Source organism: Mixophyes fleayi, chromosome 2 (genome assembly GCF_038048845.1).
Source record: "Mixophyes fleayi isolate aMixFle1 chromosome 2, aMixFle1.hap1, whole genome shotgun sequence".
Classification (NCBI taxonomy): Eukaryota; Metazoa; Chordata; class Amphibia; order Anura; family Limnodynastidae; genus Mixophyes; species Mixophyes fleayi.
Window position 1 is genome coordinate 285,785,549 of NC_134403.1, and position 72,089 is coordinate 285,857,637.

General features: G+C 39.9%; 1 long non-coding RNA gene across 2 annotated transcripts; it reads right to left on the reverse strand.

Moving 5' to 3' along the window:
* Positions 1 to 298: 298 nt before the first annotated feature.
* Positions 299 to 46,996, reverse strand: LOC142140406 (uncharacterized). 2 transcript variants are annotated; one of them, XR_012688458.1, is made up of 5 exons: positions 46,559 to 46,996; positions 45,032 to 45,095; positions 8,036 to 8,574; positions 4,485 to 4,652; positions 299 to 2,004 (listed from the first exon to the last, which is right to left on the reverse strand). It is a non-coding gene; the product is annotated as an uncharacterized LOC142140406 (long non-coding RNA). The 2 variants fall into 2 exon arrangements; XR_012688457.1 differs by lacking the exon at positions 45,032 to 45,095.
* Positions 46,997 to 72,089: the final 25,093 nt, after the last annotated feature.

Consider the following 72,089-nt stretch of genomic DNA (forward strand, 5'->3'; position numbering starts at 1 on the left):
GCGTAAATACGCTATTTCACAGAGCAACATTTTTTAACGTAAATTGCTCCCAATTTTCAGCCAACTCGGCATCAAGCCCTAACTTTGCACTATTTGATGTGGGTTCTGCTGCAATCCATGCAACCTCTTTAGTTATTTTAGTGCAATATAAAACAATACTTGGCAGATGTGTGGGTCTTGGTCAGTTGCCGAGCCCAAACGCCAGCCCTGGTGAACACTATGTCATGGTGATGTGAATAACTCTATAAAAGAAGAAGATATGATTTCTTTCAAATAATCAGTCAAATGTACACAAAGGTAAAATGTACTAAATGAGTTTATTAGAAAAATTACATATTTACTCTGGAAGAAGAAAACCTGTTGTTTTGATGATGAAGAATCTAATATAGCTTAATATCATTATGCAGAACTTCAAGAATTTACAAAATATTGGTATGAAACACTTTGGAGACATTAAAGGGGAACTGTCATGAAAAAGTGCTTTATCTTTCCTTATTTCTTTGAACTAAAACTATAAAAATGTTAAAATGTAGGTATTTTGTGTAATACAAATCATCTTATGTTTAGAATTTCTGTGTATACTGAAGCTTGATTAATTCCTGCTTTCATTGGTGTGTTATGTGTATCTGAATGATTATTTGTGTGTTAGAAATATATAGTTCAGTCTATTTGTAAGTATGTTGAAAGAAGCTATATGTATGGTGTAAATGGTTATTCGTCACACATCTAGGATATCTGATATTGGGTGTCTGTGAACAGTATATATCGATATATATATTCACTTTAACACATGTGCATGCACGTGTGGGTATTATTCATACTGGAAGCTTGCACTGAAAGATACCATATGAATATAATTGTATTACTATATCTGGCAGATTCAATTCTGCACATTATTACCGTTACTATGGTAATTTTAACGTGGATCTTTGCTCACGGCTCACAGAGCTTTTTTAGAACAATGAGGGGAATTGAATCTGCCCCTATGAGTAGTGTAGTAAGATAATTGGAATTGTACATCCCCTAATATGTGCCTTGATATATGCGTAAGGGAATGGAAAGGGAATGCTCATGAATAGCTCTTAAAGGCTCAAAACGTGATATGTTTACCGTGGTGCAAGACGATTCGAGGAAGGTCACATAGGAAGACACATCTTCGAATTACTGTGCAGTACTGTCATGGGAATGCAACATAATGCCTTGGTCATATATTGCAGCATTATTAAGTTAATGGTAATAGCATACCGGATTTTAAATATTGGCCCCAAACAAGGAAATCATTTCATAGTTTCATTATTGATCCTCTTTAATGTTTTTCGACTTGTGCACTGTAAAATAAGTGCTTCAAAGGTATTAAAAGTCAGTGGAATATAACTGGTACTGTATTTTGCTATTTGTATTATTGGGTTATCCTATGTATATAAAGGACAATTAGGCACTTTTGGGCTTGCATTAATGTGCTTTTTATGGAATAAAATAGTAATGTATATTCCTGTACATTTTCTTTGAAAAGTAATGTTTTAAGGAAGACAGTTATGACAAATAAGGCACTGTATTAAGGGTTTAAATAAAACATCAATCTCTATAGCATTGACCAAACATTAAAGAAAAACACTGGTAATAGACAAACATATATTTTAAATGTATGCTGAACAAAACAAAATAAATCAAAGATTGACTGCTTGTGCTGTAGAGGTTAAGAAAATCTATGTTTATAAAATAAACAAGTGATACAAACAATTCATAGAACCTATCATATTGACACATTTGTTTCCATCAATTGTGGGATTTCTCATTATCAGACATCTCTTAACGAACCATTAAAAGCTGAATCATCAGGTAAGAACTCAAGTCTAAATTGCCCAGGCCTTGAGTTAAAGGACACAAAGTCATTATGGGACTCATCCTCTTCTAAAACTGTCATGTTAGGATTATAGATTCGCGGTGCATCATACAGCCCTCCAGAAATCACTAATGTATCGTCAGGTTGGGAATATCTATCAGCTGGAGAAAAAAAGCACAAAATTAAATCGTACTGTTGTTAAACAGCGTTTAGTTTTCTAGAAACGTGAGATAATCTTTTGACATACAGTATGATTTTAGGATACTTTTTAAAAACCTGTGTGTAAGTTTGTTGAAAGAAACTATATATATATACATATATATATATATATATATATATATATATATATGGTAAATATCAGCGGTGGGCAGCAGGCGAGCGTGGGTTGTAAGAGGCCCACAAAGCCTTTGCCTGCAAACTCCCCACCCCCACCACTACCACTTCAGCTCACGTGGCTTCCTCTGCACAGTTTAAGGAAGTCACGCTGCATACCAGGAGGAATAGGGAGTGGGTTGTGCTCTCCCTCCTTCGTCTGTGCAGCCATTTGAAGGCTGGAGGGCTGCGCATATTATACGTTCCACATTATGGAAATCCGCTAGGGGTGTCTGTGAATAATATATATACTATATATACTATATGGGTAAATGTATTCGGACGCTTGACTATTACACCAACAGGGACTGTAATGACATTGTATTCAAATACATATACTGTAATATGGAGTTGGTCCCCCTTTTGCAGCTATAACAGATTTCACTCTTCTTGCACGGCTTTCAACAAGATGTTGGAGTGTTTTCTGTGGGAATTTATGCCCATTCATTCTGTAGAACATTTATTAGGTCAGTCACTTATGTTGGACGACAAGGCCCGGCTTGCAATCTCGTGTTCGATGGGGTTGAGGTCAGGACTCTGTGCGGACCAGTCAATTTCTTCCACGCTGAACTCATCAAACTTTGTAGTCCTTGCTTTGTGCACTGGGGCACAGTCATGTTGGAATAGAAAAGGGGCTTCCCAAACTGTTGCCATGAAGTTGGAATTATAGCATTAGCTAAAATAACTTGGTATGCTGAAGTATTAAGATTGCCCTTCACTGGAGATAAGGGGCCTAGCCCAAATCCTGAAAAACAGCCCCATACCATTGTCCCTCAGTTCACAGTTGGCATAATGCAGTCAGGCAGTTAACATTTTCTTGGCATCTGCCAAACCCAGACTCAGTCATCTGACTGCCAAACAGAGAAACGTGATTTGTCACTCCACAGAACATGTTTCCACTGCTTCACAGTCCAGTGTCGTTGTGCCACTCCATGTGATGCTAGGTATTGGTCTTGGTGATGTGAGGCTTACATGCAGCTCCTGGGCCATGGAAATCCATTCCATTAAGTTCCTGTCGCACAGTTTTTGTGCTTATGTTAGTGCCAGTGGAAGTTTTGAATTCTTCAGCTATGTAATCAGCAGTGTATTGGCGACTTTTATGCACTATGCGCCTTAGCAGTCATTGACCCCGCTCTGTGATTTTACCTGGTCTTCCGCTTCATGGCTGAGTTGCTGTTCTTCCTAAATGTTTCCACTTTTTAATAATATCACTTACAGCTGACCGTGGAATATTCAGCAGTTATGAAATTTCACAAACCATCTTATTGCAAAGGTGACATCCTATCATAGTACCATACTTAACGCCACTGAGCTCTTCAGGACAACCCTTTTTGTATCACAAATGTTTGCAAATGGAGACTGCATGGTTAGGTGCTTGATTTTATACACCTCTGGCAATGGGTCTGATTGAAACACCTCAATTCAGTAATTAACAGGTGTGGCCAAATAGTTTGGTCCATATAGTATCTATATATATATATCTTCAATGTGTTACTGATTGTATCCAGTTCCATTTATAGAACAAGAATCCAAGAACTCCCTTTATAGGCCTAGTATCCAATGGTGTTTCAGTAGTGTATAACAATTCATGTAAAATCGCATGTTTGACGTTGTGTTAACTAGCATTTTACTTCCATTCGGGGCATCATTAGAGGACACATTGATTACAATGCATTTAACTTGTAGTAAATGCACTAAATAAAGATAGTAACCTGTTGAAGACTGTGATGCAATGCTACACTGATGCAACATAACCATGCTCAAGTGAAAATGCAAATCAGTATGCTGACATTGAAAACAACGGGTTGCAGTGTTAGACCCATTTACATTAATTGTACTACCATTAAAAACAATAGTAAACACATGTATTTTAACAATAGTTCCATAATATCCGGGTCCTGGTCCTTGGACCACTGCTGTTCTGTTAGGAAGGATTACCATTAAATATTTAGTATGGGTGGATAGGTCTTTCATACCAATTGTAATAGTAAACTAATTCTGGTTGACATACCAGATGGCTCCCTCCCTGACTAAACCTCATCACAATGATGTCATATGGTTTTCCTGAAAACCCAGAGTAGCTGGATTTGCACACAAAGCACTATTTTACATGGGGTCATGTTTTTATGTACCGCCACTTAAACATTTACATGAATGGCAAAAAGAAACTTGTTGGAATACATGGGATGAGAAAAAGAAACTTGTTGCAATACATGGGAACAGTTCTTTACTAAGTATTTGATCATTTGAATTGTATGTTATACTTTACCTGAATCATATGAACTTTCACGGAGAGGGTGGTGAGAGTATTGATTTCTTCGCTTTTTATATTTTTTAAAACTGAAGACAAGAATGGTCAAAATAACCACAACTAAGACAGTGCTGAAAATAGATGTCAAGACTGTCTCCGAATACTTCAGAACGTAACTGTTTGTACCTAGGAACAATCAGAAAAATAATAAATGACAAAACAGACAGTTGTATTAATAGTTGCTAAAATTGAATAAAATTGACAGGTATATTTTGCTGCTGAGAAGATGCATCCGAGGTATTGTTTACCAGCGACTGTGTAAAGCAGTGTTGATTCAGATGTGTGTCTGGAGCAGTGCTGTTTTACAGGCAGCCTCGATTGTTGTTTGTTTGTTTGCTTCTTTATGTATTCCTTTAAATTTGCTTTTTTTGCTATTTGGTCTGGATATAGAGGAGAGTTGATGGGATGTAGGACAGATGGGCATAAACATTTGGGGGCACAATTACTAATTAACAAATGTATTCATTTACAGTAGTTGAGGCTTTCATATAACTGCAAGTATGGGCAGGGTGCATCTATTAATTTAATGGGTAGTTGTATTATCTATTATATGCTATCAAATATGAATATACAAATGGTTTGGTTATTATGTTTCCAGTGCCTTGCAAACATTTTCAAATGTTGGTGGATTACAAATCATACTTATAAATCCTTTGTTAATCACTATTTTTTATTGCAAATTCACATACTAAGACATAACATTGTTAAAGACAAAATTAATTATTTTCAGATAGGTTAATGAAAGAGTTTATGAGGCCAACAGATAGGAAGTAATCTGTAATATTTCACCCTGCTGTGCATTATTTATTAACAAATCAACATTATCGGAAAAAAGAAAGAATTTGATACATATATTAACATAGCGCCTGCATACTCCACAGAGCTTTTCAATTGGGAAAATATGTTGCTTGCATATGTATACAAACCCCTGTCACCAGGTAGCTTTTATTACACAACTGGCAAAAAATTGCCCTAATAAAACAAAACTGTCTTACATTTGCCTCAGTTTGTACACTTGCCAAACTGATGTCAGTCTATGTGTACGCAAGGAGAAGTTCCAAAGTGATGCAGTGAACAAGATTACCTGTTTAATTATTACATCTGAGCATGAGTTAATAGTAAGAATCCAATGACACATGAAAATGCTAATGTGGAGATTGTGTCAGCGGTAAGGAATTTGCAGCCTTATTCAGCAGGATCAATTGGATATATCCTAAAAGCAGAGTTTGGGCAAACTAAAATCAGTCACTGCAAAGCTGCAGTGCAGGAGAAGTGATGTAGAGTGACAATAACAAAGTGAGTGAGTGTCAGCTCTTGAGACAAAGGAGATATAATTTTTGCTGCAAAAATAAATGTACATAGGTTATTTGTTGTTTGTGAACTGTGTGTTTACAGACTATAAATAGATCTATATAATTTATTTATCCAAAGAAGATGAATTGGCTTCTTTTCATCAGTTGTACCACTTCACCTACTGCATTTTTATTACATTGGCCCAAGTGTTTTCAAACCTGCATGTACGGGGACCCTGATTGACTAATTTAACCCACAGGAGCCAGAAGTGGGAGAAACAGAGAAAAAGTCAGGTGGTTGACTCAAGGGTACTACAAGGGAGGAGTCACCAGGGACACACTACCGCAACACCCAAGCAAAGGCTGAGTTACATAGGTGTGCTAAGGTATAGGGGAGCGGAAGGTGATTGTCAGCATATGAGGTTGTTGGTAAGTTATGTAACTGCTGTTGTGTATGTGTTTTTGTGTAGAGGTGCAGACTGCCACAACATGTGTGTGGACAATGTTTTTGTGGCTAGAGTGCATTGCCTTTATGCTTGTGGGAGGGAGAGCCTTGAAACCTAAGTGCAGATGCAAGCAGACACTTCGCAACCTGCATGTCTACACAACTGATTGAGATAGATATATATATATATATATATATATATATATATATATATATATATATATATATATATATCATTTAGTCACCACATATATGCACTTTATATCTATTTACCTTGGTACAAACCTTATGGATTTTATTGTTATATTGTACTATATATGTTATATACTTGCTGTGTTTAATAACATCCTCAAATATTTTGAAATTGAAATCTTCCCTTAACCAAAATCCAAAATGGCCGCAGCACATCTCCCTCTATGGAGATCTATGCCCATACTTGTAAATGTACTTTAGCCTGAAAATACCCACTGTTCCTCTAAAAGCCCTTTCACCACTGCACAATCACTAATGTACTAACTACACCATAAGGTGTTAATTCCAATACATCGGCGCTCGGCGGCGCTCTGCACATGCGCAATGATGTCATATGGCCCGCGACGTATGCGCATGCGTGGTAAAGTCATTTGACCCGCGATTTAGCGCAAAATGGCGCTACAGATCCCTTTATAAAGGGTATAGGTTTTAAACATACCTAATTTCTCCTGATGAAGTTCAAACTGAACAAAACGCCTTGAGGCCCACAACTGTACTATCTGAGACCCTGCTATACTGATCTACCCTGGGAGTTATAAATTAAGATATCACCCTTTCCTAAGCTTTTGTATGGAGCCTATAGAGGGACATCTTTAACTACCTCCAGGGACATGACAACCAGTGATCTTGCCTAGATATTATACAGATAAGCTTATATTTACTATCTTCATTGTGAGTTTGCATTTTATATTGTTAATCTGCTGAATAAATTGTTTGCAAAAATACTACACCATATGGCTTTCTTAGATTTTTCCTATTATTGAGCGGTGATGCAGCAGTTATTAATAGAACATACTATATTTGCATCTTGTCTCTGCGAGCAAAGGAAATTACCACCTGAGATGACTGAGGAGCCTATATACAGATAAGCTGTTATTTTACTTATTTCTGGTACGCACACTACTATACTAGTATTTTGCACAGTGTCTTATACCGCAGTATATGCAGACCATCTGAATTGCTGATATATGCTTATATAAGCTGTTATCCATCTGCATTACTATTTTTCTCGGGACTTTATGTTCTCTGGACTCTCTGAGCTTACTGACTATATATACACCATTATTTGTTCTTACACCTGAAGGCGTCGTCCTTCCATAAGTTATTATTTTGAGATATATATATATATATATATATATATATATATATATTATACAGTACAAAAGCCGCGAGGGTTGAGTATTTAAAATACCATAGATTGCAACTCATATTGCATAAATGTGTGCATTTGTCATGTAATGTGCATTACAAAATATATCTTTTTCAATTCTACAGTGGGCATTTGTAAATGGATTTAATGGTCCGCCAGCAAACCCCATTCTGATACTGAATGAGGGTCCTTCAAGAATTTGCTGTGTTGACCAGTGATTTCTATTGACACCTTGATTTACTTCCCAAGTATCCATCTAAACTCAACTGCCAATTTGGCTCTACTACCTTGTAAGCATTTCAGCAACATTAAATAATAACGATGATGTTTCAATTATACAGTTTATATGACAAAGAATTATGTTGCCTACCTGCAAATAAAGTTGTAGTTGTTTCCATTGGAATTGTCACTGTTACATTAGTTTGGGATTTTTCTTCAGTTGTAATTGTTGTTTTTGTTGTTGTTGTTGTTGTTGTTGTGTTATCTGTTTTGCTATCAGTGCTGCCTCTATGTCCAGTCACAGGTACAGTAACAGAAGTCAAGAAAGTTGCAGTGACTGTAACAGTAGAAGGTCCAGATATATTCACGGAACTCTGATTGTTAGTCATGGATGTAGGTGTAGTCTCAAGTGACAACTCTGTCGAATACAATGTTGTGGTGTTTTCATTACTGGAAGTTAAATTAGCACTTGAGTTCCTGGTAGGACTGAGTGTAGTTCCCTCTGCATTGGATTCCGTTCCGTTAGGAGATAAATATCCTGTACTTATGGAAGTCTTAGGATTATCCGTAGTCACTTCATCTGTCATGGCCTTAACATTCCAAAATATGGTCGAAGAACAGACAATACACAAAATTACAGACATTGTTCTTGAAGACATCACCTCCACTTAGTTTGTTTCCCTTAAGATACTACAAAGAAAAGACACCAACGTTTATTTTCCATGTGAGGATTCAATGCAAACAAGCTTTTACATCACCTTTAAAAATCAGCAAACATAAATAACTGTAGAAAGATAGCAATTTACTATAATAAGCAACATTTTCTTAGTATTTAAAATGCAAGTGAATCAAGTAATATTTGGCTTAAAGGTTTTGTGCACTTTTTCAAAATAGACTGAAAAAGACTGTTCCAGAGTTGGCTGTAAAGTAATTGGAAATTACTAAAAAAAAAGCTCATAAAATGTTGTATATCCACCCATAGGCAGAACCGTAGAAATCTCAATATACATCCGCCTCCACATCGGCAGCATATTTGGTTTTCAACAAGTCATCATCATCATCATCAAGTCATCATCATCATCATCATCTTCGTGTTTTTACACCTGTTCTTTAACAGGTGCAAAATATATGCCTCCTATCAGGAGTATATCCATATTTCTGCAGGTCTGTATGAGCTGTATTTACATAAACATATCTTTACTGTACGCAGCCTGCGTTAGAACGCCCATTCCCACCCCCTTCCTGCATATCGAGAAGCAGGTTTGTGTAAGTGACCTCCATACATGAACTCTTCCTCTCAAAAAACCTCAACCTTCTGGCAATAACAGAAACATGTCTCACGCGATCAGATACTGCCTCACCTGCAGCCCTTTCACATGGTGGCCTCCATCTCACTCACACCTCCAGACCTGAAGGCAGACAAGGATTTGGGGTTGGACTACTTCTCTCCCCACAGTGCAGATTCACAGTTCTACCAAATGTCCCATCACTCGCGTTCACATCTTTTGAATTACATGCTATTCGCATTTTTAATCCATTCTCTCTACGTGTTGCGGTGATCCACTCCACTGGAGCACACCAACAATTTATTGAGGATTTCTCTGCATGGCTCCCTCACTTCTTATCTTCAGACATCCCCACCTTCATCTTGGGTGATTTCAACATCCACATTGATAACCCACCTTCCAAAGCTGCTTCCAAAATACTCTCTCTAACCTCCTCATTTGACCTCTTCGAGTGGATTGAATCATCTATGTATCAGGATGGCCATTGCCTTGATCTTGTTTTCTCTAGACTATGCTCAGTTTCTAATTTCTTTAACACATCCTTCTCCCACTCGGATCATCACCTTATAAGCTACTAGCTTACCCACACTGCTCTAACCTCTCTACTGTCTAACTCTGCCAAGCCTCCTCATACCCGCAGAAATCTTAACTCTATTAATCTTCAACAATTTTCCACCTCTCTCCAACACCTTCTCTCCCCTATCTCTACATTCTACTCCCCTGAGATGGCAGTACTTCATTTTCACCAAACCTTAGCAACAGCCCTTGATCAAGAGGCTCCAGCGACTCTTCAGACTACACGTCGACTTCAATGTCAGCCATGGTACACTACAGCAATGCAAAATCTTCAAAAACTTTCCCGTAAAGCAGAACGTCACTGGCGTATATCTCGTACCTCTAATAACTTCTTCACATATACTTCTAACTACCGCTCCTATCGAAATGCTCTGAACACTGCAAAACAAACATACTTCCAATCTCTCATCTATGCTCAGGCTTCTAACCCCAAATGCCTTTTCAACACATTTAAATCTCTTCTCAATCCTCCCACCCCAAACCCTCCGTCTACTATCAGTGCCCAGGATCTTGCTTCCTACTTCAAGGACAAGATTGATAGGATCAGACTAGAAATGGTATCCTCTTCCTCGACAAGCTATCAGCTCAATTCCTTCCCACTACCCTCTGACACCCTCTCTTCATTTGACCCCACAAATGAACATGAAATTTCTACTCTCTTATCTTCCTACTCTACCTCCTGTCCTCTTGATCCTATTCCCACGCAAATTGGTAGATCCCTGTATCCTGTGCTCATTTCACCTCTAACTAAAATCTGTAATCTCTCACTATCTGCTGGCATCTTTCCATCACTATACAAGCACGCAGTGATTACCCCTATTCTGAAAAAAAAGATTCTGACCCAAACTCTCTCTCAAATTACTATCCCATCTCTCAGCTCCCGTGCCCCTCCAAGCTTCTAGAGGGATTTGCCTACACTTGCCTCACATGCTTTCTTTCCGCAAACAACCTGTTAGATCCTCTTCAGTCTGACTTTCGTTCTCAACACTTCACAGAGACTGCGTTGACTAAGGTTGTCAATGATCTGATCACTGCTAAAACTAAACGCCATTACTCTGTCCTATTTCTCCTGGATCTCTCTGCTGCATTTGACACCGTTGACCACTCTCTTCTCATACAAACACTGCAATCCCTAGTTCTTCAAGACACTGTCCTATCCTGGTTCTCATCCTACCTTTCTTTTAAATCAAGTCAAATTTTATTGCATTTTTTTATTTTTTTACTTTTAAAGCCCAGAACATTGGGCTAACATAACAATCTAAAACCCACGCAGGGGCACGAGTAGTGTCAAATAATTATAGATAACACATTCAAAATACATTGCAGTTAAGAATACATATACAAACTATGCAAATTGCCTGAAATACAAGATACAGTGAGGCACTAATACAGCGAGGCACTAATACAGCAATATTGACAGAATTTACAAAACATTGACCTTAATACTAGAAGTGGCTGGGTGTCTGCCCCGAACACTCCACTAGGAAAGCTCCACCTCACTCAGCCCTTCTGTAACATACGAGGACGTTCTCCATCTGTACCAAATCTTTTCATATGTATCAACTAAATTCCTACTGGTGTACATGAACCTCTCATGGCCTACTGTGTCGTTAACAAGATCAATCCAATTTCTCAGAGTCGGACCTTCTGGCGCCATCCACTTCCTAGTGACGACCACTTTTGCCAACATAAGTATCGTATTAATGAGCAGTCTAATAAGCTTATGGATGTTTTTGTCCAAACCCAAATCAAATATACATAATTGAGGCATCATGGCAGACACTCCCACCTTCAACCGATTTATACAAACCCCCACCTCTCTCCAAAAGTAGGAAACCACAGACACGAAATCGGACCTAACCTTGACAGCTGCACCCTCAAAGGATCTACATTAAAACTGCAGAACTGTGAGGCTAAAGCATGTCTTAACTGCAAATACCTGTAGAAGTAACCCCTAGGTAGCTCATGTAATCCCCGTAATTGCTCAAACTAATGCAATATCCCATTCTCATACAGTTGTCCAATATGTATTATATTGTAAAAATGCCAAGTTCCAGCTCCCTCCATCCTAATCAGCTCACCAAAATCAAAATTATCCCAAAGTGGAGTACATGGATCCCAGTCCAATTCAACCCCAATCCGAGATGAGAATCGCCACACATTCATGGCTTGTATCAATAAAGGAGGATCACCCCTAGACTTTCTACCGGCTAAAAGAAACTGCACCCGTAGATGTTTAGAGCCTGTCCCAGACTCTAGAATATCATTCAGATCCACACCCATCTGCGACCGCAACCATACCTCAATATATGCTAGGTGAGAAGCAAAGTAATAGAGGCGCAGATTCGGCAGGGCCAGACCCCCCGACACTCGGAAACGATACAGAGTAGTAAGCTTGACTCTTGCTCTCTTGCCCGCCCACACAAATAAGCCATGAGACGCTCAGTAGAATGGAATATACCATGAGGGATATAGACCAGCGACTGCTGCAAAACATACAAAAATTTTGGCTGAATTATCATTTTAACCAGATTGATTCTACCCGTGGCCGTTAATGGAAACTGCTTCCACACCTCAACCCGACTCTTAAGATAATCAATCTGAGGCTGGATATTGTGCTGAATATACTGACCCATATCACGAGAAATCCAAATACCCAGATACCTAAATACCGGAGTCCACTTAAGGAGTCTGCAAAACTTGTCCCATAGGGCAAGTACCCTTATCCGGAGTCACACTGGATTTGTCCCAGTTGATCAAAAGCCCAGAGTACCTACCAAAAACCGTGATCACACGGAGAAGCACAAGTAAGGATCTATTAGCATATTGCCAAAAAAGTAGCATATCATAAACGGCAATCATGTCCCTCCTGCAGCCCATCTTCAACCCAGTAATATCTGACTGCATCCTAACAGCACATGCCAGTGGCTCTATTGCCAGGGCAAAGAGAGTGGGAGAGAGAGGGCAACCTTGTCTTGTACCTCTGCCCATGACAAACTGACGAGACAGGAAGCCATTTACAGAGACTCTAGATGTAGGGCAAGAATACAGCAATCGTACCAACTGAACAAAAACCGGCCCAAACCCAAATTTCAATAGCACCGCCCACAGATACCTCTACTCAACAGAATAAAAGGCCCTAGCAGCATCTAACGACACCACCACCGCCTCTTCCTCCACAGGGTGGGGCAACTGCAGGTGACAAAAAAGCCTACGCAAATTTATAGCCATAGATTTTCCCGGGATAAAACCAGTTTGGCAGAGTGTACAATCTCATCAATCACCCGACTCAAACACGACGCTAAAATGTTTGCCAGTATTTTAATATCCGTTGTCAATAGTGATATAGGTCTGTATGATTCCGGGAACAAGGGATCCTTTCCTGTTTTGTGAATAAGAACTATAAGAGCTTTAGACATAGACGGAGATACAGACCCCACATCTCTAAAACTTGTAAACATTTCTTGCAAGCGAGACACAAAAACCCCATATGCTTCTTTTACAGCTCTATAGGAATCTCGTCTATGCCTGGAGCCCTGCCATTTGGAAACAAAGATATCGCAGCTACAATCTCCTCATCAGTCATTGACAAATCCAGACTCTCCCTGCTATCTGCACTTAGCTCATGTAAGGATACAGCCACCAAGTACATGTCTAAATCAAAATCCGAGTATTCAGCTATAGACGCATATGCATCTTTAAAATACACATAGAAAACATCACTAATCACTTTGGTCAAGGTATGCACAACACCCATGGTATCTGTAATTCCCGCCACTACAGTCGCCACCCTCTCAGATCTAGCCAAATACGCCAGAAACCTGCCACATTTATCCGCCTCAAAATACTGATTATGCCTAGCCAATAGCAACTTACGCCTCGATTTGTCTAACAAGTAGTCTGACCATTCTCGCTGTACCACTAACCAAGCCAGCCTGTCAGAAGCCATACGAGAAGAGAGATACACCTCCTCCAACCGCAAAACCCCTATTTTTTTTTTAAACAGTTAATACTTCTAATTAGGGAACCTCTTAAAAAAGCCTTGAATGAATCCCAGATGAGAGGTGGAGCCGCTGTATCCACATTAGTGACAAAGTACCCCTCCCATTGAGGTTCTAATGTATTTCCATCCTTCAATATTGTCAACCAGAAAGGGTTAAGTCTCCAATATACTTGACCTCGAGAGGCATTAAGCTTTACAGTCAGTACCAATGGGGAGTGATCTGAAATCTCTCTTGGTAAATATGCAACATCCGAGACAGCCGGCAGCAACCCCTTTGATATAAGTCCTAAATCAATTCGGAAGAAGGCATTATAGGAAGTAGAATAACATGAAAAACAAACCTTTGCCGGATGTCTCAGATGCCACACGTCCACCAAGCCCATCTCTTCCACCAGATCAGCAAATGTCGATTTTCTAGTATGTGTAGTATCCCCCACCTCCCTCCACCTATCAACATTAGGGTCCAACACATTATTGAAATCCCCACAACAAATCAAAGCTGTCAGGAGATAGCGAGATAAAGTCACTGCATTTCTTTAAAACGTTACCACTATAAGGGGGCGGGACATAAACTGACAGTAGGTTTATACGTTTAGAATCAAAAATACCATTCACAAAAACATATCTACCTAATGAGTCGGATTACACCTTTTCCAAAGCAAAATTTACTTTTTTACGTATAAGCAGAGATACCCCTCTAGAGTGACACGTATGAGTGGCATGATAGGCCCATCCAACCCACGGTTTCTTAAGGGCCAAAAATTTACATCCCACTAGATGAGTCTCATGAGGCATATAACATCCGCCTCATACTTTTTTAAATGGGATATAACCAAGGACCATTTAATTTTGTCATTTAGACCACGAACATTCCAGGTTAGGAATTTAATAAATCCCCTATTCATCTTCCCATTTGCCATAACACCAGAGAATACATATGAGACATTTCCACATAGAAATCCAACCCCTCCAATTAAGGCAGACACCCAGCCACCAATCAGCCACATTAACATATATCGAGACAGTTAACCTCATCATCTGAAAGTATTTGCATAGAGAAAAAATAACACATTGAACTCTGACAAACCTACCACTCCCTACACTGTCCAAACAACCCCCCTTCCCGTATATCCACCCCCAACTTAGGCATACCTGGATTCCATTACAACTACTACACATCCCCTCAAACAGCGTACACAACTATCTCCACGTATTTATGGAAACACCAGTATACACCGAAAAAGGAGAGGGAGACCGCGACTCTTAAAGCAAGGGAAGCCCCCCAGCCTGCAACTTCACCACTAGCACCAAGTAAAATATCCAGAAGCTTCAGAAATATCACCTTATAATTGACACCTTCGTAAACATCCAAATAACTTCTATATTAATCAAAACATTTCAATATGTATAAACATAGATAAAAGTGATATATATTAACGGAGCTTATCTCAAACATTATAACTATTAAAGGCACACAATCTTGATTAGCATCATTTCAGTCCAGGAGGTAAATACATCACCAGGAGCATCTTCAATCTGGACGAAGACCTCAAGGTGCTCTCCTATCCAACCAGTCGCCTCCAACGGCGGTCCAAAGAAAAGGGTAGTTCCATCTGCAACCACCCACAGTCTGGCCGGGAAAAGCATAGCATATAGCAATTGCATCTCACGAAGACGACGCTTTACCTGTATAAACTGAGCTCTGCTCTTTTGTACATCCACCGAGAAATCAGGAAATACAGCCACTCTTTGGTTTTGATACATTAAGGGGCCCTTAATCTGAGCCAGGTGCAGAATAGCATCCAGATCCTTATAATGTAAGACCTTAGCAATGAATGTGCGCGGCTGTGCACCAGGAGGTGGCCTCTGACCATGAATCTGATGCTCCCTCTCCACCGCAAACTGAGCCGTGAACTTCTCTCTGCCAAATGACTGGATCATCCAATTCTCCAAGAATGTCTCCGGAGCATCACCCACTGCCTTTTCAGGAAGACCCACCAGCCGAACATTACTGCGTCTGAGGCGGTCTTCCATGTCTGACATCTTCTGTTTAACCAATACCATCTGAGCCTCCAAACCAACAACTTTCTGTGGCAAAGGAACTGTAGTATCCTCTAGTATGGAAGTGCGGGCCTCCATCTCTGCCACACGCTCACGAATCTTCTGAAAATCCTGCCGCATCAACAGCAAATCAACCTGCACCTCTCTATTTTTTTCCATTACCTTCTTTTCAGAGGCAGCAATAGCTTTCAGGACCTCCTGAAGAGAAGAATCAGCAGGCGACTCTGCATCTTTGGAAGACTGGGATACCTGCAATTCAGATGCAGGAGCCCCTCCCCAGGCCGTAGCAGGGTTAGAACGTGCATATTTCTCCAATCTGCTAGCAGCAGTGTTACTTGCAGAGTACTTACCCATAATGGCACCTGCTATGCCCAGATGTTGATAGGTGCACTCTTAAGTTATACACAAACAGCTTAGACTGTAGAAGAATGTTAAAACAGAATGCCCAGTCCTCAGCCAGATCCACAGCAAACTATTAGATGTCTCAAATGGGGATAAGAGCACTGCAATAAATGGTCACTGAGACACATACACTCCCAGGCAGCACCTGTATTCAAGTACTTCACAGAGTATTCAAGTACTTCACAGAGGGAGGATCTCCAGACAGCATTAGATTACACACATAATATTCTCTTCACTGTGCCATATACAGCAGTCCCACTGCTATACACAGGCTTCATCATACAGCAAGATAATATCAGCTGGGCCTCTATTCATATACAGGTGCATACACTTTGCTTCCCTCCGACATTAACTTTTAAAATGGCACCTCAGTCCACTTCACGTCGGGAACCCGGGTACAGACCTTCCACTCCTCTCCAGCCACCAGATAAGTTCACCCTACACAGCCAGCCGTCCCCGCTCTGGACAGGTAAGTGGTTAGCTTCAGTCTAGCAGGTCTCGGGCAAAAAAACTTTTCTTCCCGCCAGTGGGTTCCGCCTCAGCAGTGCACCGGCCACTCGTGCCTCTCACAGCTGCCCCGATCCACAAGCATACACCCGACTTGCCTCCGATAGTGCCAGGGTAGTTCCGCCACAAAACTACTATGTTACAAATAGCCAGTAGTTCAGTTGGATGTCCGTCCAGGATATTTAGGCTGGGGAGCTCCGGTATATGCAACCTATGCCATGCTCCGCCAGGCCACGCCCCCCTCATCCTTCCTTTCTAATCGCTCTTTCACTGTTAATTTCTCTGGGGCTACCTCTGCTCCGCTTCCTTTATCAGTTCGAGTACCTCAAGGCTCAGTGGTAGGTCCTCTGCTGTTCTCTATCTATACTGCTTCTGTTGAAAATCTAATAAGCACCTTTGGATTCCAGTATCATCTCTATGCGGATGATACCCAAATTTATCTATCCTCTCCTGATCTCTCGACATCTGTGTTGTCCCTAGTAACTGACTGTCTTTCTGCCATTTCATCTTGGATGTCCTCTCACCAACTCAAGCTAAAACAGAGTTAATAATATTTCCACCCACCAACAAGAGACATATCTATCTCTGTTGATAACATGACCTTAAACCCCACCTCTCAAGCTCGCTGCCTATGTCTGATCTTTGACTCAGAACTATTCTTTATTTCTCACATCGACTTTATCTAAATCATGTTATGTACATCTAAATAACATTTGCAGGATACGCACATATCTTACACAAGACACTGCAAAAACCTTAATTCATGCACTTATCATCTCCCGCATTGACTATTGCAATTCCCTCCTTACTGGTCTTCCCCAAAACAGACTCAAACCCCTACAATCTATTTTGCACACAGCGGCAAGATTTTCCATGCAAATCGTTAATCCTCTGCTGAATCACTCTGTATGTCTCTACACTGGTTTCTACCGAATCCAATATAAAATACTTTTACTAACCTACAAGGCCATCAACAAAGCTGCACCAACATACATCTCCTCTCTTGTCTCAAAATATCTCCCAACTCGGCAACTCTGTTCTGCACAAGATCTGCGTCTCTCATCCACCCTCATTAAATCCTCCCATTCCCGGTTACAGGACGGCATTCACTATATGGAATTCACTCCCTCGCACAATAAGACTCTCCTCTGGTCTACAAACTTTCAAGCGTTCTCTGAAAACCCAGCTCTACAGACAAGCTTATAATATTCCTCAACCACCCTCTTAACCTCACTAGATTACCCTATTATGACCCGTTACACAATTTCACACAAAACAACTACTCCTTGACCAACATTGTTGTGTGACAGGATCATTTAGCTTACAAATCACTTCTACCTTTGCAGTCTGGCTGGACCGAAATGCAAAATGTAGACTTAACCTTATGTATCAAACTCCCATTGTCCCATAGATTGTAAGCTTGCGGGCAGGGCCTTCTCACCTCTTTGTCTGTTTTACCCAGTTTGTTTTTTACTGTATTTGTCCCCAATTGTAAAGTGCTATGGAATATGTTGGCGCTATATAAATAAATGATGATAATGATGATGATGAAGTGACAGAATTGCGAAAGGTAGCATAGGCGCTCTTTCTTAGCACCGGAAGCATATGTGCCTGGTTTTTTGACAAGTCATTATCATCAGCGAGTATTCGCTCACTTACTGGGCAAGCGCAGTACAATTTCACACAAGAATCTCTAAGCAAACTGGAGTACATCCCACTCTGCCTCAGCCCCAAAGTGTCTGTTTCATAGCCCAATCTTTAACAAGCATGTTGATCATGTACCTCATCGTCAGGCCAGGCATTTGCGTTCCTCTTCATACCATGCATGTCAGATATTATCTGCTAGAAAGTGTATCTAACAAACAATTAGCTATAGAATAGGGGTTACATTGCGAAGCTAGAATTTTTTGCAAGTTTCATATATATAAAATGGTCAACAATGGTGAACTTATTATTAGATTATATAATTCACATTATGTGCACAACGTTTTTACTGGACTTTGAAAAAAATATTTTTTTAGCATATAAACTGTCTTGAAAAAAGAGCTATACCTAACTTTATTCCATTGTACTTATAAAGTGGAGCCCTACACATTATGCCAGCCTAGCAAGTGCCCCTACACACATCAACAGGACCTCATCAGCCTAGTGCACATAAATTATATAAGTAGAAAACACACTAAAATTGCCCAGCCATTACTTTCACATATTAATATTGCCTCACACATTATACTCGATCAGCCAGTGCTCCAAAATATACCAGTAGAACCCAAGTGCACCAATATATATCACAGAACTTGCACACATTATGCCAGCTCTGCCTGTGTTCTGATATAATGTACAGTATACAGCAGTAGGAGCCCATGCATTAACTACAGCCAATGTTGGGGATTATAACTGCCCAGATGGAGGACGGTTGTTTGAGATAAACAGGTTTGATTGTGTTGTTCAACTCTAACAGTGCTGCAGCTCTGCAGTGTAACTACAAAGTGGACATGGTTCTGTTTGTGCAATCTGGTGCTTATTCTGTCATTTTTGGAGCCAGCTACACTGTTTGTTAAAAACAAATGTTCTCCAATTAAATTATTCCTGCCTATCTAATGCCACTATACCATATATTCTATCCGTTCAAGCAGTTATTACATTAGACTGGTGATGGTCAACGTACTAAATTAAAACGGAGGTCTCACATGTCAACCCTGACTCCTCCCAATCAGCTGCACAATACATTTTGGTTACATTCAAATGTAGGGTGAAATCTATTAAAGCATCATAAATAATGATTACAAATTTGAAATTGCAATAGAAAGTTCAAAGTTTTTTTTCCGAACCTTCAACAAAACGGTCACCAGACATGACAAAAAATAGAAATTCTTAATTCCTGTAGTATTTGGACCATTGAAGGGGTGATCTTTGAAAGATTGATTTAGTAAACAAATAAATTAGTAAGTTGCCTTTGAATTTGCCAAAAATAATCTTACTTGTGTCAGACACTCAATTTTGCCTCAAAACCAGTGAGATGAGAAGAGAAAGACAAGAAAAACTAAACAAGGGTCTATATGTGTGTGGTGTTTTTCAATGTCCATTTGTTTCAATGTTTTTTTTTATATATAACGCACATGCCGGAAACCCAGTTGAAACGAATGGATCATTTAAATGAATGGGATAATACATAAACATAAATAAATATAAATAAAATTACATTTTAAAAAAAGAACAGTGTGCACAACCTAAAATCCTCAACCAGCCCCAACAACCATTAGGCGCCCTCACATAGAGGAAAACCTGCCAAATACTGGTCCAGGTTGGTGCCTCTAAGGAGGGAAGGGAGGCTAAAAACAATGTAGACCCACTAGAGACTACCAGTCCTGTGCTCAAAAGCACTTGGGCTATTCCCTATCCTCATGAACTGTGGGGGCCAGGGCAATGAAAAAGACTGGGACCCCTGGAGTGGCAACTTTGCCTAAGAATTACCAAAATGGTGGAAACAAAAACCCCACATAAATAATTTTCAAATAAAGTTTATTTGAATAAAACACTTCCCAAACTAATTTCACCACTTTGAATAGAGAATAACATCTTATTTGAATTATTTTAATCTTTCTAGATCCTCCAATATGTTTTCTTCTTTCTTGGTTCTGTATCCACAGTAGTCCAATGAGTAAATATATTTTCTGCTGTCTTGATCTGTTATAGTGAAATGAAGCTTCCCACCAAATGATCAAAGCAAGGAGTGTCTTGGCTACTTGTGATTGACTGGAGTTGAGGACAGTCCCAGGGACTCTTTGCTTTTGTCCTACATCAATAGAGACTACTTGAATTTCTTTTAATGTAGGAAAAAAAACAATTATCAATGCTGTAGAGCACCAATCATTTCAAATGGAAAAATAATTTAAATTGTCGCGGAGGTTTCTATATATAGGGCATGATTCATCAAGGCACGTTACTGCCAATTTTGGGTATATTGTATGCAAAATCAGTCTGCGCATGTCCAGAAACAGGAGATACATCTGTGAATGCAGCCCTATCCTCTCCATATTCGAATGCAAAGGACACTTACTACAGCCTATGATTTCATGGAGTGAATGGGACAGGGTCACTGTACAGTAAGGGCGTACCAAACTCAAGCACACGCAGCCAAGTATAAATCCAGCTCTGGCTATCTCAAAGTTACTTGTTTTTCTGCCATCTCTTACTCCAGCTACAGGGGTAGTCTAAGTATTCTGATCAGTAGTGATGAGAGTCTTGTATGCATGCTATAATATGTATTTGCAATCATAAGCAACTGTAAAAATGTATTTTATGCTCAGTATACATTGAGAACATCCTAATAAATGTATTTCATGAAAATTAAAAAAAAAAAACAACACAATTTTTTTAGCTGTTTAATCATTATTACCTATATCATTAACAAGTGACATTGATTAATTTTTTTTCTGTGTGTTTTTTTGCGAATGTATAATCCACATAGGTATTGGACGTATTCTGAAGGGTCTTGTGTAGTAAAGCACAGCAGACCTACACATGATTTCAATAGCACGTTTATTTTGCGATCCATGCCTTAATGAATTTGGGAGTGCACAAAGCCTAAATACGTGCAATTCAGATTGCGGTCAATATGAGTGCATTGATGAATCAGGCCCGTCATGTACTCACTGGAAAACCCATTTACATGAATTGATTTTTAAAGAAAATCTGTGTTTGGCAGATGAAAGAGTTTAGACAATGAATTTACTATTTTGTTTTGGAGATTTATGGCAATTGTTATTGATTAAAACTAGTAAAACATTTCATTATTTAATAGATTCCCTGCAGGGGAGGGCTGGACAATTTTAGCCTGGGGGGCAAGACTTGACTCAGCAGCCTATTAGGAACATTTTAAAGGAAAAACCATGTTCTAGTGCAGGGGTCGGCAACCCCTGGGCACGAGTGGCAGACGTGGCAGACGTGGCACGCCGACCACTTATGTCTGGCATGCCGGCACTGCAGCTTTCAGACTAAAGAAGCAGCTCTGTTTTAGGTATCTTCGGCTCCTTTAGTGAAGCAGCTCCCGTGGATGAAGATGCAAACTCCAAAGTTAGGTTCGAGGCCTAGCAGGAACTGCAGGCGCAGCTATTGTGCCTAGCAGGAACTGGAGGCGCAGCTATTGTGCCTAGGAGGAACTGGGGGCACAGCTATTGTGCCTAGGAGGAACTGTCGGTGCAGTTATTGTGCCTAGGAGGAACTGGGGGCACAGATATGTGCAATAGAAATGGAGGGGGGCACAGGTTTGAGGTATAATATGATCTGGGGCACAACTATGTGGCATAATATGAACTGGGGACACTATTGTGTGGCATAACATGAACGTTTATATGTAGGCACTCACTTCTCTAGAGATTTGCAGAACATTGCTCTGTTCTATATACCCCATAGCAAATACATATTGATATATCCTGCAAATTGTTAGATTATGAACTTCTCTAGAGATCTGCAGAACATTTCTATTTTCCATCTATCCCCTGAAAGATATATAGGGATATTTTCTGCATTTTTATATATGTATTTTATAAGTTATTGGCTTGTTTTTATTATCAGTTTGTGAAGATCTGGTGATGTACCCGGGGCGTTAGTGAGAGAAAGGAGCAGCCTGACTGAAGATCTGTGTCCACCTATCACATTCTTGAGTATAGATTAGTGAAATCATTGAGAGGGACTGCACACAGCATGAGAAATTCCACAGACAGCTTCTATCTGGTGAGTACTTCAATTATTCTTCCTGTAGTGCACACTGATACAATCCTCTTTCTACATGATTTCTACTTTTTGTGTCTAACAGTTGGTGAACTGTAGGCAAAACACATCCCTCATCCAGATCGAACATAAAGCTTCTGTTGGCTATGGGTTCTCTGGTTGCAATCTCTCTGACATTGATCTATCCTCCTTACTCTGGCTGCTACTCCAGGGCAGCAGATTCTCACACTTGGCAGCCTTTCTCCCCAAGTACCCCACTTCCCCTTGGGTATCGCTGGAAGTCTCCTTTAACACCTTGATAAGCACTGTATATTGCTGAAAGTGTGGGACCTGGCATCAACCTATAGGGATCTGCTCCCTCTCTCCACCACTGTCTGCCAGATCATTCATACATGCATACTGCACCCCACCACTCCCTTTCAGAACACATACACTGCACCCCATCACTACATACTGCATCCTGCCAGAACATGCGTGCATGCATACATACATACTGAACGCTGCCACTGCCTGCCAGAACATACATATTTACTGCACGCTGCCACTGACTGCATACATACTGCAAGCCGATACTGCCTGCCAGAACATACATACATACTGCATGCCGCCACTGACTGCCAGAACATGCATGCATACATACTGTACGCCGCCACTGACTGCTAGAACATACATGCATACATACATACTGCACGCCGCCACTGACTGCCAGAACATGCCTGCATACATACTGCACGTAGCCACTGACTGCCAAAACATGCATGCATACATACTGCACGCCGCCACTGACTGCCAGAACATGCATGCTGCATGTCGCCACTGACTGTCAGAACATGGATGCATATATATACTGCACACCACCACTGACTGGCACAACATGCATGCATGCATACTGCACGCCGCCACTGTCTGTCACAACATACATACTGCATCCTATCACAGCCTGCCAAAATATACTTACATACATTCTGCACCCCATCACTTCTTACCAGAACATATACATACATATATTCTGTACCCCATCACTGTCTGCCACAACAGACAGACTGACAGACCCTACCACTGTCTGCCAGAACATACATACTGCATCGATGGCTGCCAGAACATACATACTTCATCCCATCACTGCCAGACAGAACATGCATATTGCAACCCACCACTGTCTGCCAGAACATACATATGCACCAAATCCTGCCAGAACATACATATGCACCAATGGCTGCCAGAACATACATACTTCATCCCATTACTTGCAGCCAGAACATGCATACATGTGTGACATGTGACAAAAGCTGGTGCGTAGGGAGTGACATTTGAAGGATTTGTTGGTTCAAAGGGGGTGATAAGTAAATATAGAGCTGGTGAGAATGGGGTATCAAGTGAGAGACACTGGTACACAAGAGGTAACATGAGATAAAAGCTGGTGCAATCGGCGGTGACGTGTGCATGCGGTTACAAAGCTGGTGGGCATTTGGGGATATGTGAAAAAAACACATGCACTGGAAATGGAGGGTACTAGGTTTAGAGGAAATCTGAGGAAAAACTACTTTATTAAAACAGTAGGGGACAGGTGGGATAGGCATCTAACAGAGGTGGTAGAGGCTAATATAGTAGAGAAATGTAAACACTCTTATTTATTAGGGATTAAGAAGAACCACTTGGCTCATCTAGTTTCCAATAATTTTAACTGCTGTGAAATTCTAAGTTAATAAATTTATTATCAATATTTTCACTTTACAAAAAGCCATGAAATTCCATAGACAAAAAACCTTACGGTTTAACATGTCCGATTAAGGTTCCTTATACACAGTCTACAATGTAAGAAAATGATTGAAACTCTTCAACTCAAACTGCAAAAAGCAATGAAATTACGACGATTAAGGCAGAAACCTTAATGTATGTGTTCCTTGCGCAATACAGACATGGTATGCCTTCACATCCTGTGGTTAGCTGCAGATTCAGCACTATCATGGAGTGAGATTGCTGTCACTCACAAAATGGTGGAGCTGCTAATTCACAGATTTGTGTGTTCACTGGAATACACACATACAGTAGTAGTACATTTTCTTAGTTTACCTTTATCGTAGTTTAGGGTCTCTGTCTTAGAAAGGGACAGTAGAATAACTTCATAAAAAAACTGCAAAATAATATATTTGAAATACATTTAAATGGTAGAGAAGCCCCTGCTTAGTTTGGTTATCAGTGAGCAAAGTTTGCCATTACATTCCCTTACAAGGCCTAAGCTGACTTTTAACAACAATTCAAGGATACATAAAGCGAACAAGACTTAACTAATAAAATATTTCCTGGTAAACTGCTCAGTAGTGTGAACTGAACACACAGAGAGCGCCAGAACAAAGCTGCAAGGGGTATATATATAAAATAAGAATATGTTCCCACAGCAAAATAAAAATAAAAACTAGTTTATTTTAATATGATAATAAAGGATATAGAATGTATTTATTAATAAAGTAAAAACTTCATGCAAGTGGATTGCCAACAATACAAAGTATTGTAAACGTGCAGCGAGTGCTCAAATCAGCATATACAGAGAGACACAGATGTTATAATTGCTCAGAGAAAATTAAGGAACCAAAATTAGTCCAGCTCTGGTAAAAATGAAAGGTCTTCAATTGGATAAGGTCTTATTGCAGCAGTAACCAGCTGGTTTACCAAATCCTCAGTTAATAAGGGAGAGTACTGATTCTCAAACTTCAGTTATGCATTAGTAAATACTAAATCCACAATATGAGGTTCTGTTCAGTTAAATCTCGGTACATTCACAAACCAGGCTCTAGTATGTAGCTCTAACTTGCATACACACATATAAATTACCATCCATAAATCAGGACTAAGAGGGATGGCTGTGGGGACTATCATCTGTGTATTCCAGTGAACACACAAATCTGTGAATTAGCAGCTCCACCATTTTGTGAGTGACAGCAATCTCACTCCATGATAGTGCTGAATCTGCAGCTAACCACAGGATGTGATGCATACCATGTCTGTATTGCGCAAGGAACACGTCCATTAAGGTTTCTGCCTTAATCGTCGTAATTTCATGGCTTTTTGTTTGAGTTGAAGAGTTTCAATAGTTTTCTCACATTGTAGACTGTGTATAAGGAACCTTATTCGGACATGTTAAACTGTAAGGTTTTTTTGTCTATGGAATATATATGTAAATAAATAAATATATGTATGTGTATATATATATATATATATACATATACATATATACACACCAATTAGCCACAACATTAAAACCACATGCTCAATATGGTGTAGGTCCCCCCTCATGCAGCCAAATCAGCTCTGACCCATCAAGGCATGGACTCCACAAGTCCTCTGAACGTGTCCTGTGGTATCTGGTACCAAGATGTTAGCCACAGATACTTGAACTCCTGTAAATTGCAAGGTGGGGCCCATAGCGCTGACTTGTTTTTCCAGCACATCCCACAGATGCTTGATCGGATTGAGATCTGGGGACTTTGGAGACCATGTTAATATCTTAAACTCTTTGTCATGTTCCTCAAACCACTCCTGAGCAATATTTACAGTGTGGCAGTAAATCTTGGTTGAGATAAATCATAATATGTAAGCTTTTATAATATATTATATTGATATGAGTGTATTATATTATGCTTGTAAGACTATATGTAACTCTTATCATTTTAATTAAAGAAAATTATCAATATTTTTAATAATTTCTCCTTCAACCCCAAGCAGCAGAGCAGTGGGGATGTCCTAGTGCATTACTCTCAAAATACCAAGGTTGGAGCACTAATCTTGTCCCTACCTAGTACACAAACAAGTGACTCTAATGATTAATGTAACTGTCTATACAAGTGTTGAAGTCACCTAACAGTTTTAGTATATCCTATAACTTGCTATACATATTTTGAAATAATTTGGAACAATATGTAAGACTGCTGGACTATTACTATTACTATTTACTGTTATTGCATTTTTTTGTTAAACATATTTTGTCAAGACTTGCTAAATATTCACATAAAACAAACGTCCAATAGTTTATGAACTGTTATAGTATTTTGGGAGACTGCAATTACAGTTTGCTGGCAGTTATAACTGACAAACAACATATTCAAATGACCAAACCATTATACATATAAAATAGGATATAGAATAATTTTGACTTACATTTTAACAGATAATTAAAATATAAAAGTTGCTAATGTTGTCTTCAGTAAAACCACATCCTCTTCTTAAATCAAAACCAGTAAGTCATCTCTAACCGACTTGTAGCATCACCTAAACTGCTGGTTTCTAGGCAACCTCACGCTATGTTCTAAACTGTTAAAAATCCAACATGGATGATACTTACTAGTTAAAGAGACAGCATTAAAGGCAATAATCTTAAAACACTTTGGGGGACATTTAAACTCAGACAGTGCAGCGGTAATGGACACTAAAGGTGTTTCCTATGTTTTGTTGTCATGTGACTGCTTTTCCTCCTGGTTTTAGGCTTCTGCACGTGGCATTGTGCAGCTAGGTGTCATCTTTGTAAATGAGTAACTACTCTGGATGATGTGGGAATTGAGGTGTTCCAAATGTATAGAGATGTGTTCACAACTGTGCAATTGTCTAGGACCAAAATCACAAAATAGGGATAGTCTTACAAGAGGTCGAGATAGGGCAATCTTTCCTTACTTTGCACAGCTGTGCATAGCTTTTCCTTGTGAAGAAAACATTAACTACTACTTGTAATGGGGCGCATGTTGCATAAGTAGATAGAATGTTTATTTGCATGCCTGGATGTGAAGCGTGTGCTAAAATTTTCATGTGCTATCCTATTATACATGACCCCATAAATTATGATTGTCAGGCGCTACAGAATGTGTGGGGCCTTATAAATAAACAATGATGATGATGAAATGCACCTCTGGATTTAGTGTCTAGTCATTTAAACTACTCTAATAATCTTCTTTGCAGGTGCTGAATTTGCAGATGAAGTTTGCATTTTACAATCATTTCCCAAAATTATAATAAATTATCAAATTATATAAATGTAACTAACTAGTGCTAGCATTAACGTTTATTGATATGGAATTAAAATAAATAAGTATACACTTTGCAAGTTTTAGTAACATCAGAAACTGAATACTGATCAATGTGGCCTACATAATTTGTTCATGTAATGATTATGATGAATATTTGAGGATCCATTTGTTAATAGGTGAAAAACCTTAGATCCGATGAAAATGTTAGTTTTCACCAGATTTAATGATTCTCCTTATTTACCAATGCCCATGGCCGGTGAAGACTATCGCAGTCAGTAGCATGCAAAGCTTATTTATCATGGACAGCGGCTAGCCTCCTATAGATACCTCCATCTCAGGATGATGATAGCCGGGGGTCAGCAAGGGAAACATGTTTTATTATTAAAATAAAGCAGTTTTTCCTTTTTTAAAAAAAAAATAAAGCTTATTTTATTGTATTACATTTTTTTCAATATGTTTTTTGGCAGTTTGTTTGATTGAATCTGAAACTGGAAGACCAAATTTTGGTTTCCGGTTCTAGTGCACATGGACGAGTTGGCACGCTGGCTGATGCATGCACAGAGGACCCTGCATTGGGCTGCTGAGCGGTAAGACTCCTCTTACCGCTGCCAGCCAGTATCGCAATACCCAGCTGCCCCAGTGATATTTTATTAATAAATTGGGCGTCTGAAGATTTTGTTATTGCTCCAATAGGCAATGATAAAAAATCTTCTAAATACCTGGGTCTTGATACATAGACCCCTTGGTTTTTTATCTATTGTGTACCACAATTTCTAATGTTAAAATTAATGTTTTCTTTAGCGATGTCCACTTTTCTGTTGCAACAATAGCAGCAATAAGCATATTATAGGTTTTGCTAGTATGAACATATATTTTTATATTTTCCATTAAGATTTGAATGATATAAAACTACATAGGTTATTTTTGTCCAGAAGTAATTCATATTCATAATTCTACATATGAATTGGTATGAGCTGCCAAGGTTTAAGAAAGAAATGTAATTATTATTATAGTAACCATATGTCAGCGATATTTCTTGAGTGGTCAGTGATCAGATAAGGTGTATCAGATTAATACTATTGTCGAAGTCATATAATTGGATGAACGAAAGTATATTGGTTAATATTGTTTTATTGGTCGATTGCACTCAGTATGCCACGCTACACGTGGCATACGGCGATCGCATGGGGAAATACGCACGTACACACTCGCATTACAACATTTAGTTATTTATATAATTCATTATTCATATTGGTTCCGTTAAACAGTAATTTATAAGCAGATAGTATTTAGTTTATTATTAGTTTATATATTATGATTATATGTACACTTCAGTGTTATTTAAGGTTCAGGTTATAGGAAATGTGTCATGTCTGATATCATTTTATTCCCCTATTCATCAGCAGCTGTCCGGTTCCATCGCCAAAGAGATCGCATATTGCATACTCTAGTTATTGATGTTAGGCAATATCTTGTCAGATTGATATCAGACTGTAAAATGCTAATGGACTAGTTGTAACTGGTTTCTGGGCGGGAGAATCATCTGGAATGTTGACCTCAGCCTTTGAGGGGGTTGTTTGAACTAGCCTATGTTCTGTTTACCCTGGACCCACCCGAAGTCTGGACCTATAGATGCAAGCCACGTCATCTGCATTGTTCTCTCTGTAACACTGAATGTATATAATCATAGCTGCGCTCCCACTAGCTTCAGTGTACTCTGACCAGAATGTTCAAGGGTGAACTACTGTTCACTGGTGCCCGTGGTAGTGCAGCGGTATGTATGTATCTTTTGGTATTGGCTGTACTGTACTGTATTATATAATAATAATGTATTGAATTGTTAAACTCTGCATCTGCTAAAATAAATCACTTTGTGCGTTAGAAACACAATACAATCGCCTATGCAATGCTTATTTGAAAACGATAGAATTACTTTAATACTATAGAAACACACTTTGTCAGCGCACAGCAGAGGCTGGCAATCCGGAACTGCAGGCAGAGCCTGGAGACTCAGAACTGGAGGCAGAGGCTGGCACCTCGGAACTAGATGGCACCTCAAAACTGGAGGCAGAGCCTGGAGACTCAGAACTGGAGACAGAGGCTGGCACCTCGGAACTGGATGGCACCTCAGAACAGGAAGCAGAGGATGGTACCTCCGAACTGGAGGCAGAGATTTTCACCTCAGAACTGGAGGCAGAGGCTGGCACCTCGAAACTAGATGGCACCTCGAAACTGGAGGCAGAACCTGGAGACTCAGAAATGGAGACCGAGGCTGGCACCTCGGAACTGGATGGCACCTCAGAACAGGAAGCAGAGGATGGTACCTCTGAACTGGAGGCAGAGATTTTCACCTCAGAACTGGAGGCAGAGACTGGCACCTCTGGACAGGTGACAGGAGCTGGAACAGACGGCCAAAACTGGCACCTCGAGACAAGCGGCCCAGAACTAACACCTCGGGACAAGCGGCCCGGAACTGGCACCTCTGGACTGGCAGCAGAGACTGGCATCTTGAGACAGGCAGCTGGAACTGGCACCTCTGAACTGGTGGCCCAAACTGGCATCTTGAGACAGGCGACTGGAACTGGCACCTATGGACAGGCGGAAGAGACTGGCGCCTCGAGACAGGCAGCTGGAACTGGCACCTCTGGACTGCCGGACTAAACTTGCACCTCTGGGAGGCGGCTGGAACTGGCGCCTCTGGACAGGCGGCTGGAACTGGTGCCTCTGGACAGGCGGCTGGAACTGGCGCCTCAGGACAGGCATCTAGAACTGGCGCCTCAGGACAGACGGCTGGAATTGGCGGGCTAGGCTTCAACCCAGGGAACAAAACAGTCTGTAATGTGGGAACGGGAATAGCAGTGCAAACAAATTCAGAATGAGGTAGGGAATAAACAGAGCATGGTTCTGTAGGCTGTCGTGGTCTGCGGAGAGGACAGACTAATAAAAAGTGTATATTACTGGCACAGTAGAGACTTAATTTATTAGGTCTCCTGTGCCGCCGCTTCTCTTGGACCACCTGTGAACCTAGAGTTTGTTACACCATAGTTCTTGGTAAACAGTAAATTTGTAGTAGCACTATTAAGAGACAATGTTTGCACTGATTTAGCAGCAGAGAAGGTTGGATGAGGCAAATCAACAGCATCAGAACTGGGATAGGCAAAATCTGACAGTCTCCGGAGTGGGTCCATAAGTAAGGCAGAAAATTGAGCCAACTGAGAGTGTAGTAAAATTATGTCTGCTTGTAGAGTCTGCAGCAAAGGTAGTTCAGTAATTTGTGAGGCAGACATATTGCAAGAGGAAACAAATGAAAAACAATTGCAGAAAGAGTCCCAATATAAAATTTGAAGCACGATCTTTCACACGGGTCCAAAGCTGTCTTTTTGGCTGGTCATATTGTCACGCCTCAATGTAAATCACAGGTATGGAGCTTGGGATGTGATCAAGAATATAGGTCTTTATTGAGTAAAATACAGATAAATAGTACGAACCAAATAATGCTGAAAATGCACAGGAATATCTGAGATGACTGGATAATGGTTGCAAGGAATACTGCGGATATAGGTGAAATAGTTAGATGAAGAGAGATCAGGAGTAGTGATGTGGAGTCCAAGAGCACAGGCAGGGCCTGATCAACCAATAAGCTGATTAGACTGCAGCCTAGGTCGCTGCAACCTGGGGGATGCAGTGACGGCAGCATTTAAAATTTTTGTTTACATTTTTTTTTTAAATTGATTTTGCACCTCTCCGCCATGCTGTCACTTCCTCCTACTCCTCCATGCTGCAGCTCCCTCCCCCTTCTCCTCTCCTCACCTCTGCTCCTCCCCCTGCTTTCTGACTGTCGGGCGTGATGTCATCATCCCGTCCCGACAGTGTCAGTGAGCTGTGGTGAGAGAAACTCACTGCCGACAGGAGAGAAGAGAAGAAGCCAGGTAAGTAAAGGTTTGTGTATATGCAGGGACATAGTGTTCTGCAGGGGGAGAGTGTAGTGAGGTGAGGTGTGTGCTGAAGGGGGACATTGTGTGTTGAGGGGGGCAGTATGTGCTGAAGGGGGACATTGTGTGCTGTGCGAAGGTAGTGTGTGCTAAGGGGGGATTTTGTGTGCTGAGGAGGGGGGACATTGTGTGCTGAGGGGGATAGTGTGTGCTGAAGGGGGAACATTGTGTGCTGGGAGGATAGTGTGTGCTGAAGGGGGAACATTGTGTGCTGGGAAGATAGTGTGTGCTGAAGGGGAACATTGTGTGTTAAGGGGGGGTAGTGTGTGCTGAAGGGGGACATTGTGTGTTAAGGGGGGTAGTATGTGCTGAAGGGGGACATTGTGTGCTGAGGGGGGGTAGTGTGTGCTGAAGGGGGGGACATTGTGTGCTGGGATGTAGTGTGTGCTGAAGGGGGACATTGTGTGTTGAGGGGGGGTAATGTGTACTGAAGGAGGACATTGTGTGCTTTAGGGGGGACATTGTGTGCTGAAGGGTGGACATTGTGTGCTGGAGGGGAGACATTGTGTGCTGGGGGTAGTGTGTGCTGGAGGGGAGACATTGTGTGCTGGGGGTAGTGTGTGCTGGAGGGGAGACATTGTGTGCTGGGGGTAGTGTGTGCTGGAGGGGAGACATTGTGTGCTGGGGTAGTGTGTGCTGGAGGGGAGACATTGTGTGCTGGGGGTAGTGTGTGCTGAAGGGTGGACATTGTGTGCTGGAGGGGAGACATTGTGTGTTGGGGTAGTGTGTGCTGGAGGGGACACATTGTGTGCTGGGGGTAGTGTGTGCTGGAGGGGACACATTGTGTGCTGGGGGTAGTGTGTGCTGAAGGGGGACATTGTGTGCTGGGGTAGTGTGTGCTGAAGGGGGACATTGTGTGCTGGGGTAGTGTGTGTTGAAGGGGGGCATTGCGTGCTGAGGGGGAGGGGGTAGTGTGTGCTGGAGGGGAGACATTGTGTGCTGGGGTAGTGTGTGCCGAAGGGGGACATTGCGTGCTGAGGGGGAGGGGGTAGTGTGTGCTGAAGGGGGACATTGTGTGTTGAGGAGGGGTAGTGTGTACTGAAGGGGAACATTGTGTGCTGGGGGGTGGTGTGTGCTGAAGGGGGACATTGTGTGCTTTAGGGGGGACATTGTGTGTTGAGGAGGGACATTGTGTGCTGAGAAGGGGGTATTGTGTGCTGGAGGGGAGACATTGTGTGCTGGGGGTAGTGTGTGCTGGAGGGGAGACATTGTGTGCTGGGGGTAGTGTGTGCTGGAGGGGAGACATTGTGTGCTGGGGTAGTGTGTGCTGGAGGGGAGACATTGTGTGCTGGGGGTAGTGTGTGCTGAAGGGTGGACATTGTGTGCTGGAGGGGAGACATTGTGTGTTGGGGGTAGTGTGTGCTGGAGGGGACACATTGTGTGCTGGGGGTAGTGTGTGCTGGAGGGGACACATTGTGTGCTGGGGGTAGTGTGTGCTGAAGGGGGACATTGTGTGCTGGGGTAGTGTGTGCTGAAGGGGGACATTGTGTGCTGGGGTAGTGTGTGTTGAAGGGGGGCATTGCGTGCTGAGGGGGAGGGGGTAGTGTGTGCTGGAGGGGAGACATTGTGTGCTGGGGTAGTGTGTGCCGAAGGGGGACATTGCGTGCTGAGGGGGAGGGGGTAGTGTGTGCTGAAGGGGGACATTGTGTGTTGAGGAGGGGTAGTGTGTACTGAAGGGGAACATTGTGTGCTGGGGGGTGGTGTGTGCTGAAGGGGGACATTGTGTGCTTTAGGGGGGACATTGTGTGTTGAGGAGGGACATTGTGTGCTGAGAAGGGGGTATTGTGTGCTGAGGGGGGACATTGTATAGTGAAGGGGGGGCAGTGTGTGCTGAAGGAGGTGCAATGTGTGTTGAAGGGGGGGCAGAGTGTGATAAAGTACACAGTATATTGAAGGGGGCAGTGTGATAATGGGTACGGTGACCTAATTGCCAGGGGAAAGAGCAAGTGAAAGGTATGTGGGGGGAGTTAAGGTGGATGATGTATTGTCTGGGGGAAGGATAGGAGATGAAATAACTTGGAAAGCGGGTGATGAAATTGCCAGGGGAGTCATGAAGGCCGCTAGTGATTGAGAAAATGTCTGCTGGGGCTTATGATCTCTGTATTGTGTGGTGTTTATGACGATGCTCTCTAAAGTGCCTAACCATTGAGTGTTTGTAATGTTTGCAAAACAGAAAAGGTTCAAAACAGAACCCCAACTTTCCAGAAGACAGCTAAATGACAACAAACCTTAGAGAAAAAGCAAGAAAGAACAGGTAAGAGAATCTATCTAAATTTGTTTGCTGGAGAATACGCCCAAATTTTCCTTTAATGATTTGAGGGGGAGGGGGGAGCACTATGGCTGCATTAGCCTAGGACAGCCAGAATCCTTAATTAGGCCCTGAGCACAGGAGAACCAGGAGACAAACCAAAGGGGAGGGCAACAAAACAACAATGACCAGCACAGGAGAGGGAGAGAGGCAGGTATAAGTAGGGAACATCCAGGTGCAGGAGATAATTAGTGACACAGGTTAACCCCTAGTAATAACAAAGAAAAAAGGCACCATAGCAGCACCTCTGGTAAACAGAAGTATTGCCAGATAAACATAATAAAACAAGTCCAAGGCAGGAGCTGCCAATGCAAAGTAGCATGCAATGCAGAAGGCTGCAGGCAGATCTTGACACATTCAAAATGTATTATGTGCCTAATCTTTGAATTTTGTAGCATGGGTGCAGGCCATCTTCATCTCTCAGCATCTTCATTTATTTATATAGTGGCAAGGTTAGGAAAGCCCTGCTTTTGGCTACCGATGAATGGTCTGGCAATGTATTGTGTGCTTAATCTTTGAATTTTTGTAGCATTAGTGCAGGCCACATTTGTGTCTCAGCATCTTCATTTATTTTTATAATGACAGCAAGTTAAGTAGCTGTTTACAATTGGGTATCTACTTGTCTAAATATCTACTGATGCCTCTGTCCATCTCTATGATGCATGCTGTATAATTTTCAAAACTAAGTGCGTGCGTAGCGCTTCACCACTTTTATCTCTTGCACCTTACACTATTTGTTTTTGCTGTTTAACTCATCTAATGGGCTTGCTTCATTTTGTGTCATGGCAGATGACATATTTTTTTGCAGCCATTGCAATGTTCTACATGTCGTCGCCGTATGTCGAAAATGCCCAGAAAAAACCCTCACAGACAAATATCCTTTTTTAAAATATAGATTTCACTGAATGATCCTTTCAAAATGGACAAATAAGGAAAAAAAGAAAAGATTATAATATATATAGCATATATATATAATATATATAAAATATATATTTAGAATATTTTGGGGTGTGCAGCTGCGTGCTGACCCTCACAATCACCCATTTTTTTAAAAAATATTTCACTGACCCTTCTAAAATTGACAAGAAATAAAAATACAAAAATAGAAAAGATTATAATATACGGTTTTTCTCCAAGAAATAAATATACTAGTTAGTTCAGAATGATATCTATCTAACTCAGTCTGTATATACTGTCTAGTACTATTATATATATGCAATGCACTGACAACAACCAGTAGCCACTAGTCCGTGTAAAGTGCTTTTAAGATTGAAATTAAAAGCAATTGATCAGCAATTTATTCTAGCTGACTAATCTCTACATAACTGCTTTACAATAATGACAGGATTCTATTGCTTTCCTATGTCCCTGGTTCACCCTGAATGCTATTTTCTGAGCAGAGCACCGCAGCTAACCTTCTCCCTACATGCTATCTATTCTAAACTGACAATTGAGAAAACTAGAGAGAACTATATATACAGAAGTTAGCGATCGAAATCTCGTTTTGCAAAAATAAATTGCCAGAAATTACGTTTCGCTTCATTTTTAGATCCGAGTTTTACTCGGATTCCCAAAGTCAGATTTTGACGGATTTCACATACTCCGAACCGCTCATCTCTAATATATAAGTTCTGTATTATATATAATGTTATATATAATGTGTGTGTTTCTGTGTTTGTTTGCTCATGCATACACAGAACGAAGGAGACAAGCAGTGACAATTTCCACTTTGGGCAACTGTCGCCAGGCAGCTCAGTGACGCTCAGCTGCGTCTTCAAAAGTAAAAAAAAAATACAGTTATTGTTGCAGTAATATCTATTTTAATAAATAGGCCCTAAGATCTGTCATTAAATTATATTGAGCTGATATAAAGCAAATAACTGTTTTTTGTTTCCATACAAGGTACAAATTGTATGTGTATGTGAATTGATCACATGACATGTAATGGCTGATGTACTCTAATATGTTATGATAAATAATGATAAGCACTGATTTTATGGAAAAAATCCTGTTAGGATACATTTGTGAATATTGATATATGCTGGTTATGAACCAAAAACAGGAAGAGTTAATATTAAATAATATTCAATAATAGTTAAGCTAACATACTAGACAGATACTGTCCTGCTTCCCCGTGATCCCCTGGCAAAAGTAACCAACCTGGAGAATGGGAAGTAATTTACAGGATTTACCCCCTCTTGCTATTGAAACAGAACAAGTGCTAAGTTATTTGGGCCCTTGGTCTGATGCCTGGGGGCTAATTTAACTATATGATATATTTCTTGACTATAGTAATTTATCTTGCTTTGACAACCGAACCTGCTCCAATAGAACAGAATAAAACTCTCCTCCTAAAAAATGGCTTATTTTATGTGACTGTGAACTATATTATCGCTGTCCATTTCATTATCAATGTGCATTGTATTCCATTGAAGTTCAACAACTATACTGCAATTTCATTTTAGCTTTTTTGCACAATTCGTCTGTCAACTCAAGTTAGGCTTGGTACACACTATACAAAATTTCTCCCGATGCGATATCCTTAACGATTTTACCAGCGATTTAAAAAAATAAATGAAAAAAATCAACATGCCCATTCATGTGTACATACTATAGACATGTTATATGATTTTCCTTCAAATCTGTGCTCTTCATCTGTCATAACCATCAGCTGAAAAGATGGTGACTCTGCACACTCTATAGAGATCTATGGACACTCCAGTCGTGAGTGCATACACTCTGCAGGAATAGAACGACATTGTTCCATCGTTGAACGACATTTTTAGTTCAGTTTAAAAATGAAATCATACAATGTGCTTTGGAACGTGTTGGAGCATACACACAATGTCGTGCCAAGCACTCGTTTATCTTGTGATTGGCCCAATAATCGTCTGAAAACCCTGTAGTGTGTACCCCAGTCTTAGCAGGGCCCAATGTTGTGTAGACTGTGATACACTGTATTGCAGGTTTTTAAAAGGCAACAGTAACCTTCATACATGTTTTTGGGTAGCTCACTGAAAAAAATACCTATTGTGAAAATAACAACAAAAAGTTAGATATGTAACCATGTTTTTACACAAGAGTCAAACAGAAAGTAATTGGTTAACATAGCTACTAGAGCACTTTCATTGTGATTATGTGCCAAAAGCAGGAAGTATTAAATTTGGCTTTGGGTTTAAATGTATGGGAAAGCAGCCAATAAGTATGAACTGCGTGTTTATCTTTGTATGTTTTTTTCATTGTTCCTGCTGAACCTGACTTGGAGCCATCAGAAACGGATAGTAGTTCTTAGTTATCAAATTACATTTGGAGTCTGAAACGTATGGAGTTTAAACTCCTGAGAAAATCGCAGCTGCGCAATTTTACTGTTACTACCTTAAAAATATATGCTCAGTTTTGAAAAAAATGAGCAGATATTTCATTAAAAATATATGCGCAAAGTGTCTCTGGAATGCCTGCGAGGCGCTTCGCTTTGAATTAAATTCCCACCTTTATATGTAAACATGTATATCTTCTGAGTTTACCTATCTAAGAGAGACAATGATAATGCTTCCAATCCAACTTATTTCTCTGTTGTACCTATTGTCCTCTTGACATGTTAAATATTTCTCAAACAATGGGCCTGATTCATTAAGGAAAGTAAAGTGAAAAAAATGAGCAACTTTTCACCTGGACAAAACCATGTTGCATTGGAAACGGAGGTAAATGTAAAATTTGGGGAAAGATTTATAATTGGGGTAGAGAATGTCCTAGACCTAGATAAACTTTAAATTTCAGTGGAAAAATAAAGCTATTAATTATTTGTGTGCTACATGAAAAAACAACCAGTATTTAACTTATGTGCAAAATAATAAACTAATTTGGATCCCTTGTATTGTAACATGGCTTTATCCAGGAGAAAACTTACTCATTGTTTTACCTTACTTTCCTTAATGAATCAGGCCCATATGTGTAAACTTAAATACTTATGCATCCCAAGGGCATAGCAAAAGTGCATCATCACGCTCTTAGGGGGTCTATTTATCAGAGATAAGCCCTAAATCCAGCGAAAACTGCATGTATTTAAGAAAATTAAATTTAAATATGTGTAAATTACATTTATTTGAAATTACATTTATTTGAAATACAGAAAGCCATAATATCCCTTACATTCATGAATTATATGAAATGCAGACTCTACAATGCTCAGTGGTCGACCTTACCATTTAGGGGTTCTATTTATTATATGGAGAAAAGATCTGGAAAAAACTGGAGTGTTTGCCACATTTAGGGCTTCTTCCCATTACACAGAGGCCCTGGGACTGTGAATACTGTCGCTGAAAAAGCTTCCCCATTCTTTTTAACATGAACGACCACCATATACCGCCACTGCCCTTCTATCATTATTACCATCTCCGTATGCCACTGGGCTGGAGCAATGGGCCCCTTAATGTTCTGGTCTATTATAATTTGCCAGTCCATCAAATATTAGAAGTTAATCCTCAGTTCTGGCTTGTTGCTCCTTGCTTCCTGTCTTTGTGTTTAGACTTTCATATCTGCACCAGGAGTTATGGAAAGAGCACGTAGGCCAATGGACAACAAAATTGCATAGGCTGCAGGTTATGTCTTGTATAATCACCTTACCATTTTTTTTTCAATTATCTTTTGTTAAATTCCTATTATTTAATGACAATTTTTTTAATCTATAGGCCTCTAATTTTCTGCTAGCACTGGGGGAAACATGCCTGAATGCACAAAATAGTCCATGGTTTATTTTTTTCCAATCTGAAAGAGGTCTTAGCCTATAGCACTGGACCATGATGCAGGGCAGTCTTAACAACATTATGGGCCCCCGGGCAAAGCAGTGCACTGGGGCCCTTGGATATAGATATAGAAATAGATATATAGATGTATACAGATACAGATATAGATATATAGAGATAGATGGATGTACTTGCTCAGTGACCCTTGAAGGTTTTTTTTGCAGGTTTTTTTCTTCTGCAGGATTATTTATTCTCATTAAGAGCGGTGCCTATGGGGCCCCCTTGCCTCAGGGGCCCCCGGGCGGCTGCCCATCATGCCCAATGGAAAAGATGGCCCTGCCATGATGGAGAGGTGGTAGTGGTTGTGATGTTTATTTACTGACTGCTTCTGTCTCACCTGTTTCACCTTGTCTACACTGTTCTGTAGCCTTAGCCACCTTGTCCTGTACCAGAGACCTTCATTTGTTCTGTCTTGTGTCAGTAGTTATATTGCCATGCCTTATCCCACCGCTCCATTATATATGACTATTCTAACTCCAGGCTGCCCTCATGTGTGCTGATTATTATTAATTACAATCGTCTACAAACAAAAAACACTATTTCAGTGACCTTAACAATATGATGAAAACAAAACTATATTCTAAGAGATAATGAAGGTAAAAAAAAGGTTTATACGTTATTTTATATTATATTTCAAAGTATATGGTTATTGTGTAGAAGTACATATAGTGGAAATAAAGCAAAATGAAAATTCCTATACCACAAAAATCAATGTAAGAGGAACCTTTATAAAATAGAAAAATGGGCGAAGTGCTGCTATAATGACAGTAAAATTTGCAGAGAGCAAATAAAATTCTAGGAAGATGGAAATACTGTACTCTGATTGTCTATTGTGAGAGAACAGATTATCTATGACAGCTTTAAATGGCTAAAAATAGTTTCCCAATTAGCTCATTTACTTTGTAAATTGCGCAGCCAAGGTAGAGCCGCACCTATGTTAGTAACGACATACAGATTTGTGAGGAAACGTAGGAAAAAAAACACCTTACGTATGTGATTTTGACCTTTCTAAATGTCAATTGACTGTAGTGCATTCCAAGTTTAGATTTTTTTGAGAAAATAAAAATCATTAATCATTTACTAAAATTCTTTAACTGTTCAGCCTTTGAGTTAAACCTGTTCAACATGGTTAGAGTCACATCAAAGTCTGTGAATGACACTGACAGAAACCTTGTTCATAGATTAACTTCTGCATGGCATTGAGAATAAAAGGTAAACTCCTCCCTATCCTCAAATATTATTGTGATTGATTGCAACTATGAAATTGGGCAGCAATGTTATTTTGGTTGCATTTTAACTGTAGTCATAGTGATATTAAAGAAACTTTAACGTTAATTCCATATATGTGTGTCTTCTGCCCAGCTTTATGGCAGTAGTCAACTGGCATTACAATGCATGCTTTTATTTGCATGAAATACCTCTGCACATGCTTAGAACACATGGATGCAATTCATGTCGTAAGGCAAATGACACGTATTATTGCCTACGGTGGGAACAGGGAAGGAAAGGGGCTGATGAACGCAGGCAATGTTTATTTCTATTTTGTCTAGGGCTTATTTTCCCTCTCAACTTCTCTGCTCCCTCTTCTCCACTGCATGCCCACCTCTATCTCACCTCTTCAACCTGTCTCTCTCCACTGGCACATTTCCATCCTCCTTTAAGCGCTCATCTCACCTATTCTAAAGAAACCATCTCTTGATCCAGCCTCTCTCTCAAACTACTGACCTATTTGTCTCCTTCCCTTTGCCTCCAAACTACTTGAGCGATTAGTGTACAAATGCCTGTCTCCCTTTCTCTCTTCTCATTCCATTCTCACTTCCTTGGTGTCACACTTGACTCCACCCTCTGCTTTATTGAACATTGCCAGAATACGCCCTTTTCTTACTCATCATGCTACCAAAACTCTTCTCCATTCCCTCATCATCTCCCGTCTTGACTATTGCAACCTCCTGCTATTTGGCATTCCTGACACCCATATATCCACACTTCAATCGATCCTAAATGCTGCTGCAAGACTGATCTTCCTCTCTCACTGCTCCACATCTGCTGCACCATTTTGCAAATCCCTACACATCCCTCCATGTGTCCTGCAGAATCAAATTCAAATTACTCATCCTTACATACAAAGCCCTCAACAACACCCCTGCATACATCTCAAATCTCATATCAAAATATTCTGCCTTCCGCCCTCTTAAATCTACCTCTGACCTGAGACTTGTCTCATCTCTGGTAACCACCTCTCACTCTCGCCTATAAGACTTCTCCCGTTCTGCTCACAACTTATGAAATGCCCTACCACGCTCAATCAGTTTCCCACAGCCTTCAAATTTTTAGACACTCTTTGAAAACCCATCTCATTTTTAGAGGTGACCTTATCCCTGATACCACTGTTCACATGTTGATGTAGCTGATTTAAGTTCTGGGTTTCTCTTAAGTATGTGTTTTTTTAGCTGTATCATTTGCACCAGCTACAAGGCAGGTATAAGTGCCAACTGATTGTGATGACTGGCATAGTCTTTGTTTCATAAACCATGTTTTAAAAACCATATGTATGCGTGCCACTAGATAGCACAAAACATGTGTAGGTAAGTAAGAGAAACTATAAAAACAAATTGTATATACAGTACACACTAAGAACATCCTGATTTATATATTTAATGTAAAAAAAACAAAAAAAATATTTTTAAAAAACACATTTTTATTAATGATTATAGTGTTATGAGTTAAAATTTCTTTTATAATTTTTTTAATTGTCTTGCTTTCTGATAGGAATTAATAAAGTGCACATATGCATGTACATATCCTGCAGTCTGTTCTGTCTGTTAATATAAGAAAGGCAGAGTGTACTTCAAATGGAAATGTATTTTGAGATCCACTTGGATTTGAATATGGGTACATGTATAGTCAAATTTGGAGCTCATTTTAAAAAAGTATCTTGTTTGTGGTTAAAGATGAATTAGGCCCTGAATGCAAGGTTGTATGTAAAACATACATACATATTATGTTAAAAAGCAAAGCTGGAATCCCACTATCAAAATTCTGCCCCTCCTTGGTCTGATTTGAATTGATTGAATTTGATCTAATTTAAACAGTTCCTAATACTATGCTTTTCAATCTAAGTTCCTAGAAGACCAAAAATATTAACATCCACATATCAGATTACCCTACTCCCGCCTATACTACCCACAGTAACACACCCTAACAACATTCTCAGGGATATATTTACTAAACTGTGGGTTTGAAAAAGTGGAGATGTTGCCTATAATAACCAGTCAGATTGTAGCTGTGATTGTGTAGAATGTACTCAATAAATGATAACAAGGGCCTGATTCATTAAGGATCTTAAATGAAGAGGTATCTTATTTCAGTCTCCTGGACAAAACCATGTTACAATGCAAGGAGTGCAAACTAGTTTTCTGTTTTGCACATAAGTTAAATACTGACTGTTTTTTCATGTAGCACACAAATATTAACTTTAAATTTCAGTGTACAAATAAGCTATCAAGTATTTGTGTGCTACATGAAAAAACAATCAGTATTTAATTGAAATAAGATACCTCTTCATTTAAGATCCTTAATGAATGAGGCCCTAGAATCTGATTATTCGCTATAGGCAACATCTCCACTTTTTCAAACCCGCAGTTTAGCCAATATACACCTCAGTCTCCACTTTGAGCAACACTCGCTCCTATTGTATTAGTGGTGCCCTCTTCCAATTTGATTGTAAGCTCTTTCATGAGCAAGACCCTCACTATCTGCACTTATTTTGCCTACTTTGTATGTCCCTTTTTTATGTATGACCTATTTTCGCCAATGTACGGCACTGCAGAACAACGTGGCACCTTACAAGTCTATGGTAATAGTAATAATTATTATCATAGGTGGTAACTTCTCACCCAGAGATTTCATTATTGTTTTTCTGTACACGGAGCAATCAATGGCAGGTATTTACACCAGTGTTGTTAACACTCTGCTGGGATGGGGCTTAACATGACAGGCAATACTTTCATGATAAGCATTGTCTTCACAATTCACTGCCTAAATCTCTGGTTGAGAATATCCCACCTATGCATATCAGAGAGTGATTGGTTGGGCAACAACCTAGAGCTGATTTCTGACCCTTTTACAGCCTCCTTGAAAGATATCAGTTATTGAATATTGAGGTAAAAGTTGGCATGGCTTATAAAAACAATATTGAACTAAATATTGGCATTTAAAACAAATATCAAAAGGTTAAAAAAATCTAAAGGATTTAACAACAAAAACTCACAATGCTTTGGACTGCAAAATTACATTTTAGATTTGGTGATTTGACTAAAGACTCTCTCCACCACTTGATGATATTTTGGATTGACTCTTTGGTGGAAAATATAACTTATGCAAATTCATTTTGTCATGACTTTTTAATAGGAGTAACGAAGTGATTGCTTTTATTTGTTTTAGTTTGGACGGTCAGTGATGTTTATGTATAACTGCAAATTAAGGTAATGTGAAACTAATAATTTTTATGTTTCAAAATGAGCAACTAGAATAAAATAATCATCTGGGTGAACGCAAATGAATAACCCATTAAATACTTGTAGACTAAGATAGCTGTATCGATTTTAATCTTTAATTAACACCATACACATTCCAAATCTCTGGTGAAAATATAATAGCAATAACAATTTATTGCAGCAGACACAATTACATTCGAGATTAGCGTGGCACGTTGAAAACACAGCTGCTGATACAGATCATAAAATGTCCCTAGAGGACACAGGGCAATATTGAGGCACTTTCATATGGGATAGCTTATTAATACAAAACTGTTGGTATCATCATTAAGTAGGTTATGACAGTGCCGTACCGTAGATTGTTGGGGACCTGGGCCGGCTCATTGGAATGGGGCCCTTGTAAAATAAAAAAAGACTGGTTTCTATAATGTGTTAAATAAAAAAAATATATTTTATGAATGGACAGCCAATCACGATTTTGGCGCACTTAAATACATATCAACAATGGGAAAGGCACGTAAACTTTTTGTGATGTTAGTGTATTGTCGAGACAACTTGGTGAGTCACTGAGCAAGGGTGTCCAAACTAGTGAAACCACGAGTATCCAAACCCAGGAAATGATTAGCAAAATCAGCTGCTTTCAAACATAAATAAAACATACAGTCCAAATTCGCCTACTTGAATAAAAAGATTTTAAAGAGCTGTCTATTGGAGGCTCCATTTGGCTGGGGGTTTTGGAGGGTTTTAAGCTGCCTATACCAAGAGAGATTTGGGCAGGCTCTCCACGGAATCTAAAGCCAGCTTGGGAAATGCCTGAGGTAATGAAAGATAAAGTCTAACAGGAAATTCAGTTGGGGCTCCTATGTGGTACTTTTCCAACACATCCAAGGTGTGATATTGTCCCCCATTGGAGTGGTCCCCATAAAGAAAGAGGTATGTTTTTTTTAATTCAGCACCTGCCCCACTTGGCAGACGGTCAGTTAATGATGCTATTAGCACCCATAAATGGCAGGTAGTGTGCCAGTCATCTGAGGAGGCTTTGGAGATTGTTAAAAGCTATGGGGCGGGTGATTTGATGCCCCTGTTGCATCCTGAATCAATTTATGGGCTTTAAGATGATGGGTTCTATATAGACAAATGTTTGCCCATGTGTTGTGCTGTGTCATGATGGGGCAGGTTCCATAGGTTTTTGGTGTAATTATCTAGTGTTTGCGCAGGCGATCAATAATCAATAGGCCGTATCCCCTCCATTTATTAGATTAGGCATTGATTAGTCACCTTGTTTTAAAATGCTTGTGTCTTAACATTACTTTTAAAGCTTGGTATGTTCTTGGTGTGGACTTTATCGCGTTTTAACTGGGGTAGGTTTAGGGAATTTGCACCAGTTGCTAAAAGCATAGGGATGTCATGCCCTTCTTATGTTTGGCAGATTATTAAGCCGATATAGAAGGTCTGGCTAGGAGGGCATTGGCCCCTGACACCCTGAAGAGGTATAGGGAGGCCTGGAAGGAATAGGAGGAGTTCAGGATTGTGTTTCCCAATCGAGGTAACATGCAGGAGCCATGTATATTGGCTTTTGTTTTTTTCCATGGAGAGTTAAAGAGCCTCTATGGTATCAGTAATTGTTGCTTTCTTTTTAAAATTGCCTGATAGAGTTGATATTACTAAAGGTTTTCCAGTTAACAAGGCATTAAAAGGTTGGGCTGAGAATCTGTTGTCTAAGCTGATAGTGGCCTTTGAAGAGGTAGCGTCTGATCAGTATAAGGTGCATTTGTTTAAACTGGCATTTTATGTGGCTTACATAGGTGCCTTCAGGGTGAGCAAGTTGGTGGCAGAGTTTTGCTCCAGCATTGTATTCTGTGATATAATATTGTCATGAGTGTAATTTGGTTTGCATAATCCACACATCAAAAACAAATCAGGATGCTGGGTTACCCTGTCAAAGAGAGTGAACAGAACGGTTTACCTGGTATTTCCAGCATTGGAATATTTGGAAGTGATGTCAAATTCAGGACTTAACTGGCTGATACCTAGGAACAGAGAGGTTGAGGTTACCATAGCTTAAAAATTGGGCAAACTAGATGAGCCAACTGGTTTTTATCTTCAGGCAATTTCTATGTTTCTATGTCTATGTTTCTAACAACTAGAATTCCACCTACCCAATTCCTTAATGGCATCAATCGACCAGCCCGCCTCTGGAACTGCCATAGCAGCACCTTTTCTGAATGTAAGCACCATAGTCCCCTTGGTTAAGTCCCAACTTCTGGAGACACCTTTTACCAAAACCTCTCCCCCTTACTCTGATCATGTCTCTAGGTAGGGTTCTCTCTACCTATTGTCCCATGCCTGTCTATTGTCTAACTCCCTCATAAGTACATACTGTCATGTCTTTTGCTGCACTCTGTGTAAATCACCATAGCATTATTCACACTCATCTAAACTACTTATGTGTATTACCTCATCTATTCGTTATTTGTTTCTGTATCCGGCACTACGGAATATGTGGTGAATTCTAAGTAAATAACTAAATAATTGTATAAGTGAATGTATGCAGCATAAGAGATAGGGGTGAGTTAACTCACCAGTTGTTGAGGCACAGAAAGAATACAGTAGTAATAGGTAATAATAAAGAAGGGTGATAAAACAAATTGACACATTGCCTCTGTAGTGTAGATACATTAATACACCTAATACTGCAGAGCATTGTAAAAATTAGATTTCAGTTTTTGGCATTAATAAAATGAGATAGGGGGCATAGTAGGAGCATTTTTAGCATTAAACCATTTTTTTACTCTGCAAAAAAATAATATAAAAGAGTTGCCTGCATAGAGGAGGCTAAAGTCTAATTAGATAGGAGAAGACATACACAGATAGATATAGGGTCTGTTAATAGATGAAGGTACAATAAGTCAAGCTTTTCAACAGTGTAATTTTTATATGTTAGTTGTTTCAGGGATATAGTTATATTACTAAGTCTGCTATATACTTACATACAACATATATTTTACATCTGAAAACATCACTATAAAGCACTACAAGCATTACAATTTGATGTAATTGCCTAAGTTAGATGTACTATCATTTTACCCTCACAAGCTACAAATGAATATAGCAATATTCCACCAGGTTCACAGGTCCTATGGAGGCACATTTCCCCCTGATGTGTGGGGCGTCTATGCTCCCAGGCCAAATAGCAGTTTGCATTGCCTTCTACGGCTATTATTACACACATAGCTATGGGTTAAAATATCATGAATACTACATGTAAATGCAAAGTGTGATGTCATTCTTTTGCTGTAACAATACGTGAAAACTTTTACTCACTGACTAACTTAGAGAAACAGCATTTCTGGAAAAATACAGGTAACAAATTATAGTTTTTCAAAGAAAACCACAATAGTGAGTTTGTTGAGAGAGATATTTTCAACAACATGTAAACAGAGGGGCTTAACAAACCCAAGTAGTGTGAAAAGGTTGTTTTCAATTGTCTTACCCGGGTGAGCTCCTAAAAGATCAATTCAGCATATGTATTTTTCTGTCAGAACTTGCTGCCCTTTAAACAGATTCTCTGAACGTGAAGAAAGCAGGTTTCTTTGTTTTGTAACGCAGTAAAAATATTTCTCTCTTCCGGGTGTGATACTGATTCTACAGTACTTTGACACTACCTTGTCTGTCTGTGTCTGTGGATTTGAAGTTTCAAACTATCTGGCCTGAATGAGCAAATCAGCCTAAAAGTTTGAAGGCACTCAGTAAAGAAGGCTGTTGACATATTGTACCTGGAGGCAGCTGTTCTGGGTCATAGCAGGTTTTCTGTTTGTTGAAAGCCTTTGTAATAATCTCTCTGGAGGGCTGAATGAGCCATGGTAATATCTCTATGGAAACGACTGAAAGTTTAACCAGTGTTTAGAGATTACAGCGGGTGCTTTTACAATAGGCCTTGGACACACCTGTCTGTGAAAGCGACCTGGCAATAAAGGAAAGGATTTTTTGCATATTAAAGTGGCAGCGTTACAGCATTATGCGCTAAAGACATTTGTAGTACAATACAGTAAAAGCAGTAGGCTAAACAGTGTACAGCATGATAATCATATTTAACATATTGTAATTGAAGCTGTGATAGGGTCAGTCTAATTTTTAAGTGTGACCCTTTTCTCTCATAGTAATTAAAGCCGTGATAGGGTCAGTTTAATTTTTAAGTGTGACCCTTTTCTCTCATAGTAATTAAAGCCGTGATAGGGTCAGTTTAATTTTTAAATGTGACCCTTTTCTCTCATAGTAATTAAAGCCATGATAGGGTCAGTCTAATTGTGCAAGTGTGACCCTTTTCTCTCACACTATAACTGCTATTAGGGGCAATAGTAGTCAGTAGGGTGATGAATCCATCCCATTCAAATAATTGAATAAAAAGGACACATACCATATTTTCCTACTTCTCATACCTGTCCTTCAGGAGATGTGGAGAAGAGACGGAAGTGACTTGATGATGCTATACAACTCATCAAGCGGGCCGGGTAATATGCAGACAGACACAACACGCTACAGGAAACGCACAATGCATATGTGCAATATAAATTCCTATCAGAATGCACAGGAAAAAAAAATGAAACACATTAACACCTGTTAATAGTATGATTATTATTTAAAAATATAAACGGACAAAAAGTTGTTTTTTTACATTGAATGCATTTATCATGATGTTATTAATGCCCACTGTACATAAAATGAATTTATACAGTTGCTCATAATTTCAAACACATATTTTTACATGCACACGCATCCGTCATTACTATCAGTCGGCACTTACACCTGCCCTGTAACTTGTGCAAGTGAGATGGCTAAAATTTCACGTACCCCAGAGATGCCCAGAAATTGAATTAGATGAATGTGGGTGGGCTCAACCTTGGCACGGTGTTACTGTACAATGACTACATGCATACGCCCCTTTCCTCCCCCATCCCGCCCTTCAAGTCGTAAGCTGATAGAAGTGTAATTTGCTTTCAAAGATGAATTGCATACACTTGTGCTCACCTTCTGAGTATGCGCAAACTTCTTGCATCCCATGTTGTAAATACTAAGGTTCTACATGAGCAGGACATTGGAGAAAGTCTAGATATAGGGTATTGGTTGCGCTATATAAATAGATGATGATGATGAGGTGCTGGGAAAGAATGAAGGAAGAATTAAGTGGTAATGCACAGAGGTAGTGTAAAAACAGTAAAAAAATGTAAATAGAGGGAATCAAAGTGGAGGGGAGAATTGGAAAAAGAGTTTGGTAAGGGGTGGTAATGGGGGCAAGGTGCAGATGCAGGTGGATGAAAAAAGTCAAATGTTGAGGCTCAAAGTCAATGTTGAGGCTTTTGGGGGTGAGGGTGTACAGTTTGTGGATCCACCTTGTTTTCTTCCCTTGATATTTGTGCTAGGAATTCACATCCTCTCCAGAGTTCCTTCACTACTTTGATGCCTATGAAAGTTGAGAAGGGTCATGGCTGTGAGATGTTCTGTAATGTTCAAGGATGCCGTAGCTTCAGACTGCGTTCTTTATATTTCTGATTTGTTCATATAGATACATCATAGCAAACCACAGTACATTCATCAGAGATTTCAAAGTCTAAGAAAACAACAGGGCCATTAAAAACACCCCAAAACAAATGGATAAAAATGTAATGTTGAGAACACACAACCACCTAACTGCACCCCAGACATGCTCACACCATCACTACTAAATACCAACCTGCACCGAGGTGAAAACCAGTCATACAGCAGACACTGAAATATCCCAGCTACAACAGGACTTACAAGCCACCTAACCCGAGAAACTTCACTTTTCCATACTACAACAACTACAAAGTGACAATGACACAATTTTCCATTAAACACAGCAAAGATGAACAGAAAGCAGAGCAAGACAGATTGCTTGGAGAGATAACAGAACAACAAGAATGCTCTACGCATGAGACATCACTGGAAGACAACCCTGGACCATTTTTAGACTTCCTCCAAAAGTCCCCAGGACCATCAGACCCACTAATGGAGCCAGCCACTACTTTGAAAAAGAAAAAAAATTACACCACCTCAGATGAGGTAAAAGAGGAGGATGCAGAGCAAGGCATAAAAAATAGATTCATGTATCCTTGTACACAAGGGATAGGTCAAGCTTGTACAAGGAATTATAACATTTGTTCTCAAATTAAAATGACTCATGAATTTAATTTTATTATAGTTTTCTTCCCCTATCAATTTACTAAGGTTAAATAATTATATCCAAGGGAACAATATGATGACATAAACCTTTATTATATCATATGTGCACATTTCTTTATAGAGATCTATTGTTAATTAAAATTGGTCCAATACTAGTTATACTAAGTAATATATTATCTATATAATAAATACACCATCAAATCATTGATTTTAAATAGCATGTATTAAATAAGAGATAAATAATAACTGCTACTATAGTAATGTTACATCACACAGCTTATTACACTGAAATGTATGCATAGTTGAAACGAATCATAGGTCATAGGGTGCTTTCAATAAAAATCATATGATCCTATTGGCTGGAACTCCTACAAATAGAAACTATGACCTACAGCAAGGTTTACCCTATGAAAACTCTTACAGAAAAAAACATATGTTGGTGCCAAGGAGATGGCTTACATCCGCACACTGCTTAGAAATGCCGATAGGTAGCGGTGAAATATCAAAACTTTGAAAAAAGCATTTTGACTCTGTGAAAGACTGGACTTTATAATGTTTCAAAAGGCCTATAGCTAAATACTACTTTGAAATAATCACATGTGGCATTGTAAATCATTAACAACAATTAGTGGTATTGATTAAAGAACTAACTTGACTCTAGAATTTGGAAAGCAGAAATACCAATAATACTAAATACCAAGGTAGTTAGAGAGGACACCAATGTGGATAACATAACAGTCCAGGTAACTTTTGAGCTCACATATACTGACCTATATTTAACACCACTTTACAACTGGTATGCAATACTTTAGGTTTCCAATAATTAAATGAGTGAAACAAAGACATTTTTTTATTTAAGATATCTTATGGTTGAAACCACATTATTTAAATCAAAAAGGGATATTTTTGCACCTTTAGGTGGCAACATAAGCTAGGTGGTGTTATAAATAGAGACTCCTTTGAGCTTTCAATGCACCTCTAGGTGGCGGTATAAGCTAAATAGATATAAAAATCAGACTGAATGTGTTATATCCTTGAATGAATGCTTATGAAAATGAAATCAATAATTGGACAATATAGTCATCAATACTGAAGTTTTTGACTATATCTGGATATTCATAAGAGTTATACCCAAATTAGAAAGCAATGAGTGCTATGTTGATCTGTGTTACTGAGGGATATTTATTTATATTGTGTAATATATAAAAATAATAATAATAATAATAATAATAATAATAATGTCATATAATACAATCTCCAACCAATAGGAAACAACAACAATCCCTTAAGAGTGTTTTTGCATACCTGATAATATAAAACCTGATATTATATCTTTAGATTTTAAGTAAAGTTAAATACTGTAAGCATGCAAAAACATGTTTGACGTTTAAGTGAAATAAAAATATGAGACCATTAAGGAAAACAATTTATACAACATTTTATTGTGAAAGCAGCTAACAATTTATATGAGCTTAATAGCAATTCATCGTATTTTTAAAAAACAATATTAACACAGAATCGACACTGGCCGCAACAATTAGTACAAATAAACAGTAAAATACCTCCGCTCCTTGGACAGGTTTGGTAAGATTTTAAACACTTAGGGCTAGATTTACTAAGCTGCGGGTTTGAAAAAGTGGGGATGTTGCCTATAGCAACCAATTAGATTCTATCTGTCATCTTGTAGAAAGTACTAAATAAATGAAAGCTAGAATCTGATTGGTTGCTATGGGCAACATCCCCACTTTTTCAAACCCGCAGCTTAGTAAATCTAGCCCTTAGGAATAAATGTATCAAACAGAGGTTACTTAAAACCTGATGGGGTTTGCCTTTAATAAAATTGCTGTTTTAAATAGAATTGGTGGTTTTAAGAAACAATCGATTGATACATTTACCCGTAGAGCACAATTTTTTAAACTTTTATTTTTTTTTATTTCTTTGCACTATTCTATATATTTTTTAGCTATTTCACCATATTGACAACCAACAACTCCCCAAAGGGCTAGGTTTGGCGCTCGTTAGGGAAAGTGTAGTAGAAAATATCAAATAAAAACATATAACAGAATATGTAAACAAATCTAGGTGATGAACCACCCTCCCCTGCAGCTCATTAAGGGACTATAGTACCCTAAGAAAACAAAGAGTAGAAAACAGAAATGGTGCTGGGGAGAGGTGGTAAATCAGCCAGAAATAAACCATGAGATAGGTTGATATAATATAAAAGTTTAATATAACACAATCAATACATCCAACAAGAAATCCCTATAAACATAAAAAAGCTGTTGTAGATATAAATGAAAATAGGCTCCTTGGAGGCTTATTAGAGGAATAACGATATAGAATAAGATCAAGCCATACTGGATTTAATGTATGGTCACAGAGAATTGTCTGTATGGGGCTCATAAATCATAATGCCCAATCGAAAAAAATATATATCCAATTGATAGAATGAATGTCCAGATTAATCCACAAACTGAACAAGCAATGAGGAAATCTGAAATAAATAAATGTACCTCCGTCCGGACAGCTGTAGAATACAGAGAAATATAGTCCCCTTAGAGAATAGATCTTACCCACATCTGTGTGCAGATGAATCTTCCGTGGGGATCCAGGTGATAAGAGCGGTACAGTAAGTTTGCACGGGCTTACCCGTTAGAGTGGAAAAAAGTGTGTTTACTCACTGATCTTGCCGCGTCGTATACCTCACCATATTGAGGTCCATATATATATATATATATATATATATATATATATATATATATATATATATGTTCACTGACCCCCGTGTTCTGGTTTTGGTTTTGGATCTGGTTTAAGTTCGTGTTTTGGTTTTGGCAAAACTGCCCTTACGTGTTTTGATTTTGGTTTTGGTTTTGGATCCCTATTTTTTTCTAAAATCCCAATTTTTTTTTGCTAAAATAACGTATAATATGCTTTTCCCCCCCTACCTTATTATTAACATCAATAACACTAATTTCAAGTCATTTGCAGTCAATTTTGACCATCTCACAGGTCACAATATTATTTAAATACACTTTCAAACAAAGACTGCAGCGTCCTGGCTGGACGCTAAGCGACAGAGCAATCACTCAAACACACGGCAGTTCATAGCACATCTAGGAAACATAAAAAGAATGGTGCAAGATGGAATTGTAGCTCCACTCATTCCTTGGATAACTGTGGTAATTCTACAGCTAATACATGGCGACAAGTGCTGACCCCCCCCCCAGGATGCGTGCTTTTATCAGACCCAGACCAGTCCAGGGTACCAGACAATGCACTAATAAGAGCCATTGTAATTCACAGCAAAAAGCAAGTTCATCACTGAGCTTTGAATCAGCCCCAATTCCCCAAAAATTGTAATATAGTTAGGTACCTTTGACGTAAAGTGCAGATTGCAAACACTGTGCATTACTGATGAAACAGTAGCAAAGTGGAAGGTAATACATATACACGTCTATTTAGACATCCATGCTTACAATACAGTGGCTTTGCAAACGCTACAAATGGATAGACAACTGTTGTCAGGATTTGGGTAAAAAAAAATCCACATAAGAGGTGGATTTTTTGGTCTTATGCCCAGGCATGACAATGGCCTTCTTCTTATCACGTGCAAGAACTGCTTTCACTAGGGCAGGACTTACACAAACAACATCATCCTCATCAACATCCTCATTAGTGCCCTCGTTAGCTACACAAATATCCCCCTCATCCTGTTGCAATTCCAAAGTGGCATCCTCAATTTGTGTATCACCGCCTACACTTGGGCTGTTCATGCACACATCTGCATAAATGCTGAAAGGGGCCTTCTTTATGGGTACACTATCAGACAGGTCAGGATTACACATAGCACTCGTGGATAGACTCTCCTCACGGAATTGTGTCATTTCTGAATATGAACATACATTTTCCTCTAATGCCTTATTGTTTTCTTCCAGCTCAGCTTTTACACGTAAAAGTATTTGGACACCACTTTTGGAGTTCGAATGACAAGGTCTTGCTTGGTCATGACTGACCTTACAAGAAGATGCCTCAGTGACAGTTGCAGAACTAGCACTCATAGAAAAAGGCAAAGGCCTCATTCTTTCCTTGCACTGCGTGTGTAGAATGGCATGTTGACAATTTTATTTTATTTCCTGACTTAAAAACACTATGCACTTTAACATAGGCTTTAGCAGATGATGTAGAGGGATTACTATCATCATGTCTGGTTCCAGCAGCTGCTTGGTGCTCCTGGTCTTCTGTGTACTGCTGTGTATCAATTTTGATAACACAGTACAATGTGACTGCAGATTAAGAACAACACTTCCAGCCCTATTATTTTTATTTCAGCAATGACAATTAGCAATGGAGAAATGGAGCTCTCCTCTTTGTATGTTACCTATATAACACAGTACAATGTGACTGCATATTTAGAAGACCAAGCCTGCCAGACCTATTATTTGTATTTCAGCAATGAAAATTAACAATGGAGCAATGGAGCTCTACTCTTTGTATGTTACCTATATAACACAGTACAATGTGACTGCAGATTTAGAAGACCAAGCCTGCCAGCCCTATTATTTCTATTTCAGCAATGACAATTAGCAATGAAACAATGGAGCCCTCCTTAATGTCACTGGAGACTTTAAAGAACACTGCTACCCCTCCTCTTTCTTTTCTAACTATGACACTGCCCAACTGCAGACTGCCAAGAACTGTGCTACCCCTTCTGTGTCCCTCTGTGAAATGGCGCTGGATTGCTGTGGAGGGCGGTACTTATAGAATCCAAAACTCGCGAGATCCAAGATCTGACGATGTAGCGATGATGTTTTGCCTCGTTTTCAAATCCCAGGGGGCGCGATCTCCTAAGTTCGGGTGTGTTCGGTTCTCACGGAACTGAGCCTGAGCATCTCTAATATATATATATATATATGTATATATATATATATATATTTATGCAAACAAAGGTGGTACCAAATTCCAATAAGGTCCCAATATAGTTTGTGATTAGCACCCAAACACTTCTAATGTACAAGAGGCAGCTGTGTTGCAAACATCTGGATTGTAGGTCCGGTACGGGTATTTTAAAAAAGAAGAAAGCAAAGCGCCTGATGGTGTAGTATTTCTGAAACTATAGCCAAAAATGAAGGGTGATGGTATATATGCGTACCGGATATTTTCTTGATAAAATGTGTTAAAGTTGTGATCTTCACAAGTTGTACCTGGATACTTTTCAGGACTCCACACCATATGACACCATAAAGACATGTTAAAAACAATAATAGTGCAATATTGCTTATGGATAAATCCCAGTACCTAACATCTAATGAGTGTGTTTATGCGTACCCGATGAAATTTGCTTATCTGTAGTGATATTCAAATCTCTTAAGGTCCTTTTTGCCAGACAATTCTTGGTTCGGTGTATAGAAGTTGTGACCTTCACAGACTGTACCCGGGTATTATCCAGGACTCAACTCCATGTGTAGAAGACATATAAAAAAAACACAATAGTGTAATATTGATTAAGAGTGATTCCCAGCACCAAACACCCTTTGGGTGTATTTATGCGTACCAAATAAAAGATAAATATCGCTTATCTGTAATGATATTCAGATCCCAGATCTCTTGAAATCCTTTTCGCCTCATAGAAATAGGAAAAAGAGGCTATATAGTGTAGTATTCTCTACATACAATTTAATAGTCAACCATATGAAATACACTCACATTTATAACAATAAAATAAGCTTATCTGGGTTTCTTTTGCGACATCTGCCTGTAAAGATGTTCCTATAGGGTCCTGCAGAGAGGAGTCCACAATAAAAGTCCAAATAGTCCAAACCAAATGAGTCCCCATTGGAACCAAAAGTGAATACTGCTGACCCTCAGCGCATTTTGTCTCATAGCCAAAAGGCTTCCGCAGGAGAGGAATATATATATTTATGTATACATATATATATATATATATATATATATATATCTTTATCACATATTTATGAAACATTATATATATATATATATATATATATATATATAAACAAAAACAGACATAGATCCTCTGCACTCACCATGTACAGACTGGGGTAAAAGAGGGGGTTGCCCACATTGTATAGACAAGAAAACAGGGATACTCTGCACTCTCCAAACACATAGTTAATGCTGTACCAAGTACTGTTCTATATTAAAAACAGGGAATGTTAGATCCACATTTTGCAATATATGTTAAACTGACCAACTCACGCCAAAGTCTTCCCATCATGTTAGGACTGTCCAGAATGGGAAGACTTTGGCGTGAGTTGGTCAGCTTAACATATATTGCAATATGTGGAACTAACATTCCCTGTTTTTAATATAGAACAGTACTTGGTACAGCATTAATTATGTGTTTGGAGAGTGCAGAGTATCCCTGTTTTCATATATATATATATATATATATATATATGATATGGAGTTTAGCAGTTTCCAGCCTGGAGGAAATAAACCAAGATCACAGAACCGCTATTATATGCCAGCTGCCTCCTGCACTGTGTACCATGTGACTGCTGTAACCACATGACCCGGTGATGTCACAGTGACTGTGTACCATGGTACACAGTGATTTTGAGTTACCTGCGGTGCAGATACAGACACCGTCCTGTTCTAACTCCTCTGGACTATTTCTGTGTACATTTGTGCTTATATGTCTATATACACTGTATACACCTGAAGGCGCCGCCCTTTACCATTTATATCCTAATATATATATATATATATATATATATATATATATATATATGATGTTTAATAAATAATGCAAATCTGTGGTTTGGAATGCCCCTGTGTAAACATTTTAGTCTTGCAGTTTAAGTGTGTAGTTGGAACCTGCCCCCAAAATCCCAAAGTTTACCCATTCTAGGTAAGCCCTAGTAATGGGCACTTTGGAGTACTTTACATTTAGCTTGGATTCGTATTGTGTTTTTCTTCTTCTTCTTCTAAGTACTCTTGTGGAGCCTGTAGAAATAAAGAAAACTAAAAAGTTAAATAATCGTGTTCGTGGAGTAAAATTGTGGAACTATCCAGTTATTACATGGAGGCCTTATGTTTGGAATATATCTAAGGAAATAGCCTTAGAAAATTTACAGGAATGGTCTTCAGAATAATCTACAAATGACTGTGGGGAAAACTCTTCTGATACTGAAGGAGAAGATAAAAAGGAATCTAGGACATTGAATCCTGAGATCGTGAATATATTAATGAAACATATTAATAAGACTATGGCTGTCATGTGTAAGCCAATTTTTAGACATAAATCTGCAAATATGTGTTTTTGAAAAAGGGTTGTGTGATTCCTGAGAGAGGAAATACAGACTAATTCACCAGAGACTGAACTCAATGCTTAAAACATTATAAGACATACAGCAGTTTGTTTCTTTCCCTCCCCTTCTCTCTTTTTTTTTTCTTATCTTCTTTTATTTTGCAACGTAACTGAGGAGATGGCTGCGGCATATAAATATTTGACAAAGGTGGCGCTGATTTCAGATTGTGAGGATGGAGGAATTCCCACTAGTGGCAAAAGCAAGGAGCAATTGATTGAAGTTCTCATGCAGAGAGATCAGCACCAAGTCGTAGCTGTGACCCAGGAAGGGCACAGCCCTGATTCAGAAGCGGACCTGACTGTGGATATAGCTCAAAACGGTGGACTGTTAATTTCGGATGATTCCAATAGTTCATGTGTGAACAGTGCCAGCGGACATTACAACTAAAATGCAACTTATACAGCAGTTCCAGGAGAAGGAAGCTGCAAAATGCCAGTGCCAGTCTGCGGGGAGACGCGCTGCTATGGAGGCGGCAGAGAGGCGTGCTGCTATGGAGGCAGCAGAGAGGCGTGCTGCTATGAAGGCAGCGGAGCGCCAAGCAGAGCGCCGGGCAGAAAGAGAAGCTGCCAAGCGAGAGGCAGAGAGGAGATATGAGCTGGAGCTTGCCAAGCTCAAACGCCAGCCAGAAGCCAAAGAGGCTGGTATTAGCAGACCCCGTCCAGAGAATTTCCCTGTATTGGAAAAAGACGGGGATTTGGATGCTTTTTTGCGAGGATTCGAAAAGACATGCCAACAGTATGGACTGGCCAAAGATCAGTGGGCACAATATATAACCCATGGTCTGCAAGATAAGGGAAGCGGCAAAAGTGTTATCCATGCTGCATGTGATACTGATTTGGGTAAAATGCCTGTGCAATCTGTGCTAGCTGAGGTTGTTATGGAGTCTGATGCGTTCAGAATTAACAGGGTATGTCCAGAGGTAATGTGTGCGGAAGTAAGGGAAACATGTGACTGCGAGGGAGGGCAGAGTAAAATGGTGTATCCATCTGAGCCCGAACCAACATGGCACAAAACTGTAGTGGAAACAGGGGGATCCCACTTACCGGAGCTTAAGAAGGAGAAGGTGGGTAACTCGGCTAGTTCTCTAGAAATTCTGATAAAGACAGATGTTAGAGGGTTACAGGCAGATGGGGCCCACCTTGAACCTTTGTATACTAAGCCAGGGGGAGAAGGAGTAGTGTGGCAGAATATGGAGGAACAGCTTAACGGGGAGGTAGTACTAGGGGTTAGTGTGTACCCATCTGTACCAAAATTAGTGGGCTCCCCAATACCTGAGCCTAGGGGAAAAGAAGGTGCTTTGTCCCTTAGGCCCCAAGAAGAGACCCAGCTAGGGATAGAGAAGAGAATATTGCGGGAGGTCACTTCCAGACGTAACCCTGTACTTACAAAGGAAAGTCTAAGACAGGTATTGTGTCACAGGGACAAGAATCAGATGGATTGGGAGACAGAACAAGGAGATGGTATATCGTGTGTTGCCCCCGATTTCCCAGAGACTATTGCTGCAGTGCTGGATAACAGTGTGGCTGCAGGAAACTTTCAGGGGGGAACACAGGGTGTGGGAGAAATGCAGGGATCTACGGGTAAAGGGCCAGGTAGAACCCATACCCCAATTCACCCCAATCAACAGGCAGACCCCGATCCCAGACCATGTTCCATAGACACTGGACCCAAGGTGAGAGGTTCTGCTGTGCAGCCTGCACCGAGGACTGTCCTTTGTTCTAAGACCTTGAGAGGTCTAACAGCAGAAGCTTTGCCTGTGTCTCAAAAGAAATGTGATTGGGATAGGCATGTACAATTTGTCCCTACAGGGTTCATGGACAGAGTGCAGCGCTCTGGGTGTGGCCAACTATGTACATGGCTCTTAGACCACAGAACAGTAAAGTTACCCAGGGGGAATCTAACCCACCCCCACCATGTCTCTTTACTGTGCAGCACAAGAATGAGAGCAACATGGTAACACAGACAGACTGTCACCACGGAAGCATTGTGTTAGGTGAGCAGGGATAATCGTCATGTGGGTAACAATTTCCCTGCCACCCTCTAGAATGGGGAGGTGTCATGTGTAAGCTAATTTTTAGACATAAATCTGCAAATATGTGTTTGTGAATTAATTCCTAGAACTGGTGTGACATGTCTCAGAGAAGCTGTTTAGATCAATGGGTTTTGTTTATGTTAAATTACCCAGAGGGGGCTGGTAAATAATCGTAGCACCTTGTACCATTTATGGCAGGATGCAAATGTGAAAGCCTTTGAGGATATCTCTTTCAAGACAATGAAATCTAACACATGTTTGAGAGGCCCAGACAGGCCGACTGCAGAGACCGGGTTATATGTTAATGACAGATTCAAGCTGTATAGGGTCATAGGAAAATATCATATCATTTTCTCCAATCTTATACTTACCAGAGGCATATGTGGTATGCAGATGAAGGGGAACTTATGACATGTTGTGTGTAGGTAAAATCATGTTTGTAAGTCATAATGTTAAAAAGTTAGGACACTGTAAAGAAAACTTGACTTACACCTGTCTCTACAGCAGATTAATAAAACCCTAATTTGCGTTCTACAGTCCTGTTGGTTCTGACCTCACAGGAAGGGGGACTGGGGGCCCTGCAGCTTGGTTTTAAAACTGTAGTGGAAATGTAAGTCCTGGTTCACTCTTGAGGGAGTCAATTTGATATTGAAGAGGGTCCCATTTTTCCTGTTTCTCCCAGCACCAGAAACTAGATTATAAGTGAGGTATCAATTCTGTGTTTTATCCTTTTTATTTTATAAGAAACAATTGCGTTATATTTGTATGCCTTTTTATTAACTGTTTTATCTTAAGCATTGTGGATGTATTTTCCATATTAAATTACACTTAATAAGTTCAAGTCTCTGTGTTCTTACGAATTCACACGACAGTTTGGTCAAGACGCTACATAATTAAAATGAGGAGAAGATTGTGGTTTATATGAACTCTGATTAAAGTAAATTGTGCTAGATTAATGCTAGTGAGAACCGAAGGCTTCCTAAATAAGAGTGTCAGCTCTTGTCAGAAAAAACCTTGGTGGTGGCATAGTTAGTACCGCAAAGCGAGTCTGTGGCATAGATTGGGAAGGATTTAATAATTTTAGACAGACCAGGTGGTTGTTTTTTTGGCTAACCCTGTGTCACACACGCATCACGCAGGCTCAGGTGAGTGCTGTTCGTGACAAATATACAGGATACACCACCTCTATCTATCTTGCAGAATAATATTTTTGGAGAGAAACAGCATAACACCTCTTCAGGTTTAAGAAATTTGCGTGTCTGAATAGCTGCAGTTGCATACATACACTTTCTGAACATGTTCGAAAAAAATGCAAAGATACGCTACACAAACGGGTACATGTTTCACTCTGAACAGGCCCAGAAAGTTCATAGTATACAGTGTAATTAAGAAATTGTTGTATAAAGAATGGGTTCATTTGGAAAAACAACATGAACTAATATGAAATGATTGGACACTATGGGCCTGATTCATTAAGGAAAGTAATGCAAAATGTTGCCATGTTGCATTGGAGGGGGAGGCAAATTTAAAATGTGATGACAGATGTATAGTTGGGGTAAGGCATGTTCTAGAAAAAACAGCCAGTATTTATCTTATGTGCAAAATAATAAACTAGTTTGGACCCCTTGCATTGTAACATGGTTTTGTCCAGACAAAAACTCATTTTTTTTCCCTTATTTTCCTTAATGAATCAAGAAGCCAAGACCACTACAGTAGGTAATAATGTGCACAAACCAGAAGAATAGTCAAAGGTAGCCGGGTCAAACCAACAGGAGCAAGACCATACAAATAATGCTGGAGACAGGAGACCTGATACTCTGGCACCCTAATGATGCCAGAGCAGAGTTTGAATAGAGGCAGAAGGAGTGTGATAGGAGGAAGGAGTGGGCGTTCAAACACGCTGACGGCCAATCCCGATTGCGCGAGCAACAGGATGCCCCTGGGGTAAAGGTAATATTGGAGACAGAAATAAGTGATGAGATCACCCAGGGAGGTAGTGTATTTTTATTATTATTATTATTATTATTATCGTAGATTTGTAAGGCGCCACAGTGCTCCGCAGGTCGTACAGTAGGGACGACAATGACATACATCAAACAGGAGTTTTTGTCAATTTGAGATATACTATATCCGTTTTTAACTATTAGGAGGATATTATTTCTGGAACTATGCTGAATATGATATTTTCTTCAATCAGGCAATAATTTAATACAAGCATTATTGCAGCATTCTCCTCCTAGCGGATTACATATACTTAATATAGACAACTGAGGTCTCCTTCCATCAGCACTAACTGGTCTCCGTAATTTATCCTATCTAGGGTTGCTATATAATATACCAACTCCGTATCTCACAGACGCAGCCTATAGCGCTATTGCAGCGTGTATTGATACAATTAGGAGGATAAGTGGGACATTGCAAATTATTTTTGCATTTTAAACACATATCACGTTTTTATTCAATTTTTCTTTTAACTATTTCGCTCAATTCTTTCCATTTTAATCAATCCTAATAAAAGTTATATTTTAACGAGCACTTCAGGAGTGCCTCATATTACACTGTCTTTTTTCTTCCCCTTCCCCTCTTTCTTCCCTTGTATACCCTACTAGTGATTACAGTGTTGGGTGCACCCCCCGATCTAAGTCTGTCTTTAATTGGGTTTACTACAATTGCATTTCATTAAGTGCTCGTATTATTTTGCCTTTGTGCGGTTCTCCATCCCTGTGTCTTTTGTAACTAGTTGAGGCAGTGTCATGCTCTGGGCAATATTCTTCTGGGAAACATTGGGTCCTGGCATTCATGTGGATGTTACTTTGACACATACCACCTACCTAAACATTGTTAATACCAAGTACACCCCTTCATGGCAGCAGTATTCCTTGATGACAGTTGCCTATTTCAGCAGGATTCTACATGATCTGACAGAAATTTTCAGTCATATGAGTTATAATTGGTAGTAAGTGCATAAGCCACTTGCATAGCGATGTCAGGTGCTTCTACCTCAAAGACATTGTAATGATTGCACACAATAGAACTAAGGGATTTTAGCCATGGGCTATTTGTACATTCCTGCCTCAAGCACCCAGCATGATACCTGTTATGTCACACTTTTATTTACAAAATAACATGAGATGGAAATAATTATATACTTTATATTAAATGCATTTGTATATAGCTGTTCACTAGAACACATGTAAGATATATGAGATGGAGATGTATTTTTCTGTATATTGGCGTTAATATGAGCAAGAGCTGTTTCTGGTCAGCAATAGAGATTGGCCAAATCAGTAAAATGCACAGTTTTATTTTTGCAAGGTCAAGAAAAAGAAATACAACCGGCATTGGGGGTACATATATATATATATATATATATATATATATATATATATATATATATAAAGAGAGAGGGAGAGAGAGAGAGAGAGAGAGATAAAAGGAACGAAACATTATGTCTAGCCAGCTTATGTTGGCGACGGGTTACCAAAGGGGCTCCCTGTGGGAGGAGAATTTTTTTGGCTGCGGTGGAACATCAATCTGGAGAATCAAATGAATCAGTTGTTTGATGCTAGCCCAGAAGAGGGTCAATTTTGGGCATGTCCACCAAATGTGGAGGAAAGTGCCCTGCTGAACGCACCCCTGCCAATAGAGATCAGAGGAGTCAGGGAGAATCCTGTGGAATCGGGAGGGCACATAGTACCACTGAAACAGCACCTTATAAGCATTCTCTTTTATTTTAACACAGATAGAACTGGAGGCAGCATTCTCATGAATCTCAGACCATTCTTTGTCTAATAGATGTGCACCATGGTCTTGTTCCCAAACCAGTTTGTGGGGATCTCTTCGGTCTGAAGTGGAAGGCGCAAGTTCATACTATCATGTAGAAATAAGGCCTGTTGTGGAGGAGTGACACAAACAGAGAATGTAATTAGAGAGCGGGAGGAGAGGCAAGATTTGACTGTATTATGAAAATGGTGTAACTGTAAGTATTGGTAGAAATATTTTGGGGGGTGTGAAGACGAGATTGTATGTCAGAGAATTAAGGGAATGTAACAGTAGAAGTGAGGTCATTGAGATATCTGACTCAGCGTGAGTGCAACGGCTGAAAGGAATTGGGGGGTGAGTCCTGGAGAGAAATCAGGGGAGTTAAATATTGGTTTCAATGGAAAGGGGTGAGGAGAAAGGGCGTATGTGGTGAATATGTATTGCACATAATCAATGATTGTTACTTTCCCCTGAATATTCATGTATTGCCTGTGTGTATTTCGTATGTCAAAGTGTGCTTTGATGAATGACATGAGTTTGACCTGTGCAAGTGTCAAGAGTCTTTTGAAAGTAACCAGGCTGTCAGGCGCCATCTCCGCACTGACACTTGGTGCAGGAGACTGATGCCTGCACCTTCTCAGCAATGCATGCACTTGCTCTGTTCAGTCGTATTGCATTGCTAGGCAGCGGGACGCTATCTCCCCTCACCTGTCGGTAGTCAGCGTGTCTGACCGCCAAATCTCCATCACCCAATCAGGATGCACCTTATGGTTTATAGAGCACCCTCTGACACATGTTGGGTGCCAGAATATTGGTTCACTCTTGCTCCAGCGCTACCTGAACTTCTTATTCAGTGTTCTTCGGTTCTGTCTCGGCTTCCTGTTACTATTCTCTTGTGTTTCGTTTTGGTACCTCGCTACCCGGCTGGTTTGACTATTTGGCTTGACCTGACTCCTCTCTGGAATCTCCCTGTGTACCTCACCACTCGTTTGGCTTTGACCTGCTGTCAAGGTTTGGTAAACTGGATTCTTAGGTCTGCCCAACTTAGCACTACTCCCAGTAAGGCGTGGAGTCTAATGAACGAAAGGTTTTCACCAAGAGCCACCGCAAGGTGGTTTGGGCTTAGCTGCGTCCGTCCACAGGTCGCGGCCCTTACCAGGAGTGTTAGGCGAGACCCTATAGGGGAGAGAGTAGAATAAGATGCTTTACAGAGGCAGGAATACAAGGCTGGAGGCCAATGGAATAATGGAGTCAGATGGATTGTTAGCTCTTAAGCCAGCAGCACAGTAGAGACAGGTAGAGCGTGAGCTCTTCAGCCAACGGCACCAATGAAGACAGAAGAAACGTAATCTCTTTAGCCAGCGGCACAATGGAGACAGGTGGAGCGTGAGCTCTTTAGCCAGCGGTACAATGGAGACAGGTGGAGCGTAAGCTCTTTTGCTAGCGGCACAATGGAGACAGGTGGAGCGTAAGCTCTTTGGCCAGTGGCAGAGTGGAGACGGGTGATGTGTAAGTTCTTTAGCCAGCGGCACAACAGAGACAGGTGCAGCATGAACAGTTCAGCCAGCAGCATAGCGAAGACAGATGTAGCTTGAGCAGTACAGCCAGTGGCACAGCAGAGACAAGTGCAGCGTGAACAGTTCAGCCAGCAGTATAGCGGAGACAGGTGCAGCTTGAGCAATTCGGCCAGCGGTACAGTGGGGACAAGTGCAACGTGAACGGTTCAGCCAGCAGTATAACGGAGACAGGTGCAGCTTGAGTAGTTCGGCCAGCGGCACGGCGGAGACAGGTGTAACATGAACAGTTCAGCCAGCAGTATAGCGGAAACTGGTGCAGCTTGAGAAGTTCAGCCAGCGGCACAGCGGAAACAGGTTGGCGCTGAGGATCCAAGATAGAACACACAGGAGACAAGACGGTAAGTCTAACCAGGCAGGTAACTTGATCAACAGGTACTGAAGAGAAGGGGAAAGTTCCTTTTAAAGTTTGGAGCCAGACTGATAGCCAATAGGAAACTTTTAGAGGACATCAAGGATAAGGTCCACGCATGTGCAGAACCAAAGTCTGGACGCCAGCAGCTGCAGCATGAATCAGGGAGGAACAGGTGAGCGTGTCGGTCTTCGGTTATGGAAACCGAATGACCGTCGTGTGACACCTGGACTGCCTGACTACGCCTGTCTACTACTGTTGCTACACCGGTGACTGTCTTGAAGAACCACGACCTGCGTAAACTCTGCAACTAAGCCCAAACTCCCTTGCGGGTTTCCCTGGTGAATACCGGGGGTACATTAGACTCCGCGCGTCCCTGTTCAGTTGTGCTAATACTGGTTAGCGGCGATCTCTGAAATTCCATGACACAGGCTTAACAGATAACATCTCTGAGGCTTCATCGAGTTTGTGTAAACAAACTGACCAGCCAGGCAAAGCAATGAGGTGAGAAATCCTGCCCTTTAAGATGCTACACCTATATCTCAGGAAATAGATGACTAATTTAATTTCGAAAGCCCTGTGTCATTCTGGTTAAGGCCCTGTCATTGGGAGAGTTCATTTCCAAAGGTGGGTGTGAGAGCAGTGGGAGAAGGTTAAAAATCAGCTGTCTACCCAGTAAAGTTGTTCATTCTATAAGGAGACCTACCTAGGTTGGAGTCTTCCATTTCTCCCAAAGTGTACTCCTCTCATGTCTAGTCTTAAACTAGTAAGTTAGTGACTCTGGTTTTATTTCCTATTTTATTTTTGAAACTTATTTGTGCAACATATTTTGTATGTCTTTTATGAACTGTTTTGTACTTTAGCCTTGGAAACATTTTTCGGATTAAATACATTTAATCTAGCATATTCTCTGTGATTCTTTGTGTTAAGTCTCAATGTACATGTTTATGTGATTTAAGTCTGAAAAATTAATTAATTGATTTTGGTGAAAACAAGGACTCCATAGTAAATCCTTTGTGGTGGCAGAAAAGGTGTATCCATTGGTAAATGACTAAGGTGACTCCAACTGTTTCAGAGTGCTGTATCTGAGGCAGACTGGGCATTCGTGACAGGAGTCATTTTAATATTAGCAGTGTTCCGGGGTGTTCATGCTCTCACAGCAGGCAGAAATCTAATCATTCGTGACTGTACCATTTTTCTCTTGTTTACTCCCATTTATTTTACAAGAAACTATTGTATAATATCTTTGTATGTCACATTTCTTAATTGTTTTGAATCTTAAGCATTGTGGATTCATTTTACATGTTAAACTCCACTTAATAAGTTCACTGGTCAGACTTTGGTTGATATTAGAATGCTATATAGCTAAAATAGAGGACATAATGTGTGATAACTCTGGGTCAGGGGAGATCATTTGGTTTATGATCACTATGATTAAATTATGATGGATTATTTTAGATAAAGGAAGAACTGAAGGTCTCCTGACTAAGAGTGTCAGCTCTTAATAACAAATTGATGGTGGCATAATTGATTATGCAAAAGTTAGTGTGTTGGATAGACATAGAGAATTTTAAGGTGGTTGTTTTTGATTAACCCTTTTTCATACACGTCATGCAGGCTCAGTTGAGTCCTGGATTATGGATTGTGAGGAAGCCACTTGGTTTCTTCACTTTCTCTCCACTGACCTTCCCTTCCTCTTCTTGGGTGACTTTACTATAACTATACACAATCACTCTGACCCTGCTGTGTCAAAACTTCTTTCCCTCGACTTGTCCTTTGGGCTCTCTCAATGGAACTCCAATCCCTCCCACTACAATGACCACTCCCTTGTTCTGATCTCTTACCATCTTTGTACTGTCACTGACTTTAACAATTCACTATTTCTGACCACCATCTCCTCTCTTTTAATATATTTCCACCCCGTCACCTTCCCATATTCCTGCAGCTCGGAACACCACTGGATGAAGTCATGCCCTCCTCTGTGGCAGCTATTTCCACCACCTGCTCCCCACTGTGACCCCCATTTGCTAACTCACCAACCTTTGCTTCCTTCATTCCAGTATCTGCACCCTTCTGTCATCCTCAACCTTTTCCAACTGCCCACTTGATCTCATCGCCCTCACCTCCTCCGTTACCTCTCTCTCAAGGCCTGCTCACCGCTTGTCTACGTTCTCAACTTATTCATATCCTCTGGTACATTCCCCTCTTCCTTCAAATATGCACACATCTCCCCCATACTTGTAAAAACGCCCCTTGACTCTTCCTCTCTCTAATTACCGACCTATCTATCTCATTCTTTTAGCCTCCAAACTTCTTGAATGGGTTGTCTATAACCGCCCCACTTTCTTTCTTTCATCTCACTCTCTCCTTGACCCACTCCATAGTCATGCTGATGATGTGTCAGTAACACACCAATGTGAAAGGTTATTATATTTGTTCAAGCTTAAAAGAAATGCCCAAATGTATTGACACCTTTACCGTGTCATACTCGAACACCCCTTGTCTTAGTGGAATGGTGGAGGATTACTTTAATGATAAAGTGGAACTTAACATCTCAGACAGTCCCTTTGAATTCTGGGAGGGAAAAAAGGAAATTTGGAGCCACTTGTACAAAATAACTATAATGTACTTACGCTGCCCACCCTGCAGTGTGTACTCGGAAAAAGTGTTTAGCGGAGCCGAGAATATTGAGAGTGATCGTCAGAGGAGACTACTTTCCAAAAATATAGAAAAGCGTGTATTCATGAAAAATGAACTACTAATAGTATGAGGAAGACCATTCTTGTCGCCAATTACCAACAGACTGTGCAGATTCCAGTGGGGATGAATTAATATTGTGTGATGATGGTGATCCTGACATTAGTGATGAGGATGATGACATTGTCAGCATAGAGGAAGATGACCACTGTTAGCCAAATACCCATTAGTGCAAAAAAAATGTAATCTGTCCATTTCATTAACCAACAACCAGGAACAGGAAAATGGTTAGGGGTATGGACAGTGATATGGGCAGGGATAGGGATTGGGGCAGGGTTAGAGACAGGGCTGAGGACAACGCTAGGGATAGGGGCAGGGGTGGGGACAAGGCTAGGGTTAGGGATAATACTGTCTACATTTGAATTGTCTACCTAATAAGTACTGTCTACATTTCAATTGTTGTTCTAATAATACTGTTGATGTCATTATTGACAACTTTCCTACCCTGTCTATTAGGGTGCCCACCATATTATGTCAATCATTTAACTGTCAAACACATGTATGTATAATCACATCTGGGTGGTTGGGCCCAAGGACAATGCTATTTTGCACCATTTAACATTGTTCCCTTGGACTCTTATCATCTGTCAAATGTCTAATGATGCCGCCGCTGTCCCTCTCCAGTGTATTGCTGCCGACCCTCTAAAAAATTTTGCTGCTGTTCCTCACCAATGTGTCACACATGCTGCTTAATGGTTACCTACTTGGTGTATCACTTTTAAAATTAATATGTAATTACTGTAGACATCTTTGATGAGGATTGATGATATTGTCATTTGTCACCAGTACACTATACTAATATAACATATATGTATTGTTTACATTCTATATATACATTCCATATCAATATACATGACATATTTAAACATAACATATTTTTTTACTTGAAATATTTATATACATGAAATATTTTTATTCATTCCATATTGATATACATAACATATACATGAAAGTTTATACAAGACATATTTTATGCATGACATATTTATTGATAAACACGCTTATATTTATACCTCACATATTTATATACTGGAAAATATATGTGAGTGATGAATCCTCCTATTACTACTATTCAGTCAGCTCTAACTTATTCATAGAAAAAAACACTTATAGTAAAACAAGGGAAAACGAGAAGTGCATAGTAAATAAATGAATGTGCAGGCTACCTTTGTCTATTTAATTTTATAAATGTCTAACTATTATTTCTATCACTGTCCATCCATTGAACTCTGCATCTTTCTGTAGCATAAGTGTCTATGATGGATACTTTATTATGTTCCAAATTTATTGTATGACTAGTCTTTGAAGTTTTTTATTACGGGTGCAGGTCACCTTCATTAATCATCATCCAAATTTATTTATATAGCTTCAGCAAACTATACAATAGTTTACAATTGGATATCTATCTACTTGTCTATATATCTACTCATGCCGCTGTCTATCTAATGAACTCTGCTTCTTACTGTCTATTAACATTCCAAGATGCATGCTAAGGATCATTTTTTATTATGGGTGCTGGCCACGTTCATCTATTTAGTTTTATAAATGTGTAACTGTATTAGTTCTACCACTGTCCATCCAATGAACTCTATCTTTTTCTGTAGCATAAATGTCTATGATGTGTGCTCTATTAAGTTCAAAATGTATTGTGTGCGTAGTGTTTAAACATGTTTATCTCTTACACCTTACACTCCTTACACTACAGTTTTTTTCGTTGTTTCATTTATTAAATTATTTTCTTATCCTTTACACACCCCATGCACTGCACCCAACCCTAAGAGAGCATCTTACACTTCACTAATTATATATATGTTTATGTACATACATTCCATATTTATATATATATATTAGATACATATTAATATACATTCCATATTTATATACAATACATTTATTACATAATTCTCTGTCCATGTGAAAGTCTATCCATCCCTTTGGGTCCATATTCAATCCTCAGTGTATCCCATCAAGCAACCAATGTGTGCAACACCTGGGCTCATGCACGAGTGCAGCCATTGCAGGTCCAGCAGCAAGCTCTCCCTCACCCTTCATCTTGCACCGTCATAATCTCCTCACTTTCTAGCACATTCTCACCTTCCAAGCAGACCATGATGCACACATCCCTACAAGCATGCTGCATATATTACATATACAGCAAAACTGTGTTCCTGAATGACTCCATTAAACAACCACTTATTTATAAACAAATCAAAGTATTTGAAAGCTGCACACTTGTCATATGATGATGTGATGTCTTGCTTCTACTTTTGTGCATGTGCATTAGGATTTATGGGAAAATGCATGGATTTGCCAGACAAAATTACAGCGCCTACAGCCGATGGGACAAATTAGGCAGATAAAATGTTTTCATTGCTGAGTGAGGATTAAGAGCGTAAGTACAACTATCATCATCATAATCAACATTTATTTATATAGCGCCAGCAAATTCCGTATGTTTGCACCTACATGCAAAAATGAGATTTTATCTTGTGGAACAAGATTATTTAAATGAGATAGAGCTACGGAGGTGATGCAATTAATGGGGCACCCCACCTTTTTCATCCTGTCCCACCAGTCCCAGTTTCAATCACACCACCAGTGCATTTTCAGGTCACCTCCGGACCCTGTCCCCCAGAGGCACATGCACCTTGGTCTCCAAATACCAGCCTTCCGCCTTCAGATCAATAAGATCCAGCCTTTCAGGGCATCAAGAACCATCCATACTAGGTCAGATACTACACTTGAGCTGAGCCAAATGGATGAATCGAAATAGACATTTTAATCTCAAACCCCATGTAGATACTCTATACACCTTGCTGTGCCACTAGTGGTTATATAATTTATTAAACTACCATGTGTTTTTACTACTTCTCTGTTGCTAATTTTAGCCAGCCAGCTTGCTGCAGACTTTAGAGGAAATTGGTGAAAATGTGGACAGTTGTGAAAAGATCTTTAGAAAATAGACTGTAAATGACTGGCAATGCTATAAATAGTAATATATGAGCAAAAACAGCTGAAATCACTTAATTTTACATATCTTTGACAAATTTTATTTCAATCCAGACCCAAAACCAAAACCTTTCAGGATTTTTGGGCAAAACCGTAATCAAAACACAAAGGAGTGTTAGAATCAAAACTGCTTCCAAATCCAAAACACGGGGGCAGGACTGGATTAACCCAAGGTCTAACTGGGCCCAGGGGCCTCGGGCATCCGGGGGCCCTTTACAGTGCTTAGTGTCATTATTGATCGTGCAGAGGCGTGGGTCCCTCCAGCCCGATCAATGCTGCTGAGCCTGTCACTGTAGTCCTTCCGTGGCGCTCAGTGATCTCCTTCCTGAGGAGATCTTGTGAGTCTCTCTCGTGAGATCTCCTAAGTTAGCGGCTTACAGCGCGCTGCGGAAGGACTACAGTGATAGGACACAAGTAAGAGGTAAGCGCCTGGGGTGGGGGGCGGACAGCTCACGGGTGGTGGGGGTGGCTCACAGGGGAATGGAGGCCACCTTAGCCCAGGGGCCTCCATTCCTTTAATCCGGCCCTGCACGGGGGTCAGCACACATCTCTAATATATATATTATATCTGGTTGTGCATGCACAAACAATTTATTACTGAATAAATCTTGCTTTTATTGTTCTTTTCACAAAGAAACAGCACACTTTCCACTAGAATGACAGCAGGCAACCTAACACTGGCTAAACACAGTCCTTCTGTCTAGACTCTGGCCACTATCTGGCATCGGACAAAGAGAGGTTTTTATACTTTATACTGCTCCCACAGCCTTAGCTTGATGGACAGGTGACAATCCCAACTTGACTTGTTGAGTTGTCTGCAATTTTTCTGTGCACCTTTTCTTCACTGCAGACACACCCTGTCAGCTTGCTGTTAGCTGTGGAAAAAGATGCTTCTAAACCACTTCAAAATATGTAAGTTAAATTATACTCTGTACTATTATATTGTCACACATATGTCCTCCACCTGTGTATCTTTAAACTAGTTACACTGCTGTATCAAATTCCTCTCTTAGAGGCTAGTGCCAAACTACTCCTTTTGTCAAATATCCTTCCCCCTAGCGTCAGCAAGTAGGGTGGCACGGATTTCTCGAGGAGCACTATTTTCCGTGATAATGCATCTGCATTTTTGTGCAAAATCCCCAATCTATGTTCCACTATTAACCTGAAAGGTTGCAGTGCCAATAACCAGCAGGCTACTTTGGCATTTACTTCCCAGTTGCTCAGCATGCACCATAACAGTGTATGATCTGTCAACAATGAGAATTCTCTGCCTAAAATATAATAGTGCAGAACGTCTGTGCCCATTTTATGGTGAGACATTCTTTCTCCATGGTAGCATATTTCTACGACCTTGGAAGCAACTTATGAATCAGATACAGAACTGAAATCTCTGTTGCATCTTTTTCCTGCGACACAACTACACTTAAGCTGACACTTGAGGCATCAGTTTAGAGAAAGAACCTCTGGGTAAAGTCAGGTGCTTTTAGTACTGGAGAGGAGCAAAGGGCTAAGCGAAGAGCTGACCAAGCAGCCTATGCAGAGTCAGACCAGACTAACTGTTCTGGACAACTTTGCTCTAGCATGTCTGTAAGTGGACCAGCTATAGTGGTAAAAGACCTAAAAAAGTTCTTAACTGCAATTTATTTTCTGTACTTGGCTAGTTTTTTACTGCTTCTACTTTATCTAGTTAGGTTTTCACATGCCCTTGCCCAACAGTGTACTCAAAATATTTAGCTTTTCACATCATCAGCTATGGCACAATTTCTGGATTAGCTGTCAAGCCCACTGACCTCAATGAAACTGAGACCGCTTCAACTTTGGGCAGATGTGACTTCCAGCCTGGTATATAAAGCACCATGTCATCTAAATAAACAGCTGCATAGGCTGTATAGGGTCCTCACAATTTATTCATGGCCCTTTGAAAGGTGGTAGATGCCCATGTAACCCAATATATATAATATATATATAAATATATAGTTTTATTTTATTTTTATAATTTCATT